This window comes from Coffea arabica, chromosome 1c, assembly GCF_036785885.1.
Source record: "Coffea arabica cultivar ET-39 chromosome 1c, Coffea Arabica ET-39 HiFi, whole genome shotgun sequence".
Lineage (NCBI taxonomy): Eukaryota > Viridiplantae > Streptophyta > Magnoliopsida > Gentianales > Rubiaceae > Coffea > Coffea arabica.
Genome location: NC_092310.1, coordinates 46,793,003 through 46,863,884, shown reverse-complemented (window position 1 = coordinate 46,863,884; position 70,882 = coordinate 46,793,003). Strand labels below are relative to the sequence as shown.

The following is a 70,882-nucleotide window of genomic DNA, read 5'->3' as shown; positions in this document are numbered from 1 at the left end:
ATCCCTCGCTTGCTCCAGAATCGGTGGTCTCCATGGTTCGCTTGGAACGCGTTCTCGCCATCAACACGACTACACTTTACCTTTTGGTTCCCACAGACAGCGCCAACTGAAGAAGCGCTGAGCTTTCCCGACCACCGAGCTGATCTGACGAGCTCGGCGTGCTGATGAGAAGAGCGTGTCCCAAGCCTGCAAAGCGAACAAGAGAGTGGTCTAACAGGGGGGCCCCGAGGTGGTCCCCGTGGGCACTCCGACGGTCAAGTTAGTTTTCCGGTGAGTGAGATTCACGGGAAATAAAACAGTCGGGGTGTTTTGCCAATAGTGAGCGTATCTTGTGTAACTGGTGTGCGTTATCATTTATACTTGCTCGAGAGTCCGACCTCTATATGTTTCGGGACTTACCCAATATAGCTTCAATCCCTCGCTGAGGGGGATTCTCCCCACCCTCTGCGGGATTGTTTCCCGGAGCCCTTCGAAACCCTAGTGACGGTGTGCCCCAGGACGGTTGTCAGGGGCCCGGGGGTCCAGGCCCAACTCTGACCCTCCTGAGCTGCCACATGTCTAGGCCCAGGATGGGACCTCTGCAAATAGCAAGTCGATTAAGGTTCATAGATGAGTTTGATTTTTGAGTATGTTGATCTACTTGTGGAAATAAAATTATTGACACAAAAAGATTTTTTTAAAAAAAAATAATTTAGTTGTATAGATAAATGGAGAGAAAAGTAATGAAGAGGATCTCGTGCTATTTTAATTGTGTGAACGAGGACAACAATTAGTATATTTACAATTTTACATAGCAAAGTAATATCAAATAGTATAATGAGAATTCATTAACTACAATAAAGTCCAGACCTACTACGTCTCAGCTCAGCTGCATCTCCATGCAAGAAACTACAATTGTCCTACAAATTTTTTAAATGATTTGTTTTAGCAAGTAACTGGCGAAGAAAATGCAAGAAAAAAAAAAGGGAGAACGAAGATGACAAGAGCAGAAAGTCTCATTGTGAGATGATGAATACTTTTAACCAAAAATCCAGGTCGGAATCTGGTTTTCATTTGTTACCTTCACTATATAGAGGCTGATATCGAATTGAGGACCAGGGTAGGTTGAAACAGGGGAAATGTTGGCCCCCAAGGCCATTTTTTTGCTGGTTTGAACAAAGCCAGGGCAGCCCACGTTGTAGCATCCAGTGGATCCATAATGATGTCTCTGTTACAGCAACCAGATTTTAGTACATATCTGTGATACCAATATAGAATTAAAATTTTTTTTAAGTATAAGTGAAAGGACCTGAATTTGAGATTTCTCATTTATACTCCCTTCTCCTGAACCACCCGACCCATCCCTCCCCTTATATATTCAAGGGTTAATTACATTTACCTCCCCTAAGATTTGACCATATTACCAATCAATCCCTGTAATTTGTCCAAATAACGGTCTCACCCTTTGAATGATCAAACATTTAACAAAAACCCCCTTAATGCCGAAAATGCCCTTATTGAGGCCATGTTGCATTAAAAAAAGAACATATTTTTATTTTATTAACCCTGAAGCAATCCAAAAAAATAGAAAAAAGTTTTTGCTTATTATTTTATAAAAACCATATCTTTGCTTCCATAAATAGTTTTGAATCAATAATTATTTTAAATCTTAAAAATGAATATTAAAAATTAGATAAATTGAAAGAAAAATTAAAAAAGAAGAAATTATTTTAATTCCTGGAGTATGGTTCAAATTGAGGAAAACATGTCTTGTGCTCTCCGCAACATGCCTTGAACCACAAATTCGAACCATACTTGAGAATTTAAAATAATTGCTTCTTTTTTATTTTTCTTTCAATTTATCTAATTTTTAATATTCATTTTTAAGATTTAAAATAATTATTGATTCAAAACTAGTTATGGAAGTAAAGATATGGTTTTTATAAAATAATAAGCAAAAACTTTTTTTCTATTTTTTTGGATTACTTCAGAGTTAATAAAATAAAAATATATTCTTTTTTTAATGCAACATGGCCTCAATAAGGGCATTTTCAGCATTAAGGGGGTTTTTGTTAAATGTTTGATCATTCAAAGGGTGAGACCGTTATTTGGACAAATTACAGGGATTGATTGGTAATATGGTCAAACCTCAGGGGAGGTAAATGTAATTAACCCTATATTCAAACTTATGTAAGCAGAAGTTGTGTGCATTGAAAAAAATTGATTGCCCAAACATACTAAGTGGAAAATAGTGTTTCACTTACAGTCCAATAAGTGAAAAGTCTTGGCTTGTTGTCTACAAATATATCAGCGTCTACCTGTTATTTTAACAATTGAAGTAAGCAAACCATATAGTATGAGATAAATAACTACATATTTACAACTCACAAACAAGATGAATACTACGTTACTGATATTATAGAGAAGCAATACCGTCCAACCAGCTTCAATGGTGTTGGTACTCGAACCACCACCTCCAACAACCCAAATCTGGGATAAGCTAAATTCAATTCTGTTCTGAACGTAGGGTTGCCAAACGTTTATTGTTGCCTTTGCTCCATGATACTTGTCACCTTGAACATATGCAATTGCATACTACACAATTGCAAAAGAAAACAAATATACAACAAGATGAGACTACAAGTAAAAAAAGAAAAAAAATGAGAAATTCAGATTAAAAGAAGAAAAAAATCAATTCAATGAGGGGCAAATTACAATAAAAAGAAAAGAGAAGAAATCCCTCCAAGGTATAACATGATTCTCACTTTATTCTCTAACATAATTGTTTGTTTCTAACTTTGTGAGACCCAAGATCATTAGTCAATTCTAACTTTACATAATGGCCACCTTTGAATAATATTTTTACTTAGGATAATTTAGTTGATCCAGGTGTAGTGTGTTTTTTGTACTTACCCCTTAAAGTCATCTTTTTTTTTTTTTCTATTTTTAACTGCAAGAACATTATTGAACTCTAATATTTTATAACGTTCATGACAAATAATGTCCGAAGAATTTTCTATTACATTATACTATGAATAGAATAATATACTCATGGATTTGGATTTAGTTAAATTTTGTCCCAAGATTACACTTTTCCAAGATGAAGGCAACGTGTTGCTTATTTCATGTGAAAAGGGAAAAAAAATCTAGAAAACCATAATCTAAAAAATTAAAATTTGAAAATAGATTAAAAAAAAAATCTATAAAAGCCTAGAAACGGTCAGCCTCACTTTCCAAGAATTTGGAACCAAAAAATGTGCATATGGGTGCTCTTGTATTTCTTTTAGTAGTTAGAGCATCCACTTTATATATATGTATGTATGCACGTACGTATGTGCATGTGTATATAGAGTTTTTGTATACTTAGAAAAAAATAAGGGAGAAACACGTTGGGTTTGACTGTGAAAGCTTCTAAGTTCGTTTTTTAATATACTGTGCCTATAGGTACTTTTGTCAAATTTAGGTACTTTTCTCAAATTTAGCGGTTTAAGTGACAAGGGCATTTTGGTCGTATTGATGAGTTTTATTAACAAAGGAAGCAAAGTGAGAAAGAAAATATAAGGGCTGACTGATTCCACTTTGCATTTCTAAACTTATATCACTTTTTTACTTTGTATTTTAAACTTTAATTTTAGGTATTTTACACCATAAATTCTTAATTTTAAACACTTTGCATCTTAAATTTTTAAGTTTTTGTCTCATTTAAATTCAATCGATGATTATATTCGCAAAATTTAAGAGGGGAGCTTTTTGTGATTAATTCTTCAAAATGCTTCAATTACCATCATCTAATGAGAATTCACTCCTACAAAGTTGCCAAAACTTTTTCAAATTTTAATACACTCAAAAAGTAAGAGTACTAAATATATGTAGATAGATATCTACGTATGTGTAACAAGAAAATAGTAACATAAACATATATAATATACTTTAGTCGTTGTTTCAAGTGACTGCACCATATGTATCGAAACTTCACAATTTTAGAAAAGCAAAAAAAAAAAACATTATCTACAGAAGAATAAACTGTGAACAAAAGGAATATTTAAAAAGTTGAAACCATTACTTTTTCCACCATTAGTGCGGATCATATGAATAAAATGATGGTTTCTATCGGAAAAAAAAAAAAGAAAAAGTTGAAATCGTTACTCTTTTTGGAACGATTGTCGATTCTAATTAAAGTAAGTTAAGTGATAAATATATCCAATGAACGTGAATAAATCCCTAGAATCTCATTACTAGTTCAACATTAGCACAGGTTGATGGATATAGTTCTAGGCATATATAATCAGATACAGACAGACACATATATGATAACAATTATAAAAACAATATAAATAAACTCCACTCTTAAACATCAGTACAGGTGCAATAGGAATTCTAGCAAATGCAAATGGTCGTGTAAGCACAATTTTCTCTGTCAAGAGACATGAGATAATCAATCTGCCATTTTACCTTTTTTTTTAATATAAAAAGGAAATCTACTTAGTTTATCAATGAGGCGCATATCTTGCCTATAGAAAAAGAAAATCCTAAAGTTAAGTCTCCTAGTCTGAAGTTTGTAGCCCAATGAACATTATTAATCTCACTTTGTGACTGTCATTCCATATTGTAATCACCACACGCCCAGTTTTGGTCCTAACAAAAATCCATCCACTATATAACTATCTCAAATCACAGTTAAAAATGTTGGTTCAGTGTAATTAAGCTATGCAGCCATTTTACAAGGTAAAAAATGATCAAAAATCTAAGTTAAAACCAAAATTTATTGACTTGAGTTTGTAAGAAATGTAAATTTACTATTTTAACAGTAAAGGATGATAATATTCATTTGACGAAAGGTGAGAGACATTTTGAATGATTCTTTTAAAGATTAATTTCTACATATAACAATGAAATATATTTTAAATTGATAACTTAATCTGTTGGACTCTTGCTCAATTGTTGTAATTTCATCAAAGTATGTATAATTTGCTAATTATTATTTTCCGCACTATGGTGAGACATTTTTTTATTCTACTTTCATATCTCGAGTTTTACTTCCTTTTTAATTACGTATCTTTGACTTGATATAATGTAAAAGAAGATATTTAGTTTCTAGTTAGGTATACATTTCAATTGCATAGATGCACCATGTTGTCTTTGAACTATGTTCTTTGCACCTTCAGAGACAATGAATAATACTTCAACGGAACTTTTTGCCAGATATCATCCTTGTTCATTCGTTTATTCATTTTCATCTGTGCAGCTGAAAGTTACTTAACCAATTTGAGTTACAATGCATGGAACTTAAACAATTAATCAAAAGATGCAACTCTTTTAATTTATGCATCAAAGCAAGAATTCGAAATATATTTGGACAGCCAAAGAAGAAATAAATATAGTGCTAATAACCGAAATACTAAAATGTATCATAAAATTTTTCCAAATAAACAAAGAAAATAATGGGGTAAGACGAAATGGATTTTACAATTGTTAATAAAAAACTATTTTGCTTTTTTAACCTTTTAGTAAGACATACGAGATCCAGTATGCTACATAGCCACAAACACATCTCCAGATAATGGATTCGTTCCTCAAGAAAATTCAGACAGCTGAAAACATCATATCCAGCAAAAATGGAAATACAGTTTAAAGCAGGATATTGGCATTTAATTTGGCAATAGAACATGGAATGAATAAGATAACATTTGAATCTCATACATGAATGCAGCAGCATGTTAGGTTGCAAAGTGATTGAAAAAAAAAATTATCTTCATTTCCCTGTAAAGATGCGGAAAGAAAAAGAATTTGGTTATAACGAATCATTTTTCTCTTTAAGGAAGAAATTTTCAATTTGATAGCAATGGATCCTTCATGTACATGTTACTGGACCGTATTTGCTCCAACAATCTCTCGATAAATATAAAAAGTTTATTTGCAAGTAGAAAAGTCGAATTATCATATGACGGGAAGTGGAGAAAAAAAAACTGGTTAATCATGGACACTTAGGATTTCTTCCTGGTCCACCAAAGTAAAAGTAATCTCCGGCATCATCACTCTTTCCAGATACTATGGTGTAGCAATTCGGCTTCTCAGATACGGTAGTGATATCACCAGGAGGGACTAAGGTGTTGGATTGATCAACTACTTGAAGATTCTTGAAGTAACTTGCCCCTCCAGCTTGTTCTTCAGCAAAATGGCCACTGCCCATTTGAGTTGTGGTGTGTTGCCCACCTTGAGCATTATTTATTATCTCTCCACCCCATTCAATTAGTGAAGCACTGTCTGCTAGGTCTGTAAATAAGGAAGCAGGCCAATAACCAATTACATCGTCATTCCCGTGTTGTAGCCACCACACATTTTGCTTTGGGTCCTAAACAAAATTATACCACTATATTATGAGTTTTTTCAAATCTCAGAAAATAAAAAATTAGGGTTATGTTGTACCTAAGATGCCCTTAATCCATTTTGGCTGTCATTACCTTAAAGATTTGTAGGATGATTTCATGTTGAGCACCATGATAGGTAGAAACTGGTGAAAGGGCAACATCTAATGCAATTGAATTACTGGTATGAACAAAGCCAGGGCAGCGCAAGTTGTAGCACCCAGTAGTTTGATAGCCATCTCTCTGTTAGCATGACCAAATTTTGATAGACATATGATGAAAATTTAGATTCAGGCAAACATATTATATATGCATTAGGATTGATAATATTTTGTGACTTACAGTCCAGTAAGTGAAAAGTCTTGTGTTGCTATCTCCAAAGAGACTTGGAAATACCTATTATACAAAAGAAATAAGTAGACAATAAAGTTCAAGACACATGCATGGCCAGATGTATTTATTATAGGGAAGAAGTACCATCCAACCAGCTTCAATGGTGTTCAGATCTGAATTAGCACCGGCAAGAACCCATATTTGAGCCAAGCTAAATTCACCACTGCCCTGAACTTGGGGTTGCCAAAGGCTTATTGTTGCCTTTGCTCCCAAATACTTGTTACTTTGGACATATGCAAATGCATGCTAAAGAATTGAAGAAAAAAGAAAATGAGAAATCGACAAAATTAATAAGCTAAAAATGAGTGAGATTTAAACAAACTCAAAAATTACCTTCCTGTTAAAGGAATTTTGATATATAATACTCCAAAGGAAAATTAGCAGACACATGCATGCGTGTGTTGCTACAATATTCTAGCAAAAATATAGTATGAGTAGATGTTTCAAGTAATTCTGTCATGCATATCAACACCTAAAAAAAAAAATTCTACAAGAGTCGTATTGTTTGTGGTACACAGCAAATTTCCAGTTGTTTAGGGTACCTCGTGATTGGAAAAGCCAGCGAGCTGGGGAAAGTTTCTGTGCTCCTTCTTTGCATATCTTGCTTTCTGGTTTCTTCTAATAGGAATAGTTCCTTCAGGGCATCTCCCACCCAACTGCCATAACTGAGCAATTGGTTTTTTATCCTCTTGGCCATGAGCATTGGATTGGAATAGTTCACCCCCACCAATTGGTCCTTTCCGAGGCTGCAAACTAGGCCTCATCTGCAACGTGCAAAAAAATACATAAAATTTTTACTTGTAGAGATTTTTCCCTTGTCTTGCTTTTTGGTGGGATAGAAAGTCTCACCAAAATGGTATGATTTTTTAGCAAAGGATGATCAAACGCTGGTTGATGATAAATGTTGACACAATCAATAATATCACCATCAGGGCTCTGCCATTGAAAACAATCATGCATCAGTTAGTCATGTACGTTGAGTCCTAAAAGTGTGGACAGAGCACTTAAATATTTCAATTAGTAATGTAAGAAAATAGAACAAGACATAGAAAAACGTGTACAAGAACAACAAATTGGAAGAAAAAAAAAGAATTTAAACAAGTACAAGTACGTAGATGTACACAAGAACATGAACACAGGCACCATGAATATTAAAGTGAGCGAAGAAGGAATAACCTTGATGGACTTGACAGGGATCTTCTTTGAACTGCTCAGCGTTTTCCTGACCTGAATCTTCTTGCTTGAGGCATCACATAAATTCATCCAGGATAATAAAATGAAGAAATAAAATAGCTTCATTTTCTTCTCACTTCTAAAACTTCCAATGCAAAATTGATTCACAGGTTGGTGGTATGTATTTGATTTCATTGCTAGGTGAATTTATAAGCTTTTAAAGTATCGTTCGTGGAATTCTACTGGTTTATTAAACGAAACCTACCAAGTCAATTGACTCGTAATTCTTCGGACCTCTTCAATCCTGGACCCCAAAACTACTACTAGACGAAAGTACGACTTAATATGGACTGTGATAGGCCATATATTCATATAATCTTTCTTTTCCTTGTCACCATTAATTAGTAGGCCGCAAACTTTCTTGTTTTTTCATGAACAAATATCGAAATAGAATGCAATAGCACTCGGTTTTCATATTACCACCAATTGCGGCTAACGAGAAGAATATATCATTCTTACAAAACAATAACTACGGAAAAAGTAAGCAAAAATTAATCAAGAACAAGCACTCAGAACTCAAGTCAAGATGGAACTTCCAGAAGAGAGGGAAAAAAAGAGTTGAAATTAGACTTGAATTGAGGAAACGGGTAACTTATTCTTCATTTATAAGGATTGGCCGCAAAATACGGAATTAATCAACTTTAGTATTCTAGTCATTAGTTGACTCATAAATTCATTGCTTTGTGGAATTCTACAGGTCTATTATTATTGGAAGGTGAAAACCTCCCAAGCCAATAGACTTGAGATTCCTTCCACACACGCCACTTCAATACGAGGCCACACAGGCCACTTCAACACGAGCAACCACTTGACTAATTAAGATCTGATCTTGATGTATCACAATGCCAAGTTAATATATTCATATGTGATATCTGTAGGTGATAATGAAAGATTGTTTAATAACCACATTTCGATCAAACATCTGTATGACAATTGATTCGAAATTTTCCATCTTTTGTCTTTGGTTACAAAGAATCATTTACCTTTTTTTTCTCCATAAGAGTACATCTGTACATGATTACAATCAAATGCCAGAATAGTGGAATGAATGTAAAAGAAGCATAATGGGACAGCAATACAGATGACACAAGTGATCGTGCATCAATGAGAGAAGTCATAGCAATACTAGAAGGTGATCTTGATGTAGGTTTTTAATTGCCTCCCAAACCAGTTTTTTATCCTCAAGATTCACCTCTATAGGTGCAAAGAAGCAGTGGAACCTTTTTGTGAAGGGATAATTTCAAAAACCTCCCCTGAGATTTTTGACAATTTCACTGAGCTCCTCTAAAGTTTGAAAAATTACACTTACCTCTCTTGATTTGATAGTTTTAATAATAAAATCTTAAAATAATATTTGACTTGGTCAAAATTTTAAATGAATGCCCAAAAATGCCCTTGTATAATGAGTTTTAATTTATTTTTCCATACAATTATAAGATTATCTAGCATAATTATAAGGAAAATGTGTCAATTTTTTTATGTTCATACCTACTATTTGATAAACAACTATAATAATAATTTTATTATTATGATAGGATACTTTTGATGGTATTTTATTAATGATTTAGATTTATAAGATATAAAAGAAAATATTGAAATAATTCATTTAGAGTTTATGAATTTTTTAAGTAGTGGAATTATCATTATTTAGTAGTGATTTTGGGTCATTTCTTTTTGATTTATTGTTAATTTTTAATACCAAAAATAGAAAACAATGATAAGCAAAAACGTTGGATTGCATATAAAGTTTACTTTTAAAAAAAATCAATAGCTTGAAATTTTGTTACAATAGAAGCTAGAGGTAATAGTGATAGTTCTATAGTTTTATTGGTAAACAATAAAAAAAAAGGAATAAGAAGGAAAATGAATGAAAGAAATAATTCTAAAAATCATTCTAAGTATAAACATACAAAACAAGGGAATTTCATTAAAATATTTAAGGGCAGTATTGTCAATTCAAATGATAAGGGAGGTATGTGTAATTTTAAAACTTTGATGGAGTTGAATGAAATTGTTGTAAACCTCAAGGGAGGTTTCTGAAATTATTTGCCGAACAACAACAGCAACCCGATTCGCTGAAATCTTTGCACGAGCTATTTCACGGTCCAGAATTCTTTTTTCTTTGTTCATGATCTGAACAGGAAGAAACCACAAGATTTTGAACTTCATTTCTTACTGGTTGTTGGTAAAATTTGGGAGTTCATTTCTTTCCAAACTTCATGAACCGTAAGAACTTAAGTTTTGCCTAGTTTATATTTGATAATATGCCTCAATGAATATTAAGCTCTAAAGAGTCTAAGTGGACGGATAGCCTATTGTTTCCTCTGGAGAGCTACGACAACTAGATTTTCTGTGTTTGGTATTGTGGCTCCATGGCAACCGTGACTGCCCCCACCGCAAAGGGGAGGTCACGCGGGTTCTCCGCCGTCCTTCACAAAAAAGTCCTTCTCGGCATTGTTCACGCAACCCTCTTCGCTGGAGGCGCGGCAGGTTCAGACAACGTTGGCTCTCATCGGGGGGAACCTGCAGTCGTGTTCGATGCGGTAGATATCTCCACCATTGCTGCTGCGTTTCGTTTCTCCTTGGTCGGCAAATTCTCTAGAGTCCGACCGCTACTTCTGGATCTGCGTAAGTTTTTTTTGTCCCTTGACTAGAAGGATTCTATGTCAATGGGTTTGTTGGACTTCAGGCATGTCCTGATACAATTCAAAAACGAGGCAGACTTTCTTCGGGTATGGGTTAGGAATATATGGTACGTGCATGGTTGCCCTATGAGAGTATTTAAGTGGTCCTCCAAATTTCATGTGGATCGGGAATCTTCCCTGGTCCCGATGTGGTTTAGTTTACCGAAGTTACCGATCCATTTGTTTGACAAACAATGCCTTTTCCATATTGTTTTCTGTCTCGGCACCCCGCTTTTTATAGACTCCGCTACGTCTTCATTTTCTCGGCCGAATGTTGCTCGTGTTTATGTAGAGGTTGACCTGTTAAAACCACTGCCGGCAAGGGTTTGGGTAGACATGGGTGATGGTGACGGCTTCTGGCAGCCTCCGAACCCAGAAAACTTGCCCAGTTATTGTGGTCATTGCTACCGTCAGGGTCATGGTGAGGTGAACTGCCATGTGAAGCATCCTGAATTTCGGCAGCCGCTAATGAAGAAGACCCAGAAAACTGGATCGGGTGGAGGTCTAGTGGAAAAGGGGTTGCAGGAGGTGAGTGCTTCTCTTCTGGACTGGTCGGAGAAGAGGTTGTAGGTCCCTCCCCCTCCAGTGGCTCCTGTTGTGGATACTACTAACATAGATGGTGGATGGATGTTTGGTTTGATCATGGTGGAGAAGCCACGGGAGTTTTTGGCTTCGACTCTAGTCGGCGGTGATACAAACTTAGTACCAGCGCATCGCGCGACTCAGACACCTACGGACCCAGCTTCGATGCAGGGTGGGCTGATTATTTTCTTTCCTGGATTGGTGGAGGAAGCGATAAGGGCGGCGGCAGATCGGCTAATACATGGGTTTGCTGAGCAGGTCGCTGGCGAATCAGATGCGAGCGAGTCTGGTACTGGCGTTAGGAATGCGGCCTCTTTCCTGGCTGCTGAGGTCGTTCCGGTAGCGGAGGTTGAGAAGGTAGGGACGGACGACCTGGAGAAACAGGTTCAGGAGGAGGTGAGCACTCAACAGCAAGCTATAGTTATAACCTTGAACTTATTTCCTCGCAAGGCTGGCATGCTAGATAATCCACCACTGGAGGATAGTCGGAAGCATTTGGATGGTCCGATCACTCGTCGTCGCTAGAAGAGAAATGGTGGTTCACTTCCGCGAGCTCTTGCTGCGCAGCATCATGATTAAGTCACTCTTTTGGAATGCTCGAGGAGTGGACAACGTTCTTACGATAGCTCGACTACGAAAGTTGAAACGCATGTACCACATCTCGTTGATAGCTCTCTGTGAGCCGTTGGTGGGTCGTGAGCATTTGGATATTGTACGCCGAAAATTGGGTTTCCCGTTTACAAATGTTGAAAGCATCATTTGGATATTCTTTGATGCTGAGTACGAATGTGATATTGTTGTGGCCTCTCCTCAGTTTCTGGCAGTAAAGATTATCCATAACTACTTTCGGTGTCCTTTTATTGCGACTTTTGTCCATGCACCATGTGCCCTGGAAGAACGGGAGCAGCTCTGGTAGCAGTTACTTTGGGTGAGTCAAATGGGTGTCCCAACAATCTTTCTAGGTGACTTTAACGTCATTGCTAGTGCAGAGGAGAAACAAGGAGGTTGGCCGTTCCGATATGTTGAGGCGGAGTCGTTCTTAAATTTCACTGAGGAAGCGGCTTTAATGGATTTGGGTTTCTCTGGCCCCAAGTTTACATGGTACAATAATCGCCGGGGGAGGGCCCGGATATGGGAGCGTCTGGATCGAGCTCTAGTGAATCAGATGTAGTTGGACTTGGTGGTTAACACTTCAGTGATGCACTTGCCTATAGTGGTTTCAGATCATTTTCCGTTGCTGGTCACTTCCTCCCTTGCTGTCGGCAGTGGCCCATGCAACTCCCGATTTCTGGAGGTGTGGAGGTCCCATGGGGAGTTTATTAATGTGATTCGTAAGGCTTGGGAGGCGGAGTGTGAGGGCCGCCCAGTTAGGGTTTTACTTTCGAAATTGAAGGCGGTGAAGAATGCGTTGCGGCTATGGAATAATGAGGTATTTGGAAATGTTTTCGATCACGTCCAGGAAAGGGAAGAGCGGGTCCTTTCACTAGAACGGTCTTTGGAGAATAACCCAACAGAGGAGGGTGAACATTTGCTTACCCAAGCGCAGTGTGACTTCAAGGCGGCTCTGTTGCAGGTAACTAGATATTGGCATCAAAAAGCTTGTGTTCGGTGGCTCAAAGAAGGGGATGCTAACACTAGGTTCTTTTACGCCCAGTTTAAGCAGTGCTGTGTGCGTAGTTATATATACCGTATAAAGGATATGAATGGCATATGGGTAGACGAGCAGTCCCAGATAGAATCCATGGCGATTGAGTACTTCTCTGAAGTGTTGGCGCAACAAGCATAAGTTCCAGTGGATCATTCCCTCCTAGACATTATCCCCTTAGTGGTATCAGAGCAAGATAACGAGGCCCTTCAACAATTACCTACTAAACACGAGATTCAAAGAGTAGTATTCCAGATGAATGTGGACAGTTGTTCCGGGCTTGATGGATTTACCGGCTCTTTCTTTACTACGTGTTGGGATGTTGTGAAGAGTGATGTGTGTAGGGCGGTTGGGAATTTTTTTCGCGGGGGCAGAATTACCCTGGGGGTACACAGCTACGCTGTTGGCTTTGATTCTAAAAGTACCAGGTGCGTCTTCTTTCTCAGAGTTTAGGTCAATTAGTTTGTGTAATTTTGTGAATAAAATTTTCTCTAAATTGCTTGCTCTGCGCTTGGAGGCTATTCTGCCTAAGATAATTTCGCCCCAACAGAGTGGATTTGTAAAGGGTATTGCTGGCTCTGAAAATGTGTTCGGGGTTGGGTAGAAAGGTTAAGGGGGCAAATGTGGCATTAAAATTAGATATGGCCAAAACTTATGATCGGGTCTCCTGGAGCTTCTTATTACAAGTTATGCGCAGGTTTGGGTTTGGGGAACAGTGGATAGATATGATTTGGCGGCTGATCTCTTCTTGCCACTTCTCCGTACTGGTGAATGGAAAACCCTGTGGTTTTTTTCACTCATCTCGGGGATCAAGACAAAAGAATTCGCAATCTCCGGCTCTGTTCATCATTGCGGTTGTTTGAACGCCCTAGTAGGAAATCGACAGTTTTTGCCGTATCCGGTTACTCGAGGTTGCCTCCTGTTGACACACCTAGCTTATGCCGATGACATCATTATATTTTGCAATGGGACTACACGCTCGCTGACATGTGTGATGGACGTACGAGATAAATACCAGAAGAACTCAGGGCAGCTGGTGAATGCTTCTAAGAATTGTTTTTGGGTGGGCAAGAAAGTGTCTATTGCACGTCGCAGGGTGATCTCGAGAGTTACGAGTTTTTTCGCAAAGGATCTGCCAATCACTTACTTGGATTGCCCTTTGTATGTTAGGAGACAAGTGAAAGGGTTGTTCACTGGCTTACTGGATAAAGTCTCACAGCGGTTGATGGCTTGGCGAGACTGGTAGTTATCTATGAGTGCTCAGCTCAGGCTCTACTTTTTAAGCATGTGTTGACCTCAATCCCGATTCATCTTTTGACTGTGCTGGTGCCTCCAAGGGGGGTAGTTGCTGAGTTGGAGCGGATGTTTGCTCAATTTTTGGGAGGAGTCAGAATTCGGTCCTAAGAGGCATTGGACGGCATGGTTGAAGTTATGTCATCCTGTGGAGGAAGGAGGGGTAGGCTTCCGATCTTTATAAGCGATCAGTGATGCTTTTTCTTGTAAGTTTTGGTGGTTGTTTAGGGATGGCCAGTCACTCTGGCAAAGTTTATGCGGGGCAGGTATGTCAGTGGTTTACATCCTAATCAGGTGGCTATTTCTCCTAAGTTCTCTGCTAGTTGTGCTCGGATGTTTGCGGTTCGATGCTCCATGGAAATGTGGTTGCAGTGGGACCTGTCTGGGGGGGAGTCTTCTTTTTGGTAGGATAATTGGAGTGGACTTGGTCCGTTGCTATGGAGGTTCCCAGAGTTAGTGTCTGACGGGAATACTAATGGTTATTGGAGGGACAATCGATGGGATCTTTTGGCACTGGCTTCCTTTCCATTGGAAATTGTAGCGGCGGCGGCTGAATCTTTCTTTTGTTTTGGTACAGGTCCGGATAAGCCTAGTAGGACGTTAGAACCCTCAGGAGGTTTCTCTATAAAGTCGGCCTATCAGTTAGTTCGTATAGCTGGAGCCCGGGTGTGGACCTATGCATATATCTAGCACTCTACAATTCCTTGAAAATTGTCTTTTCTCATATGGCGATTGCTGCAGGGCCGCCTCCCCGTGGATGCGGTGTTGGTGAAGTTTCAGGTGCATGGCCCTTCTAAGTGCCATTGCTGCTCACGGCCTCAGTCAGAAACATTGCAACATGTTTTCTCTACTAGCGACTTAACAGACGAACTTTGGAATTTTTTTTAACAATCAATCGGTATCTCTTCATACTCTATGGTTAATGTTAGGTCACTGTGCTCTATATGGTGGTTCACCCCGGTCAGAGGAAGGGCACTGCGTTGGAAGGCCAGAAATACTGCCCTTACTTATTGTATGGTTTCTATGGAAGGCCAGAAATACGGCCCGTTTTGAGGGTCGGAGTATCTCAGCTGGACAGGTTTGGAGATGGGTCATTCATGAGATGCGGTTGCTAGTCTAGGTGCATTTCCCGGCCATGACATGATGGTCACTTCTGTGGACGGAGTTCCTTGACTCGATGTCTGCGGTGCGGAGGCCACTAACCTCGACATTGGTGCGTTAGGCGTGTCCAAGGGATGAATTTTTTAAGGTAAATACGGATGGCTGTGCCATATCTCGTGGGGGGAGCGGTAACAGGATAATTAGAGATTCATGTGGTAGGTTTATTCTGGTCTTTGTTGATGTGTTTGGTCCTATAAAATCCTTGCAGGCGGAGGCGCGCGCTTTTCTACCGGGTCTTCAGCTGGGGCTTCAAAGGGGTATCTCCTAGTTAGTTGTTGAATTTGATTGCCTTGTCTTGATTAGTTCTTTACGGTGGTCCTGGGGTGTTCCTGCTGTCATTCGACCTGTCGTTCGCGCTATTCGGGGAATTACCCCTAACGGTTTTCGGTTCTCTCACTATTATAGGGAGGGAAATTTTGTGGCGGACTCGCTAGCATCTTATGCCAATGCGTGTGGTTTCTTTGAAGTTTTTTCTACGATAGCTCAACTACCAGGCCGCACTAGAGGGTTATTGGCTCTAAATATGCAGAATTTTTGTAGCTTCCACTTTTCGTTCCGAAGCTGAGGTCATGATAATGAGTTAGAATGTAGAAAGTGCCATGTGATATTTTTCTTGAATTTGTGTTTGTTGACAGGGAGTTTCATCCATTTATAAGGGGAAACTCTGCCAAAATTTTCTTAAAATAAATAAAATATTTATTTTAATAAAAAAGGGGAAAAAAAGAACTTTTGAGCAGGCCACACTTTCTGCATTTGATATGTACCACCTGTGTATTTTGTTTTCCAATCTCTGATTTTCATTTGACATTGTAAATAGGAAGTATTCGAGCCAGCATAACGATAATTATGTACCTTGAGAGGCAAGGTATTAATGAATTATGTTTATTTTTTTTATTAAAAATTATTATCAAGTTACTCATATCACATATTATATTAAATTTCCACCAATAATCAAAGTAAAGGCAAAAAATTTGTACAACCAACACCTGGAATCTACAATTTTGTCAATCAATAGGGGCATATTGATAAATTAGTATTAACAATCAAGAATTTTTTTTTTGAAATTCTATATCTAGACTTGGATTTTTCACAAGCCCCCACGAACCAATTTATTAAGAAGCAGATCACCACCAATGTTGTGGCTTTCAAAACATACATATATTAATTTAATTATGTCAATCTTTTTCCCTTTTTTTCCCATTTTTGGGCTAAAATGCCCATTAATAAGTCTTTACTGGACTGCCTTAAAAGAAAAAAAGAAAAACAAAAGAAGTTCAAATTAGATTTGTATTGTGAAAGCAGTTCAGCATTTAGTTTTTAATGCATTGGAGCCCAATTAATCCTCAAAAAAGTTTTTTTTTAAATAAAGATAATTTGTTATAACTACTTTTACTTCATCATGCATCACAATAATGATGTGACTCTGAATTTACAATATAACATGCGTATCAGTAGACCCATTAACTGACTACACCTGAATATTTTCCTTTTTTTTTAATTTTCTCCTTTTGGGGTTAAAATCTTGATTCATAAATCTATGTTGGACTGCTTAAAAAAGAACATCAAAAGTCTAGACTAGACTCCCCTAAGGAAGAGAAAAGCAAAAATAAAAAATAAAAATAAAGTATAGTTTTTGAACTTTGATATGGATCATGAAAGGCCACATCCAAGTCGGCAGAACAATTTGTTTTCTTTTTTTTTTGACAAGGAAATCTGTAGCCGCTATTCAAGAGTGCGTACTGGATAAATCTTGCCCCATGCAATAGACTGTCAATCATACAGACGGGAAAGATGTACTAGGCAAACCCTGTTCAACGGGCATGTGTTGTCTTGAATTTAATTTGCTACATATTTCTCGTATTTTCATGCACAAATATTGAAGAAAATGTGTTCTCTTCATTTTCATGTTACCATCAAACCAATGTAGGCTAACAAGAAAAATATCTTTTTTTTCTTACAAAACAAATAGCAAGAGAAGAGTAGGCGGGAAAATAGAAAAAATGCAAAAAGTCAGAACCAAGTCAAGATGCAACTCCCTCAGAACAAAAAAAAAAAAAAAAAAAAGGTATGGTTCAAATTGGTCTTGCATTGTGAGAGTAGTTTAGTATTTAGCTTCTAATGCATTCGGTTAGCAGCAGTGTTTTAAAAGGTAAAGGTGTTGAGTAAAACACTTTGTTTTCACACAGATGGGGCAAAAGCCTCGAGGTATGGGGCACAAGCCTCACAAATTTTAAATTTTAATGTATAAAAAATATAAAAATTACAAATAAATAATTAAAATACAAATAAATACAATAAAATCGTAGATAAACTATATAGTGGTAATAATAGTTATGAAAAACATGGTAAAAGTTCATGATAAAAGACTATAACATTAAAAGGAAGTTTAGATATTTAAATATTACTGCACGTAGTAGTGCTATATAAAGATGGTAAAATAAAAAATAAAAAATGTTTTTTTGGGTTAATCACAATTTAGATAACATGTGAGCTAAAGTTTAAAAGTGAGCCAAAACACAAGGAGCAAAATAATAATGACTAAAAATCTAATCAGTCAAAGTGCAAATCACAAGACTTGTTATCTTCCCGAGTCCGTTATCTACATCGCTGCAACTTCAGATCTTGCACAAAGAACTATATGAATGAATCATTTTACCATATATCACCCCTGTTCAATGTTCTGTTCATTTTCATTGGGTCCTTTAGAAGCTCAAGGAGTCAACTTGAGCTACTTTTTTTTTTTTTCAGAAACGATAGAAATTTTATTGCAAATAAAAGGATAGTACAATATATGAGCAAGGGCTCAAATTAGACTTTACAAAAGTGTACTAAGACACAGAGGATCTAGAAACTCCTCATCAAAGTGAAAGTGCATTGCTAGCTTACTTAACCTCTTAGTTATGCTATTACCTTCAACAGGTAGGCTATCAAATGAGCATCTCCTAAACAAAGAACTGATGTGTCTTATGTCCTCCAGGTGACCTGCCATACACATGTCCCTTGAAGCTTGACATTTTATCAATTTTAACACCTGAGAGCATGATAGTAGAATCTTAATGTACTGCCAGCCTTGTGCCATTATCTTGCATAGAGCTAGTTGTAGCGCCACAAAATAATCCAACGTAACAGAACCAGTGCTCCTCTCCTTCAATGCCCAGGCCGAACATATCTGGCTTTGAGTGTTTTGTACTGTGATGCCAATTCCCATATTCTGCCCTTCAGTATGTTGGCCAACTGCAATAGATATGGTCCGCATATTGTCACTCTCCCCCTCCATTTCATCCTGGACTTCTGTTGTCTCTGTTTCTGAGATGCTCAGCTGCTGCTCTATCTGTTGGGCTTGTTGGAATTCGTCCCACTCCTTTACAGCTTTGGTAATTACTGTCATGGGATGCTTATGTTTCTCTTCAAATTCAACTTCATTCCTTGCTTTCCAGATTTGCCACAAAATTTCCACACTCAAAGTTATATGTTGCATTCCATCCTTACGGCTCTTCACCTCCATCAGCATGGTCCACCACCTTCTGAAATCACTTGTATATTCCGTCAGTCCATCTCACTGTAATGGAGCCATTTGCCATATCAGTGTTGCCTTTCTGCAATGGAAGAAAATGTGTTCTATTGTCTCACTGTTGTCCCCACATGTTTTGCATATCAGGTCACCTTTTCCAATTCTTCTAAAAATGGTTTCTCTTCCTGGTAATGTTTGGTGTAAGCACCTCCATAAAAACAACTTTTGCTTATGCTTAATCCTCATTTTCCATAGCTGTTTCCATACCTTTTCACAGCCACCTGCCCAACTTGTTTCTCCCCCTACCCGCACTTGAGGTATGCCCTGCAGATTCTCTCTTGCCAGTGCTTTATATGCTGAACTGACTGTGTAATTTCCATTGTTGCTATTGCTCCAAAAGTAACTGTCAGCCCTGCCTGTTATGCTTATAGGCATTTTGAGGATTAACCTTGCTTCGTTTTGGCCAAATGTCCTAAAAAGGAGGACTGAGTTCCATCTAAAATTAGATATCAACTCACTTACTCGACTGATGTTGCATCCTGGAGGTTTAGGGGACTGAATTTTACCATCACTGCCTGCCTGTAACCATGCATCCTCCCAGATTCTAGTGCTTTTCCCATTTCCAATTCTTTTCCTTGCTCCTTTCTTCACTCCTTCTCTTGCCCCCATCAGACTTTTCCATATCCAGGATGAGTTACACTTTACTTCACAGCTCAAAGGAGATGTCTTAGGATAGTATCGAGCTTTCATGACTTTACTCATCAATAAATTTGGACATGTGAGGAGTCTCCAAATCTGTTTTCCCAGTAGAGCTTGATTGAAGCCTTGAAGATCTTTGAAGCCTAATCCGCCAATGCTCTTGTCGGTTGTTATCCTTTTCCAGGAGCACCAGTGAATTTTCCTTTTTTCATTCTCTTCTCCCCACCAAAATCTGGCCATCAATCTGTTAATTTCTTTGCACAACTTAACTGGGAGCTTAAAGACCGACATTACATAAGTTGGCATTGCCATTGTGATGGCTTTGAGCAAGACTTCTTTCCCTGCAAGACTTAGCTGTTTATTGCACCAGTTAGAGACCGTCTTCTGACATTTATCTCTGATGAAACCAAAAATTTGGTCTTTCGTTTTTGAGACAACCATTGGCAGCCCCAAGTACTTTCCTTGCTTTACCACCCTTATGTTACCTAAGATGCTACAGATCTCTCCTTGTTTGTGTTGCTCCACATTCTTGCTGAAGAAAATTGAAGACTTATCCATGTTAATCATCTGGCCAGATCCTTTTCCATACGTCTTTAATATTCCCATCACTGCTTCAGCCTGAGTTTTGTCCGCTTTGCAAAAGATCAAAGAATCGTCTGCAAAGAAAAGATGAGTTATTGACGGTCCATGTCTGCTGATTTTCATCCCGGTCAATCTTTTGTTCCTCTCTGCTTGGGCCAGCAAGTTCGAGAAGCCTTCTGAAATGAGCAGGAATAGATAAGGTGATAGTGGATCACCTTGTCTAATTCCTCTGGAAGGTATCACGTAGCCTTTAGGTTCCCCATTGATGTTGAAAGAGAAGGAAGCTGTCGAAACACACTCCATTATCCATTTGATCCAAGTGCTACAGAATCCCATTTTTTCCATGTTTGCTTCCAAGTATCCCCACTCCACTTTGTCGTAAGCTTTCGACATATCTAACTTTAGAGCCATAAAACCTTGTGGACCTTGCCTTTTGTTTTTGAGAAAATGTAAGTACTCATGAGATATAATAACATTATCCAAAATTTGTCTTCCAGGAACGAAAGCTGCCTGGTTTTTGCTAATGCATCTGTCCAAGACTTTTTTCAATCTATTTGCCAAAATTTTGGAAATGATTTTGTAAAGCACATTACAAAGGCTTATTGGCCTGAACTGTTTAACCTCAGTGGGGTTATCTACTTTGGGGATAAGGGATATAATGGTATGGTTTGTAGTCTTCAACATATGCCCAGAATGGAAGAAGCTCTTAATGGCTTGGATGACATCGTGTTTGATAATGTGCCAAAATTTTTGAAAGAAAAGTGGTGTCATTCCATCTGGGCCAGGAGCTTTGGATGGGTGCATAGAAAAAAGTGCTTCTTTGATTTCTTTCTCCCTAACAGGCTGAGTGAGGTCTGTGTTCATGTGGTTAGTAATGGTTTGTGATATTCCCTCTAGAACCACATCTGAAGGATTCGTCCCCTTACTACTGAACAGGTCAGAGAATTGCTTCACAACTTCTTCTCCAATTTCATCATCTGACTTAGCCCAGGATCTGTCCAGCCTTTGTATCTGTTGCATGCAGTTGCGCTTCCTACGCCCCTTTACCCTTGCATGGAAATATTGAGTATTCCTATCCCCTTCCTTAAGCCATTGAACTCTAGATTTTTGGCTCCAGAAAAGTCCCCTTCCTCATAAGCTTCCTTAAGTTGCATTTTAAGAACCTTTTTTCTTTCCCTTATGTCCTCACAATCAGAGGTTTGGAGATCACTCAAGAGTTTTTTAAGGCTTTTAATTTTCTTCCTAGCATTTCCTGGAAAATTGTTTCTCCATTTCAAAATGGCCAGCCTACATTTTGCTATCTTCCTATGCACTTTATACATATTAGAGCCTGATTGTTCCTCTTCCCACGCCTGCTTCACTACTTGTTGCAGTCCTTCTTTTTTCAGCCATCTTCTATCAAACAGGAACCTGCTCTTCCTCTTCATTTGTAGAGGATTGGAGTCTAACAAGATCATGCTATGGTCAGAGCCAAAATTTTCCATGTGTTTGACTGTCGTTCGGTCAAAATTTTGGCTCCAATCACTACTCGCCAATGATCTATCCAGCCTTTGTTTAATCTCACCCTCTTGAGCCCAATGATTACTCCAAGTCCAGGGATTGCCTTCATATCCTAAATCAATGAGGCCATTTTGTTCAATAAATCTCCTGAAGTATTTGAAGGTTCCTTTCTCCCTTTTCCTACCCCCCCATTTCTCCTCATTTGATATGATGTCATTGAAATCGCCAGTAATCACCCATCTAGAACCCCATAAAACTTTCCTTCTCTCCACGACTTCCCACTGGCGTCTCCTGATTTGGTCATCAGTGCTAGCATAAATTCCTATGAACCACCAGTCTACATCATGATCAGTGTCCATTATGTGAATTTCCATGGTGAAAGCAGTGGTTTTAACCTCCAAAACTCTCACTTCAGTATTCCAAAATATAGCCATGCCCCCTGATTTATTCATAGATTCCACCACCACACTCTCTTCAAATCTCAAGTCAACTTGAGCTACTTGAAAAGGAGCTTAAACAATGAAAAAAAAAGATTTCAGAAAAAATGCTTTGACCGACTAAGAATAAACTAATACAGAATTAATTAATTGACGTAGTAGAACATATGATCAAAATTTCCAAGGAACGAAAGAAAATAGTGAGCTTGGATTTTTTTAATAGTCATTGGTGGATAACTATTTTACGATCACAACTAAAGGAAAATCATATAAAATGTCCCTTACTTTTTATCAAATGAATATTTTCTTCCCTCACTTCTCATCAAATTAATTTTGTCATTTCTCACTTTTAAAATGTTAACTTTACACTTTTTAGAAATTCAAATTAATAAAATTTGATTCCTACCTAATTTTACGATCATTTTTTAGTTTAAAATCACCATGTGATACACATGTAGTTATCTTTTTATATATGAAAAGATCAAATTCCACTTTTTTAGTGACAAAAAAATGAATATATATTAGTGATTGACGATTTCTTGCAAGCGCATAGGGTCGATCGTAATAATAATTTACCTGGAGTATTCTAGGGTTAAATCCATAAGAATGAGTTAATTTCCTACTTTAATTATTCCAAAATAACAAAATTTAAATTCAAAGAGTGATTTTTTCTAACTAAACAATAAAGGAATAATCAATTCAAATAGAATAGTGGTGAGAAAACAATAGACGTGAGTCTAGAGTTTTAGGTTTTAATTTAGAATTAGAATCAATTATCTAATTAATTTCTCAATAAACCATGAATGCATCACACAATTGAATTTTAGATTATCTTTGGATACATCTAAAGTGTGCATAATTAAATCCTATGTCTCTCTCGAGATCGCAAGTATTTAATTAAACCCTTTAAGAACTTCAGTGATTTAAGTGCGTCATACAAATACTAACCTACTCTCATAAATATGTTAAGTATGTTTATCTATCTAGTGCACGGTTGTATCTCCTTTCTCAATTTAATACAAACCATAAGAGCATGTTTATGGCGGTCAATCACAAACATATAATTAAATCAAGATAGATAAATCATAGCAAAAAGAAAGAAATTAAACTAGAAAAGTTGATCAAATTCCTTCATAAAAATCTTAACCCTAGAAATAATTTAGTTCAACATGATTTAGAAGTTAAAACCATGAATTCAAAGAGTTGCTACAAAGATAAAAAAAAGAGTAAGAAAACTTTTTAGTTGCTTGCTCCGTTCTTCTCCTCGCGTGCTTCTTGAATCGCCTTCATTTGATCTTGATCTATCAAGAGTAAACTATGAAAAGATGTTAAAAGTAGGCTAGACTAATATTTTCCACTTTAAAACCACCTAATGAACCCCTATTTATAGTTTCTTGAAGATATATACTAAACAGGGTAGGAATAGGCTTTATTGGAGTTTAAAAATCGCATTTCCATCCATTTTTCCAATGAAGACTGGCCTAATGTCTAACACCTCTGACCAATATTGTCTCACAGTTGGCCACCTACTCTCTAGAGTTTCACACTTAAACGTTCGTACATAAGCCATATCAAATACAAGTCATTCAATCCACCCAAAACAATTCAAACCTAGGCTTTGATACCAACTCTAACACCCCTAACCAATATTGTCCCACAGTTAGCCATCTAGAAGGTCATGAGTTTTGTTCCTGGAGATGGGTTATAGCCCACAACAAGTGAAGAGCCCAAATCCACAGGTCAAGAAGCCTAGCACCCCTCCAAAAGGTATCGGTCAGGTGGGGGGACATCCACAACAGGTTATAAAACGGCCAGGACTCTCTTCCCTAGCCGATGTGGGATCGTTACAATCTTGGCCCCTTTATAACCTATTATGGGTGTCCCCCCACCTAACCGAGGCCTTTTGGAGGGGTGCTGGGTTTCTTGACCTGCAAGATTGGGCTCTTCATTTGTTGTGGGCTATAACCCCAACTCCAGGAACAAAACCCATGACCTTTGGGGTGGCTAACTGTGGGACAATATTGGTCAGGGGTTCTAGAATTGGTATCAGAGCCGACTCCCGACTCTGGTGTGCCAGCAAGGACATTGGGTCCCCTAAGGGGGGTGGATTGTAACGATCCCACATCGGTTAGGGAGGAGAGTCCTGACCGTTTTATAACCTGTTGTAGATATCCCTCTATCTTACTGAGGCCTTTTGGAGGGGTGTTGAGCTTCTTGACCTGCGGGTTTGGACTCTTTACTTGTTGTGGGCTATAACCCCACCTCCAGGAACAAAACTCATGACCTTCTGGGTGGCTAACTATGGGACAATATTGGTCAGAGTGTTAGATAATGTCCAGTGCCGGTCATTGGGCTGAGCCAAAGAATCTGGAGATGTCCGGCGCGGAACGTGGATCCTTCCGCGGATCATTACGGATCCGCGCATGGATTCTCTTTAAAGCCTCAAAACTCCATCAAATAGTCTGAATCAATTCTTGCTCAAACACAAAAGTTGTAGCCCTTTGAATAAGATTTTCAAAACCATAAGAGTCAAGTAATTGGGAAGTCTGGACATTGAGATGTGTCTAAAATAATGAGACCTGGTCGTAAGAGCATTGCAACGCAATTATATTTCAGTAATTTGGACTTTTGACTATGAAACCGTAAGAAATGGACTTTGATGTCTTCACAAAGGTTGTAGAGTATTCTCTTAGATTCGAATTGAATCAAGAATCATCTCAATCCAATTTGTGTAATGTCAATCTTGCCAAACCCATTCCTCTTGACTTTTTCCTTTTCCATTGTTTTTTCACGCCACGTTTTTACTCCATTTTCTCTCTAATTAGTTTTTCACCTATCAAAATTATATAAGAGCAAAATTAAGTAGTATCTACTCAAGATCAAACTCAAATATCATGGTTAACAAAAAACTTATATCTATAAATGCACTACAAGTTACCCCTATCAATTAGATTGGATCCCACCTTTTTTTGGATAAAAATAGATATGGTGTAGGTTAGATTCTACTTTTTTAGAGGTGAAAGTAAAAATGAATCATCATTTGTCTAATTACAAATGAGATCTAATTTTTTTGCTCCTGAAAAATGATCATAGGTCGCGTGATGCATTTAAAATAAAAAATGGTCAAAAATCTATGTTGGAACCAACTTTTATCGGCCTAATTTTGTAAGGGATGTAAATTTACTATTACAAAAGTGAAGAACGAAAAAAAATTTTTGACAAATTTTAAGAGACGTTTTGAATGATTTTTCCTATTTCTGCAAACGACAATGAGATATATTTTGAATTGATAACTTAATCCGTTGGACTGCTGTTCATTTGTAGTAATATCATCAAAGAATGTATAATTTGGTATTTATTATTTTCGTCACTATGGGGAGACATTTTATATTCTACTTTCATATCTCGAGTTTTACTTCCTTTTTAATTACGTATCTTTGACTTGATATAATGTAAAAGAAGATATTTAGTTTCTAATTAGGTATACATTTCAATTGCATAGATGTACCATGATGTCTTTGAACTATGTTCTTTGCACCTTCAGAGACAATGAATAATACTTCAATGGAAATTTTTATCAGATATTATCCTTGTTCATTCATTTATTCATTTTCATCTGCGAAGCTGAAAGTTACTAAACCAATTTGAGTTACTATACATGGAACTTAAACAATTAATCAAAAGATGCAACTCTTTTAATTTATGCATCAAAACGAGAATTCGAAATATGTTTGGACAGCCAAAGAAGAAATAAATATGGAGCTAATAACTGAAGTACTAAAATGTATCATAAAATTTTTCCAAATAAACAAAGAAAATAATGGAGTAAGACGTAATGGATTATACAATAGTTAATACAAAACTATTTTGCTTTTTTAACCTTTTAGTAAGACATACGAGATCCAGTATGCTACATAGCCACAAAGACATCTCCAGATAATGGAATCGTTCCTCAAGAATATTCAGACAGCTGAAAACGTCATATCCAGCAAAAATGGAAATAGAGTTTAAAGTAGGATATTGGCATTTAATTTGATAATAGAACATGGAATGAATAAGCTAACATTTGAATCTCATACATGAATGCAGCATGTTAGCTTGCAAAGTGATCGCAAAAAAAAAAAAATTATCTTCATTCCCCTGTAAAGATGTGGAAAAAAAAAGATTTTGGTTATAACGAATCATTTTTCACTTTAAGGAACAAATTTTCAATTTGATAGCAATGGATCCTTCATGTATATGTTACTGGAGTGTATTTACTCCAAAAATCTCTCGATAAATATAAAAAGTCAATTATCATATGACGGGAAATGGAGAAAAGAAAACTGGTTAATTCAACAAAAACTGAACAATTTAGAAATTTATTTTATAACATTCAATTTTGGAGTCCAGAAGAAAGAACATCTGCATGCGGTTATTAGTTTTTGAAGGACATCACCACCTCACTAAGACTTGATGACAGGATTTGATGGTTCAGTTTGAATAAAATTCCTTGAACCATATTGGATAATCAGGGATTCCGAACAATTGAGTATCAAAAATTAATAAAGGAAACAATCTAGTTCTCCATTGGTAATTCTCATTTCCCTAGTCTCTATCATTTTTATCATGGACGTTATTTGGTGTTTCATTTTTCGTCTTAGGCGTATATGACCTGGAAAGAGAAGAAGGAGCTTGAGAATAAGAAGGCTGTTAATTCAGGCAGAAAGGTAAAATTCTTTATGGCGTCAAGAAGAAGAAGAACAGTGAGGAAAAATTACTTCAAGAAATTGAAGGCTGTGACCCAATTAGTCTTAGTATCAGTCTCAATATTTGAGGGTTTTTGGCCCACCTAGTATGAGTTATTGAGTTTTTCTGTACTTCTTATTTTGTGGTTTCCTAGAAAAAAAAAGGAGAAAAGGAAAATTTAATTTACATTCAAATCCCTGTGTTTTCTATCACATAAGCAAACTTTTGTCGGATCCCAAGTGAGGAGACGATCCCTTGCCAAAGTTCGAAGACCTTCCGTCGATTGTTGTTGCAAAGTATCAAAGAGAATTGGCATTTCTACATGGCATGGAATATGGATCAGATTTTTGATGTTACATAATAGAGTAGTGTAGTTTGATTTTTCTTGCATGCTTCTGAATATGGGCATTGCTTTGGCATCGTTTGCCTTCTAAAATTTGATTTAATGCCTAAAGAAATGTAATCAATTTCTGTATTCAGATGATCAAATGCATATCAAGATTCTGCCCGTCGCCTAATGTCAAAATTCATGTGTGGAGAATCTCAAGTTGCATCTTTTGGTCATGGACAATTAGGATTTCTTCCTGGTCCACCATAGAAAAAGAAATCTCCGGCATCATCATTCTTTGCAAGTATTATGTCGTAGCAATTCGACTTAGGAGCTGCAGATGTGATGTCACCAGGAGGGACCAAAGTGTTTGATTGATCAACTACTTGAAGATTCCTAAAGTAACTTGCCGCTCCAGCTTGTTCTTCAGCAAAATGGCCACTGCCCATTTGAGTTGTGGTGTGTTGCCCACCTTGAGCAGTATTTACCACCTCTCCACCCCATTGAATTAGTGAAGCACTGTCCGCTAGGCTTGTAAATATGGAAGCAGGCCAATAACCAATTACACCGTCATTCCCATATTGTAGCCACCACACATTTTGCTTTGGATCCTAACAAAATTTTACCATCATATAAGTTTTTCAAATCACAGAAAAAATTTGGCCTATAATATATTGGGATCTTAATCAATTTGTTTGTCATTACCTTAAAGATACATAGGATGATTTCATATTGAGCACCATGATAGGTAGAAACAGGTGAAATGGTGGCACCCAATGCAATTGTTGTATTGGTCTGAACAAAGCCAGGGCAGAACAAGTTGTAGCACCCTACGGATTGATAGCCATCTCTCTGTTACAATGACCAAATTTTGGTAGCAACTTAGATTCGGGCAAGCATATTATATAAACAATTGGATTGATGACATTTTGTGACTTACTGTCCAGAAAGTGAAGAGTCTTGTGTTGTTATCTCCATATAGACTTGGACTTACCTATTATATTAACAACTGAAATAAGTAGGCAACAAAGTACAAGGCACATGCATGGCCAGATATTTTTATTGTTGAAGAACAAATTGAATTGCTGATTGACTATTTATGATAGGGAAGAAGTACCATCCAACCAGCTTCAACGCTGTTCAGAAATGAATTAGCACCTGCAAGAACCCATATTTGAGCCAAGCTAAATTCACCACTGGTCTGAACTTGGGGTTGCCAAACGTTTATAGTTGCCTTTGCTCCGAAATACACGTTATTTTGGACATATGCAACTGCATGCTAAAGAATTGCAGAAAAAAGAAAATGAGAAATCGATAAAATAAGTTAAAAATGGGAAAGATTTAAATAAACCTCAAAAACCTCAAAAATTACCCTCTTGTAAAAAGAATTTACTTGTACAAAGTTGCCAACACTACATATATATATATAAGTCGTTCTTCTCCAAATGCTCTTGTTTTGCGTGATGCGAATGGAATTTCTGGTTAGGAAGAAGATTCTCGTGAGGTTAATTGCATAGGGGGGAAAATGTGATCATAGCACGAGTGCTATCAGGGCAGCTGGTCGTATGAAATGGTGTCCTTGCACCTTTGGTGATCGATCGTTATAATGAATTGGGATAAAGAAGTTTTTTTTTTTTTTTTTTTTCACATAGCACGGGCCTGAATCTTGTGCAATACATGAATTTTAAATTTTGTAAGTTTGTTATGTGCCTCTTTATACTCCTCAATATATCTGTTCTTGTATACCTGAATTTGCGCCAGGGATGCATTTGGTTGAATGCAGGCTACCATTTAGTTAGCGATTTTGATGCACAACAGTAAAGGCAGTCATAGGAGGGCATCCTTTGTAGACGAGATCAACGTAGTGTGCCCTGCCGATGTTCTTGGGCGTGCGCTTAAACCTATGTAAACATGCATGTGTGTGTCGCGCGTGAACACAGTATATATAAACCTATGTAAACATGGGTGTGTGTTGCTACAAAATTCTAGCAAAAGAAAAAAAAAAAGCACTATATGTAGATGTTTCAAGTGATTCTGCCATGCATATCAACACTTAAAAATTTGTACAATAAGTGGTTAAGTTTAGTCCCATTATCTACACAAGAAATTTCCAATTGTTTATGGTACCTCGTGAGTAGAAGGGTCATCAAGCTGGGAAAAGCTTTTGTGCTTCTTCTTTGCATATCTCTTGAAATTTCTTGCTTTCTGGTTCCTTGTAATAGGAATAGTTCCTTCAGGGCATTCCCCACTCAGCTGCCATAACTGAGCAAATGTTTTTTCATCCTCTTGGCCATGAGCATTGGATTTGAACAGTTCACCCTCACCAATTGGTCCTTTCTGAGGGTGCAAACTAGGCCTCATCTGCAATGTGCAAAAATACATAAAATTTTTATTTTTCATTACTTACACAATTATGTGTACAAATTTGAATATACACATGCACTTGTAGAGATTTTTCCCCTTGCTTTTGGGTGGGATCGAAAGTCTCACCAAAATGGTATGATTTTTGAGCAAAGGATGATCAAACGCTGGTTGATGATAAATGTTGATACAATCAATAATATCACCATCAGGGCTCTGCCATTCAAAACAATCATGCACCAGTTAGTCATGTACGTGAGTCCTAAAAGTGTGGACGGCATACTTTACTTTTCAATTAGTAATGTAAGAAAGTAGAGCAAAACTAGCAGGAATAACCTTGATGGACTTGACAGGGATCTTGTTTGAACGGCTAAACGTTTTCCTGAACTGAATCTTCTTGCTGGAGGCATCGCATAAATTCATCATGTATAATAAAACGAAGAAATAAATTCGCTTCATTTTCTTCTCACTTCTAAAATACCAATGCAAAATTGATTCACAGGTTGGTGGTATGTATTTGATTTCATTACAAGGTGAATTTAAAAGCTTTTAAAGTATTTAATTTGTTGGATTGTCGCTCAATCAGAAAAATTAATGTGTATACAATTTATGTCTGAAATATATGACTCAAAAATAGAAATTTCTATATTATTATTTAGTAGTGTTTTAGTCAAGTTATGATTTTAGTAATGACTCAAAAATAGAAATTTCTATATTATTATTTTGTAGTGTTTTATTCAAGTTATGATTTTAGTAATTTTATTTGAGTCCTGTTACGGTAGTTTTACTACATAGGAGTTAGTATTTTATTAGAAAATTTCTTGTAGTTGCAAGACTTATTTTTTGTGGAATTTTTCGGGTTTACAATTACTATTTAGTTTCTCATTTGGTATACAATTCAATTGTATAGATATACCATGTTGTCTTTGAACTATGCTCTTTGCACCTTTAGATATAACTATTATCTTTTGTTAAGACATAAAAGATCCATTTCCACATACAACAAAGAAATATATTTTGAATCGATAACTTAATCTGTTGGACCGTTGTTCAATTGTAGTAATTCCATCAAAACATGTACAATTTTCTATTTTTTATTTTCCTCACTATGGTAAGACATTTCTTATTCTACTTTCATATCTCGACTTTTACTTTCTTTCTAAAGTAAATAGGACCTAAGGCCTTGTCCTTTTTTAATTACGTATCTTTGACTTTATGTAATGTAAAAGAAGATTTTTGGTTTCTAATTTGTTATAAATTTCAATTGCATAGATATCCCATGTTGTATTTGGACTATGTTCTTTGCACCTTTAGAGAAAATGAATAATACTTCAATGGAAATTTTTGCCAGATATCATCTTTGTTCATTTGTTTATTCTTTTTCATCTGGGCAGATGAAAGTTAATTAACCAATTTGAGTTACTATATATACATGGAACTTAAACAATTAGTCAAAAGATGCAGCTCTTTTAATTTATACATCAAAACAAGAATTCAAAACATGTGTGGACAGCCAAAGGATAAATAAATATATAGCAAATAAATTGAAATACTAAAACTTAACATAAAATTTTTTCAAATAAACAAAGATTATAATGGGGTGAGACTTAATTTACAATGGTTGCTTAATAGAAAACCTTTGAGCAAGACATATGAGAGGCCAGTATACTACATAGCCACAATGACATCTCCAGATAATAATGGATTCGTTCCTCAAGAAAATTCAGACAGCCAAAAAAGTCATACCCATCAAAAGAGGAAATAAAGTTTAAAGAATGAATAAGATAACATTTGAATTTCATAAATGAGTGCAGCATGTTAGGTTGCAACGTGATCTAAAAAAAAAAATTATCTTGGTTCCCTTGCAAAGATGGAAAAATTTTTCTCTTCAAGAAAGAAATTTTCAATTTGATTGCACTATGTTACTGGACTGTATTGCTCCAATAATCTCTCGATAAATATAAAAAATTTGTTTGGAAAGTTGAAAAATCAAATCATCATATGACCGGATTTGTAGAAAAAAAATGGTTAATAGGAATTTATTTTACCAGATTCGATTTTTAAGTCCAGAAGAAAGAACATCTACATCTGGTTAAATGCTTGAAGAGATTGGTTGTTGGTTTACAGATTCATTATTTTTAGTGTATAGGGTTATTATCACATTACCCCCTTAACGTTTGATATAACTATCAATTTCTCCCTTAATGTTATCTTTTAGTCACTTTACCCTCAAAACTAACGGTCAAACTTAACAGAGTTTGTTAATTAAAGTAAAAAGACAAGTTTAGCCTTTAAAGTTATTATCACTTTACCCCCATAAACTATAGTTTCATTGTCAATTTACCCCATAGAGTTATTTTTTAGACAATTTATCTCACCATTAAACTAACTTAGCAAGTTAAAAAACCTTAGAAGAAAGTACCCTCCTCTTTGTATAATAAAAATAATAAAAAATTTAGAGTGGCTCTTTTCCTCTTTAGTATCAAAAAAAAAAGTCAAAGTATTAATTTCTTTCTTCTTGACAATCTTATTAGTAAATAATGTTAGAATTAAAGCGATTATATCACTATAATTTAAAGGAATAAAGTAATAATAACAATATAGTAATGCTATAGAACAAAAGGGTATTTTTATTCAAAATTTTTTAACATGTTGAGTTGAATTACTAATGGGGGTGAAGTGACTAAAAGATAACGTTAGGAAGTAAACCCTAGTGTATATGAATTGTAACTTTCTTTACCATTGATACTAACTCCTAGACCTTTTAGAGTTAGATGCCATCCACCTGGTTGACTTGTTCTTCTTAATTTTCAAAATCTTAAAATTCTTGTAAATAGACTTGTATGATTTTTACAATCTGCACTGTGGTATAAAAGGAAACAATTTTTACCCCAACGCATCACATTCTATTGGCTAATCACCTCTATAAATTGTATTCAAACTGCTGTAAGTCTGTATAGCAAGCCAAGTGAAAAAATCCAGGTCCAGAAGAAAAGATCAATTTCTTTCTTCACCATTCTTACTTTGAAGGCAAACTCAAGTATGGCTAATTCATCAGGACTCCTCAAACTAGGGACTCTTGTAATGTTCGTATCCATGCTTATCATGAGTTTCTCCCATGGAGGGCAAACACAAATCTCCTGTGACACTGTTGACAACGACCTGTTTCCATGCCTTAGCTTCGTCCTGATTGGAGGTAAAGTTGCACCTGCTTGCTGCAGTGGGATTAAGACTCTACTCAGCCTGGCTAAGACTAAAACTGATCGCCAGAGTGTTTGTTCTTGCTTGAAATCTGTTGCTCAGAGTGCTACTGATGGTCAGCTCAAGAATGCTGCACAAATCCCTCATCTGTGTGGTGTTAATCTCCCATACAATATTTCTCGCAACATCGACTGCACAAAGTAATGTTCTATCTTGCACACTCTTTAATCTCTATATTTTTCATTATAATCACTAGTGTTCTAGGCATACAATTCTACTGTAATGAAATTTTCGGAAAAAAAAAACTTTCAATTGAACAAGATGACGAAAAAAACATAAAGAAGAAATTACAAAAAAGTGTGGAAGGTTTTATAGAGCATGGGTACTTATCGGAGGATGAAACTTTCCACGATGGCAATTTTTGTAGATACAAATGGTATTCATTGAATAAGTTTAGGCAGTGTATACCAACTTTGCAGTTCTAAAGTGTTTCAGAAAATGTTAGAAACGTAGAATTGGATATGTACTAGGGATAAATCGTCTTCATCTTGGAAATGTGTTTTTCTTTTGATATATGGGAAGCAATCCACCTTTTCTTTTAGTAAATTTTAAGGATTATAGTCTTCATAAATGAATGCAGCCAGCGCTTCTAATATCAGGGGCAAAAAATTATCACGTATATATCATTCACTAATCAATACAATTTAAACATCTTTACAATTTGGTGGGGGAAACTGACGAACTTTCAAGTGGTACTTATTTGAAAACTTTCTAAAGTCTTGGGGGGACGATCGACTGCAGCCCTTCCTAGTTATCTCGTTGAATGCTTCCTGAGGAGGATTGATTTGTATATTGAGTTTTACAATGTTTTCTAATTAAATACATAATGTGCCTAACTGCAAAATTGCATTGCAGGGTGGGGTGAGGTGAGCTTGACGGACAATTGAGATGCGTTGCATCACTTTGCAATCTTGAATGGATTGTAAAAATTTATCAAATGCCTAATCCATGATGTCCAGTATCATTATTAATACCAGTGAAGGAATATGCTAAATGTTATGTATTATGTTGTCTCAAACATATATGTATGAATTCATATATATATATATATATATGGAAAGAAAGTTACTCATCACTTAACATAATATTGTTTACATATTGATTATGGGAAATATTCACATTTATGATATGTCTATATATGCCATATTTTCTGGAGACCCTTGGCTTGTTCATGGGGATGAGATAGCCAAGAAAGGATAAAAAGACAATATACAGCTTAGATTAGCCAATAAATTGTTCACACATTTGATTAATTGGAATCCCAAATTAAGACTTTATTAATGGACAAGCCATATAATGAATACTATCTGTAGACACTAAATTTTTACCATTTTTTGGTTCATTTTTAGTTAAATTTTTTTTTTCATTTCTATTTCTTGATAAAAATCACTCTTTCTAGAAAAAAACGAAAAAAAGAAAAGAAAAGGAAAGAAAAGAAAAGTAGAAAAATAAATCAAACAAAAATCCAATTAGCAAAAAAAAAAAAAAAAAAAAAAAAAAGGGCTCCTCCTCACGTACGCGTGTAGTGTAGCTCACGCGCGCTGGATGTTCAAGCCTGGTACAGGCCTCGAACCAGAACCATCAAATAACAGTACAAGAGTTGGCCAAAGATTTTGAGCAATTTTTTTGACCCTTTTTGCTCCAAATTTCGTTGCCTTACACGTTCACAAAAGTACAAGGCATCTTATCTTGGGTTTTGACACCTGGAAGTTGGATCAAATGGCTTCAAAAATGCCACCAAGACTCAGTTCATCTACATCATTGATCCTAGGTTTTGGGGGTGGATTTTGTGACTATAAAAGGCTCCAAAATGCAAGAAAGGACAACAAGAGAGCATGGGGCGGCGGAGAGATCAAAGGGAAAAAAAAAAACAGCAAAAAAGGAGAGAAAATCAAGGGAGAAAAAAAAAGTGCAGAAAATTACGATGAGAAACTTGAGAGCTGTCAAATTTTCTACCAAAATTCGACCCCGAGTCTAAGTCTTTTAGGCATTCTTTTGTCATCTGCACTGTCTACACTTGTAGTAGGGTAACCTTTGTTAAGAAAAATTCTCCAAAAAACATCTCCAGTAACCCCAAATTTCAGCTCCAAGTCCGGCCGTCACAGCTCCGAGTCCGCCCTCAGACTTTTGCTTAATTACACTATGGCCCAAAATCTGGGAAAATTAATCAATTTTGCCCCCTTCTAACTTTAATCATCTTTTTCATATTTTAGTGGTTTATTGGGTAGGTTATTTCTGTGATTTGGTGTGTAATTAAACCTTAATTTGTTTTAGTTGATTTATTATCTTGTTGGGTTTTGGTAAAATAGTTAGCCATTTGGGTTATGGTTTGATTTGGTTGGGTTTTGGTAGAAAAGTCTGGTTCAATTTTGGCTTTTGGCTTGGGCTTAGGAAGTAAAAGCCCATCCTTTGTAGTTGGTTTTGTTTGGGTTAGATTATGCATTGGCCTATGCATTTTTCTTGAACTTTTCTCTGGGCTTGGAAGGTTTCGGCCCGAAAAATAAGAGATATGGCCCAGAGACGTGTTTGCCCAAGTAATCTGGTAACATAAATTTCAAGTTAGTCCCTATACTTTCCAGTAATTATACTATGGTTCTAAAAACTTTAGTTTTCTTTCAATTAGGTCTTTAATTTAATTGCACTTTGGTCTCTAAACTTTATATTTTTTAATTTTGACCCCCTAATTTTTATAATAATTATAATTTGATCCAAAAATGTTCTTAATTTTTGCAATTAGGTCCCTAATAGTTTTGATTTCTTAAATATAAATTACTTTGCTTCTTTAATTGTTGATTATACTTCATTTAAGTGCTTTAATTGCTAGATTGCATGATTATTTCCATTTCTTTATAATTAAATTGGTGCCTTGATCATTTTGTTGATTTTGAAACATAAGTAGGACAAATTTCACCCCTATTTAACCACCACTTCAAGGGAGGTAACCTTTTTTTTATTATTTTAAATTCTTTTATGTGTTTCAATGTATTTTTTTATGTGTAATTGCATGTTTTGAGTGCTTTTTTTCTTTTAATTATTCATTTTTATTTATTTTAAGTTTCATTTGTTTTATCTAATTTTGATGATCATTTGAGAGGTTTTATAATGCCAAGTTGTAATAGATAGGTGTTCAAGACATGTATTTAGCTAGCCTATGTAATAGATAGGTTTTATTTTTTGTTCAAAATGTATTTAGTTAGATAAATGTAATAGTTAGGTTATTATTTTTAAAATTTTCCCTTAGATTGTTGTTTGGGCCCTGAATGTAATAGTTAGACTCTTATTTGCGTTTATTTGCTTAGGTGCTTGAATGCTTGTATGCTTATGTGTTTACTTGTTTTCATTAGGGTTTTGCATTTAGAAATTATGCTTATATGTTATGTGTTCTATGTATATTATGTGTTTACTTGCTGTAATTATGTTTTATATGATTTACTCAGTTATAATAAATGCATGATGTCATCACACTAGTCCAACGCTAGTTGTGGGCATTCTCGCTGATTTCTCACTAGTCCAATGCTAGTGAAGACTTGGAGAAATGAGCTAGTCCAATGCTAAACCTTTTAGACCGTCCACGCGTTAGAATCACATACTTGCGTGACAATCACTACATTGCATGCATATTTTCTATTTTTAGGATCTTTACCGTTTTGCATGATATTTCCTCTATATGTATATCCCTTACCCCTATGTGTGCAAAACATGACATTTAGACTTGCATTCCATTTAGGGAATTAGATATAGGTTAGTTCATTTGCTTGACTAGGATAGGGGAGTACCCTTCAAATATGGGAAATGGACGAGTATAGCTTCTTAGCTTTAGCACACTCGTATCTCCTCTATAAAAAGGAAAATTGAGTCGCGAATCTTAGTCCCCCGTACCTGTTATGTGGCATGCCTCTTTTTAGGTCACATATATTTATATATTATAATTTTTTCTTTTCTTCGAGTCTCAGTCTTTGCATATTCGTGACCTCTTCTAAAAATTATTTTGGGCATCACAATTAATGTGATTTGCACCAATTAAACTTTGAAGAGGATTAAACTTTGAAGAGATATTTCGACCCTCCGATATCCATTAGATCTAGGTTTGCATCTATATAGTAACATCAAAATGTGATAAGTTTTATTGGTTAAATTAAGAAAATTTTCGACTAAATCATGCAACTAGCCTTGGTTAGATTAAAAGGATACCTTGAATTTTATTCTTGTCTTCCCTTTCTTCAACCGTGACCTGAGCCCTTTTTTCTTATGTTTTGAAGATTTAAAATCGTTTAAAAAGGGTTTTCTCTATTTTTTTTATTTAAAAATTCATTTTTAGGTGATTTAGTACTCCTTAACTCAATACCAAGTGACGACTCCTATTTTTCTTAAAAACCCTTTTTAGACTATTATGTTGGGCCAAAATCGTCGCACTTTTTAAGTCCCATTTTAGGCCCTTTTTCTTTTGTTTATTCTCTAAAATAAGAAACTCATTTTTCAAATCAATTCATTTTCTAACACCCTAAATACGCATGGATTTTATTTTTTCCAAAAAAATGGGGCGCGACGGTAGTTATTAGGATCTTGATGATTTGAGAATCTAAATTTTGGAGTGGGAAAACATATCCGTTGATCTGCAAATCCATGAGATCTTATTCGATCTATTTTGAGAAATAGAGTACCTAACCCGTATCATATGACCGAGTAAGAGGATAATGTATCCACATATATGTGGGATGGTTTAGAATCAGAAGATTAAAAAGTCAAAAGTACTTGACACCTATAATTTGTTTACAAGATTCATTTGTAGATGTCATGATCCTTTTTAATAAAAAATTTAATTGATATAGAATATGTGTAAAAAAGGGCAATGCTTATAACAATTATCATTAGTTTTGGATTTATTGGTTTTGAATTTTTTTTCTTGCATACTCTTTGCATATTTGTTTATGGCATGACACTTTTTTCTGGGTAAAATCTATATTGAATATTTGATGAATATGTAAAATATAAAAATAAATTAGTGTAACTTATTTTTTAAAAACATAAAATGATGAGAGGGGTGGGGTGGGTACCTGATAATCGAATACCAATTGATATGCAGAGTGAATAAGATTCAGAAAATGACAAAATACGAATCAAGTCCACAAGATGGGTACCTAACCCATGTCCATCCCCATCCAAATTTACGAATTCAATCCTAATCCTGGTTAGACAACTAATATTCTACGACTAAGATCTAGTAAATTTACATCTATAAATTTAGAGAATATTATGATGATTCATTTTCAAATCTTACGTTTCATGAGGTCGGACCAGTTATATTATTCTTCTTAATTTTATGTGAAAAGTAAATATTTTCCACGATGGCTTGAACCTTTACACCATTACTGTATGATTTGGGCATGATTGAACAAACTCATTAAGTCATATATTTTCTATATCTCTTTGTAATCTGCCATTTTGCTTTTAACTTAAAGATTGCAATGGAATGTGATTTTGGAAGACTATTGGCATTCCACCAAATCGGTATTAGAAAATATCAGGCAGTGAAATGGATGGTTTCCGAATGCCTCATTTATCAAAGATATAAGTTACCATTATATTTTTGTAGTAAGAAATCATGTTTACAGGACAGAGATTTACGTTTCGTTTTGTCATTACTGGTTTTTAGATAACAATAACTGTGTCGACGCAATAAAACATCATCAACATTCTTTCCATAACTTTAGGAGAAGCCCTACAGTACCTAAATTTCTAGAGTTTTTTTTTCCCAACCCACTTTGTTTTCCTTTACGTACTTACTCTATTTAATTTTGATGTATTATAGCTAATATAGCTTCCAAATCAATCCAGTCTTTCATATCAATTAGTTTACTTTAATTGAAACCATCATGCAAGAAATTTGAGTGTGTTTAACATTCCACATTTATGCTCATTAAGGTTTTACAACAGTTACATACAGTTATTACATTAATCTTTCAGTTTTATCCTTCAATCCCAATATAACCCCCTAGGTATCTGGATTAGTATTCATTTATTTATTATTTTGGTTTGTTAATATCTACCAAAACCTCTTTTTTCTTTTTGAGAGAAGTACAGTTTTAGTTTCAAATGTTTGAGATATGAGTGTTTTTAGTTCCTAAATTTTAGATGAAAGCAAATGACGTTCTAGATGTTTCAGCTATCATGCAAATTTGGTCCTAATGACTTGTTTTTACCAATTACTACTGAAATCTGTTGGTAATTAATTTTTGAAAAATGTAAAAATTTGATAAAATGTTACTAGCTATAATCTGGAATAAAAGATGACTGATTATGTGATCTACACGTGAGTAATTAATCATCTATTACTGCCAATTATGGCCAACAATATTTTTCTTCAAAAAATTAATTGCATAGCACGTGATTGGATTCGGGTAGCAATTGGCAAAAATCAGTCAATAGGATTAAATGCATTTAGAGATTGAAATTTTGGGACTATATTTGTTTTCGTCCTAACTTTAGGAACTAGAAACATTCACTCCCCGAACATTTGAGACCAAAAATCCAATTCTCTCTCTCTCTCAGCAAAAGTGAATATAGAGTAATCTTCATTGAGGTATGTATGATCCCTTAATGTATATTTCGTTGGTTCTAAAGTATTTGTATTCATGATCTACAAACAAATATTCAATACAAATTAACTCTCTGTGCTCTCAAGAAGGTTTTGGTTAAAGAAATGCAATTTGGATCAAGACTAAGATAGCTGTATTTGTGTTCTTATGGGATCCCAATAACATAACAAATGGGCTTTCCAACAATGCATTCGATGTTTTGAAAAAGCAATTGCATTTGTTTCCGGTATCCTTCTTTAGATTTTCGGCCATGCTATGGAATGAGATTAGGCGTAACCTGGCTTGGGAGTTCAGGATAGAAAAGAAAGACGAGAAAACTTAAGTCACGAGAAAAAAGAAATAGAGAAGAGGAGAGATTTTCCTATTGTTTGGATCAAGGAGTTATATGTATATTATATTTCCTTCTGTAACATTGGCATTTTCCAAATAAAAATATAACCGACATTTTTCACTTGCCCTCCAAATTGGAGAGTTTTGTTTCCTTCCTTATATTTTACTCTTCAGAATCAATCTGCTTAATTACATGAATTTCCAAGCAGTAAGAGAATGGATGGGAGTTCCCTTCCATCCAATGACTATACCTTTACCAGCATTGATAAGATTGCAGGAGCTGGCTTTATGGAACCTCTTGAGAATCATATTAGCTTGTTGCAGAGATGAATGGCTGAGTTCGACCTCCACCATCCCGTATCTTGTGAAGAACTCTCTCCAAACATCAATCATCACATTTCGGGTACATCTTTTGTCGCCCTCGCTCCCAACCATGTTTCTAATCCCTTCACCCAAATAGATTCCCTCAATCGTCTTCCGGTGCTCATTATTCCGCTCCATGCAGTCCTCCAGGCAATCAAAGAATGCGCTATAAAAGAAGAGGGATTCGGTGAAACGGCTAATGAATAGCGGTGAATTGTGGTTGGCTTCTACCTCGGTGACTACCACTACCGCCGGCTTCATCCTCCTGATCACTTTGATTACATTTCTCAAGCTCTCGGGTTTTGAGATCATGGTTCTGAGTATTAGGGGAGAGTAAACAGCCACGGCTTCATCAGGTGCTTTGCTGAGCATGTCTTCCTTCAACTCTTCCATGTCGGAGACCATCACTACATTGAAAGAAAGGGATAAATTCAGGGACTGAGCAAAGCTGATCAGTCTCTTGCCCGTTTCCTCCATACGCTGCTTGTTCATGGTTCCCACCGCCGTTATCCTGAGTGCTGGAGGGTCATCCCGCTCAACCAGAGCTTGCATCAACACCGTCCATTGGACTCCGCTCCTGATGTGCAGATCAACCAGGTGGATCTTGGTTGCCGATTTGACGTTGTCAATGATTGCTTGCATCGCAGCAAATTGTGTGACCTGGGTGAAGGGAATCGCCTGGTGGCATGCCAGGAAGGAAAGATTGAAATCCAATTCAAGGTTCCTTGCATAGGCAAACCGTTCAATGATTCTCTCAGGAGTGATCTTTCCTGTCTGCATATCAATCCTATGCTGCAAAGCTTCGGCAAAGTGGAATACAATTCTCTGGGCAGCATTTCCTGAATCGGAGGCGATACACAGGCAGCGAGTGATCAAGCCGCTTGCGAGGTCAAACTTTTTGTGACCCACGCACTCGGCTGCAATCAAAAGAAACTGCACGAGTTCCACGTCTGCAGTTTCTGCTACTGAAATGTCCGTGATGGTGGAAGCGTATGGGTGGATAAGCCCCGAAAAGCCGTCAACATTTTTCGTGGAGAATTGGATGTACCTCTCTCCAGCCGCCCTGATGATCTCTCCCAGGGATAATCTCCGGCCCTGGCTGCTATCCTGATCAATATTTGTTGGGGAGTCGTTGCTCCAGTTTTGATCTTCTCTGGCCGCATTCTTGAAGCCCTTCCCATAATTGCTCAGAAGCTCCAGGGATGCTAAGGTAAACGAATGTGTTTTTCCCTTGAGCTGCTGCCATTTGCCGCCCGTTTCAGGAAGTCGTTGTTGCTGCGGCTGCTCGTTGTTCTTGGCCGTGGCCTGATCATAAATTGGTTGGAATGAATGCAGTGCAGGCGTGCTGACCAGGTGCTGGAAATCATTCTGTACCCAATTAAACTGCGGCGGAGTACTCGTAGCTTGTTGACCACCTTCCAAGAAAGCAACCTTGCTGGGCGTGGGATTGTTCTGTTGCTGATAAAGGCCATAGAGACTGTTATCTTCCACATCGAACCAATCAGTATCCGGCGGCTGTGGTGGTTGTCGCTGTTTTTTACCTCCGTTGGCTTCTTGTTCATCTGCTTCGTAGTCCTCCATCAGATTCCCACAGTAACTCAATGATCTATGGGTTCGATTGTATCGGAATGATGAGGAGGAGGCACGAGTTAAATGGCTTTTTTTTATCCAACTTAGTTTGTCCCTTTTAAATAACTTGCTTATTCATAGAAGTAGCATCGTTGAAACTGAGAAAGAATGCACTAGTACTTCAGTATAATTAGTAGCATCAATCAGCAAAGGATCCAATACACAAAATGCAGATAATAACACTTTGATGTGGAACTTTTTGTTATCGTCCTTTCAACTCAATCACAAGTCACAACTCACAACAATGTTGGCAATGGATTTGAGATTAATAAAATACATGGGATGATATTGATGGACGGCATCTTAACATATTTAACAACAAAAATAACCTTGGCATGACATGGCAATTTTGGAAGAAATTTTGAAGTCTTTGATTTTAGGGTAAATTACATGTAACCCCCAGTAGTTTTATCTATTACCACATGGCCCTCCTAACATTTTAAAATATCTACTTCACCTCATAAGATTTTGTATAAAGTGAAAATTTGACGAAAAATAGCTTTGTAACATCGTAAATTGAAATATCAATAGTGCCTTTATTTAAATGCTAAATTAATCAATGGCTTAACCACCTCGCATAAAAGTATAGAGAGATTATGTGGATAAATACAAAAATCACAGAGGAATAAAGTGAATATTTATACAAATCATAAGGGGTTACATCGATATTAAGATTTTATCACATGCGATTTTAAAAAAAAATTTGTATAAATGGCATAATTGATTGTACATTCCATCTATTTTTCATTTTGCATAAAACTACATGAGGGTTATGTGACTATTTTAAAATCTCGGGGGGTCATCTAGCATTCTGCAAAATCATAGGGGATAGTAAGTAATTTACCCTTGATTTTATACTAATGTTGAGTATTGACATGAAGCAAGGGACAAAGTGAGAGGGACAATAAAGTCAGGGTGGGGAAGAAAATGTTAAAAAAAAAAATCATCTTGGCAATAGCGCAAAATTGGAAGCCAACAAATGTTATGTGTTGGTAACATGGAAGGAACATTGTACCATGTTGCATCTTAGCAAATAGCGATGCATCATACAAAAATTATGCTCGAATAATATTCTTTTATGTGGGTGCATTTCTAGATTTTCTGAATGAAAGGAAAAGGAAAAGGAAAAGGAAAAGGAAAAGGTAAGGGAAAACAACATTTCCCTTTTGGAATCATTCGCTTTGCACTTTCCCTTTCTAAAGAGAACAATCTTAAATTGAACTTTTCTGGTCAATATTAAGAACAATTCTAAGGATTATTTGCACGCCACGCATAAGAGCAAGAGAAAGCAAACAAGAGAAGATTTGCCACTTCACTTCACACGAATTATGTCACTAAAATTTAGTAGTATTTAGAAATAGCATCATCGTTTATAGCAGAAAATTTTCGAGAACTCTACCTATACATCATTTCTATCGCATTAATTCCTTTTGTTCAGCATATTCTAGTATTCATTGTTTTCGAAGCAATATACATATTAACAAGAAAATACAAGAAATGTGAAAGAAAAAGTGTCTGTATAATGGGTGCTCAACGGGCACTCATTAACATATATTAAAATTTTTAAAACGTACGATTAATCAAGAAAGGTATATAAATATAAGGAAAGGTAACAAATATTAGTATGTATATATATATATATATATATATATATATATATATATATATATATATATATATGACAGATTATGTAAAATTTAGATGTGTTAAATAAGTGTCCAATGGGCAGTCGATAGAAAAACTTCAAAGAAAAACAAAAAGTAAAGGGGTCATTTTATTCTTTCTTTGGAAAAAAGGGCATCGTCATATTTAGCGGAACCAAAATGAAGTGAAAAAGATCTTGTCACAGGATTCTTGTCGTCGCCATATGTTTGGGTAAACATGTATCACACTTGTTTGTAAAGACGATGGATGTTTGGAACTTGTTGAACACAATAATGCGCTGTCTTTCTTGTCTGAGTCTTTATAGGGAATCTAATAATAATCCATTGGATTTAGTCATTTTGCTTTATTACTATGCTCTGTGAACACAAGAGATTATAGCTGAAGAAACTAGAATCTAGCTTAAGTATTTGGCTGTTGGCTTTCCTATTTGTCCTTTTCGACCATTTCTTATTCTTCAGCAGTTTTTCCGGCAGAGTATAATTGCCAAACCACGAAATCCAACCAGATACCCAGAAGAAAGAGAAACAAATAAAGATCAGTTTTGACTTTTCTTTCGGTGTTTTCTTTCTGCCGGCGTGGAGGAGGTACAGTTTCTAAGTCGAATTTCTCAAAGAAAAAAAGGCCAAAAAAAAAAAAATACAGCAACAAGAATGAGAATTAAGTAACTTTCATGATTTGTTAAACTACTGAAATAGTCCAAGTCCTTGACTAATTTTCATGATTTGTTGAACTACTGCAGCTCAATTATACTTTTTGGTCGCGATTTGGCAACGACCAGAGGCCTCAACCAAATCAGGGGGGGGGGGAGGAAGAGGAGTGGATGAGGAAGAGAGAAGGGGAATGGGGAGGAGGAAGAGGGAGGGGCGGTGGTTAGGCATGTAAATGGGTTGAATTTACTCAGATCTAATATACTTGGGTGGGGTTTGAATTTAATTTTTCTAGGTAGGATCTATACCTAGATCTATACCTAGATACAAACCTTGTAAAAGAGTTATAGATCTAAATAGGGTCTAAATTTTTATAATCCATATCCAAATACAAACTCATACCGAATCCTACCCAAACTAATGTATATATAATCAAATTTATATATTAGTAAATTTATAAAATATTCTAATATTCTATGGTCATTGATCAAATATAGAAAAATTTCATGATTGTTTTCTTTTTTCAAACTAATTCTACTTGTCATTGTAATTAGTACAAACGTTTTTAGAAAAACAAGAAAAAGTAAAGGCAAATAAATGAAAATTTGGACGTAGATACAGTTGAAGTTTTAAAAATAAATATAATTAGTCAATAATGGTTATTTTTTTGAATTCATAATATTGCATTCAACTTCTCGAATATTAATTTTATTATTTGAAAATAAAAATTGGATGGTGTTTATATATATATTTTTAAATCTATGTATTTTTAATATATTTTTACTTTAGTGTGTTTAGAAAAATATAATGAATACCTATTGGATATTTAGATCCAGGAGGATTTGGATTTGGACTTATTTTTTAAAATCCATAATGGTCTGGATCAGGGTCTGGGTTTAACTAAATTTAACAGGACCTATGTCCTGTTTGATAATCTAATTTAGCACTTTAATTTAATAGATTTAAATCTTAACATATTCAGATGCATTCGATAACCAAAATTAGAACATCTGAATTCATGAAGTTAACTGAATTTCTAAGCAAAATTTGCTCCAAAAAATAAATGATAAACTATTCACTTATCACTTAATATAATATACACTCAAATGTATCAAATTTAGTAGTTAATAATTTACTAATTTAATAGATTCAAATTTTAAATTTCAGAATTTAAATTTCAGTTTTCAAACTTTAATTTTATCAAAAGCACCCTAAGTGAGAGGCTTGGTTTTGAGCCCTTCCTATTATATGGAAAAAAATGTCCACAAAAAAAGGCCTCGTATTAGCGTGAAGCAAGTGATTACATGTACATATGCAAACCTGAAAGATTCACTTCGGTTATACTCGAATGCATCTGGATACCGAAGTGATGATGGCCGAACGGTGGTGGCGGGAGTGAAGCTTGATGCTCAGAGTAAAAAACTGCTCACTTGGCCTTGGTTAAAGTTGCTCAGCCTGGGGATCGTGTCATTGCCGTTCGTGTTCTTGATAGTAGTGAAATTGTGGATCGTGATGGGAAATCATCTCTGCTGTCTCTTGTGAAAGCTTTTGACTCTGTTCTTGCAGTTTATGAAGGCTTCTGCAACCTCAGACAGGTGGATCTCAAGCTAAAGATCTGCAGAGGATCATCAATTCGCAAAATTTTAGTTCGTGATGAAGCAAAATCTTACTCAGCAATTGAGCTTATAGTTGGAACTTCAAGGAATCATCATACCATCAGGTCATCAGCCTCCGTAGCTAAATACTGTGCTAAGAAGTTGGCCAAGGATCGTTCAACTTTAGCTGTAAATAATGGGAAAATTATCTTTCATAAAGGGGCTCCATCTTCCTCCAATATCATCACAAAAGAAATTTAACATCACCATAGGAATGGTCTATTTAATGCACTTCAGAGGTCTCTGACTAAAAATAACAAAGCAATCACTGATGGCAATTTGGCAATGGGAATGATAGCATCTGACCACGTTACTAATGGGACTTTAGATTTAGCCCCAAAAAAATGCTGATTCTAAACATGAGGATGGTGTCTTGAAAAAGGGTTGTCCTATTTGTTCTCTTGCTACAGTATCTGAAGATGATGGCAATACACAATCAGCAAAAGAATCTTCCTATGATGGCAGCAATGGAGACTCAATGGCGGTAGTGCCATTACAAAAGATAGAGGTTGCATCTAGTTCAATTTCGCTGTTGATGTGGGAATTGCCTGAAGTTAGACCTGGTTGGCCACTTCTTCGCCGAGCAATATTATCAAACAAGCAAACTTAACAACTCCTCATTCCGTCAGATCTCTCTGGTTCAGTGGGCATAGGCATTTTCAGTCAATTGATTCAAATGAAAAAGGGGGTGAATTCTTAGTTTATGATGGAAAAAAAAAATAATTCTACAACGAAGGCGGTTCTTGGAGTGTATTCTACAAATGAGGTCTTCGCATTCCGAAAATGCGAGCTCGCATTGCGAATGCGAGCTCACCCAGCTCGCAGTAAGGAGCGCCAAATTCTCTAGCTCGGACATCCATTCATGAGAGTCAGCTTCGTTTCTTTGCTTTGCCTGCCCGCTATTTTTGAAAGAAATAGAGTCAAGTGTAATTTTTTTTTCTTTTTGGAAGATTTGCAGTTCGAGAAAACTAACATTGAAGTCTCTGATGCCTCCAGTGCGGGCCCCCTAACGCTTTTGGTTCTAACAGGGGCCTAGCCATCTTCTGAGCTAGCCTTTCCAGTTCATGATGATTGGTGCTAATCAGGGAAGTGGAATTCATTCTCTGACCCAGGAGCTCCTTTCTTTTTTTACGAATATAGAGGCTGCTAGAGAGCTCTGGGGGAGCTAGTAAAAAAAATTAAATTAGAGTTCACATTTGTGGAATGCGAGCTCAATAAGTAGAGCTCGCATTTCGCGAATGCGAGCTCTATTCTAATCTCGCATTCGTGAAATGCGAGCTCTACTGACCTCGCATTTCATGAATGCGAAGACCCCCGGACGGAATCCATTGCCAAAATCACCCTTTTGTAGAATTTTTTTAAAATTCATCACAAAATTAGAAATTTCTCATGAAAAAGGAAGAGTTTGTGATCATGATAAAGATCAATCCCCCAAAATAGATGGAGAATGTAGTGCGATTGTTCCCATTGGCAATGAGATACTTCTTCAGATGGTATATCTAAGGCCTTACCAAAGGAGTTGGAGGGTCTCCATGAGAAGTATTCAGCAACTTGTAGATTGTTTAAATACGAGGAACTTGTCTCAGCAACATCATATTTCATCCCCGAGAACATGGTTGGTAAAGGTGGAAGCAGTAAGGTTTATAAGGGTTGCCTTCCTGATGGAAAGGAGCTTGCTGTCAAACTTTTAAAGCCGTCTGAAGCATGGTTCAAAGTCTCGGTTGTAACTCGAACTGTTTTACATCGGTCTCGACATATCAATCGCGATCTTGGCAAGACGCTAATTTTAAAGTATTTAATATTATAAAAATTGTAAATAATATAAAAAATATGCTAACCAAAATAATAAAAAATTAGCAAAAGAAAAGTAAAAATTAGCAAAAGAGTTGACTCGGGATGACTTGTGGCGGCTCGGTGCCATTTTTATCTGTGTCAGAGACTTCTTGGCCTAGTTCTTGGCGATCCATGTATCTCAAAATCATCTCATTCCGGTATCAAAACTGAGAGCTACGTGCCGGTGATGACTCAGCCAAGTGGTTTTGGACTCGGCCGATTCTTTAAACATGATATGAAGTTGTGTTGACAGAGTTTGTTCTGGAAATAGAGATTATTACTGCTTTGAATCACAAAAATATCATCTCTCTTTTTGGGTTTTGTTTTGAGGACAACCACCTCCTTTTGGTGTATGATTTCCTGTCAAGAGGAAGCCTTGAAGAGAACCTTCATCGTTACAAGAAGGATCCACTTGCAGTTGGATGGAACCAGAGATATAAGGTGGCTGTTGGTGTAGCTGAGGCACTTGAACATCTTCACAATAGAGATGCTCAGCCTGTGATTCACAGGGATGTGAAATCTTCTAATATACTACTCTCTGATGATTTTGAGCCACAGCTCTCTGACTTTGGACTGGCTAAATGGGCTTCAACCACTTCAACTCATATAACATGCACAGATGTTGCAGGAAATTTCGGTTACTTGGCTCCTGAATTTCCATAATGACAAGATTGACGTGTATGCATTTGGAGTGGTCCTTCTTGAGCTTCTTTCAGGAAGAAAGCCTATAAGCAATGACTCTCCAAAGGGCCAAGAAAGCCTTGTTATGTGGGCAAAACCAATTCCAACTCCGGAAAATTTACTCAACTGCTAGACCCAAGTTTAAGTAGCATGTATGATGGTGAGGAGTTGGAGAGGATGGCTTTAGCAGCTGCACTTTGTATTAGACGTGTGGCAAGAGCTAGACCTCAGATGAGCCTTATTCTGAAGCTCCTCGAAGGTGACATGGAGGTGACCAAGTGGGCAAGGCTACAAGTGAATGATTTAGAAGGGACTAATACTGTAAAACTAGTTGATAGTTTGGAGGGCTCTGAAGCTTTAGATGACGAAACTTTTTCACGTTCCAATCTCCAATCCCATCTAAACCTTGCATTGCATGGTGTGGAGGATTTTCTTTCCAGCATCGAGCAAACTATCTCACTCTAGGACTCTATCTACGAGGCAGATGGAGCCGGTCATCAAAGCTTTGACTAACTGCATTACTGCACAGAATGAGAATGCAAGTAGACATTCTGTTCTCATTCTTTTGTAGATTGCCTTTTCCCCCCTTGATTTACCAATTCCTGATTCTACGCTGCATCTTTTTGTTGCTTATTGGTGGGTATTGGATGAGAGATGTTTCTGGGTTTGCCCTCCTCCTTCCCGTCGTATTCTATTTTGATTGTTCAAAAGAAAAAAAAAAAAAAAAAAAAAGAAGGGAGTTCGAGCCCTAGTCTGAATCGTTGTGTAGCCAACAATAATTTGAAAACATGAAGGTCTAAAATAATCCTTTTTTTCAATACAGGTCCACACGCAAATTAGGACTGAATGGTAAGTATTCCAAAATAATATATCTATGTACTCTTTTATCCACTCTTGTATCATTGAAAGTCCAATTGCCGTGCTGAGTACAAAAGTTTCAAATCGGTTGTCTATGCAGAGGCCCCATTCCGGGCCCAGACACGTGGCAGCCCAGGAATGGCCGAGCTGGGCCTTGGCCCCCAGACCCCTGGCAGCAGCCCTGGGCCGGACAGGCTAGGGCTCCCAGGGGAGACGAAGGTCCATCCCGAAGAGGTCGGGAGTAATCCCCCTAAGTGCGGGATAATATCTATACTGGGCAAGTCCCGCGTCGTGCGGAGGTCGGACTCCCTCGCAGGTATAAATAATAGCACACATCCACTGTACAAGGTACGCTCACTATTGGCAATTTATCCTGGACCATTGCTACTTCCCGTGAACCTTACCCACCGGAATACTAACTTGGCCGTCGGAGCGCCCTCGGGGACAACCCTCGGGCCCCCCCACCGTGAGATCACTTTTACTTGTTTTGCAGGTCTTGGATCAGCTCTCCCATCGACACCCCGAGCTCATCAGTTCAGCTCGGTCCGGGGAAGCTCCGCGCTTCTTCAGTTGGCGCCGTCTGTGGGAACCGTAAGGTAAGTAAGATTGTGTTGATGGCCCGGACGCGATCCAAGCGTACGGCAGAGAGCACCGGCCCTGGGGGCGGTGGGGGGTCCCAGCGGAAAGAGGCTGGTGCATCCCAGGGGGCCGGTGGCTCAGCCCTTTCAGGGGAACGGAGGCAGCAGATCTTCCAGTTTGTGACGGAGAATCTCCCCATGCTGGAGGATATAATTCGACAGGCGAAGGAAGGGGAGGGGGCTGGGGGTGCACAGACCTCCAAGGCCAAGGGGAAGGAGAAGGAATTACCCCCTGATCCTTCGGAGGATGAGTCGCGAGACCAGCCCCCTAGAAGGAAGCGACCCCGGACTCCTCCCCGCCCCCGAGCCTCGGTGGTCGGGGACAGCGAGAGGTATTCCCGCGACAGGTCCGCGAGGAGTCACCTCAGAAACCCCTCTCCGAGGAAACCCACACGGAATGGGTTCGAGCGTTCCCCTGCTCGGTCTGTCAAGAGCCGGCCCCGCGACCCCCTTTATCTGGACCCTGCTCGGGATGAGCTCGAGCAGATCTTGAGGCCCCGGCCGTACGAAGACAACTATGCAACCTCGCCCTTTACCCGGGAGATAGAGGACTATCCCCTACCCCGGAGGTTCAAGATTCCGAGCATCGAGATGTACGATGCCTCTACAGACCCGGAAGACCACCTCTCGGTATTCCTGACGCATATGCGCTTGCAAACCGCCGCGGATGAGGTTCGCTGTAAGACCTTCCCTATGTTCCTAAAGGGGAAGGCGCGGCTCTGGTTCCAGGGACTGAAACCGGGATCTATACGGAGCTTTCCCGAGCTGGCCCGGCAGTTTGCAGCCCAGTTCGTCTCCTCGAAGGTATACGCGAGGAACGCAACCCACCTGATGTCCATCAGGCAACGGCCCGACGAGTCGCTGAAGAACTTCATGACCCGCTTCAATGCGGAGAGCTTGCAGGTCAGAGACAGGGATGAGAAAGTGGTGATGGCTGCCTTCACGAACGGACTCAGGGTAGAAGAGTTTTTCTACGACCTGGCCAAGAAGCCTCCCGCGCACCTGGAAGAGCTCCTTCGCAGGGCGCACGAGGCTGCTAATGCGGAGGAGGCAGGCCGTCTGAAGAAGGAGTCTGATCGGGAGCTTGGGGATCGGAGAGGTCGGACAAACCTCCCCGAGAACAAGGACGCCCCGTCCAAGAAAAACGTCTTCGACCGGCTCTCGAAGGAGAAGGCTCCTGCTCTGCTGCCACCCCCCGAGAAGACCTACACCCCTCTAACACGACCCAGAGCTCAGATCTTGGCCGTTATGGAGGCGGAAGGACTAGGGGATCGGCCGCCAAAAATGGGGACGCCCCGAAACAAAAGGAACCAGGACAGGTACTGCGCCTTTCACCGCGACGTGGGACACGACACGGAGGGATGCTGGGCCCTGCGTAGGGAGATAGAGGACCTGATCCAGCGAGGCCTTCTAGGGCGGTTCGTGCGCCGACCAGGCCAGGAGCCCGGGCGCAACCACCACGGGGACAGGCACGAGGGACGGCGTCGGGACCGCTCAGAGCGGCGGGACGCTCCTCGGGGACACTCTCCCGACCCGGACACCCAGAACCTGGCGGGTGTGATAAACACCATTGCCGGAGGTCCCACAGGGGGGGACAGCCACGCAGCTCGGAAGAACAAGCGACCACCCCCCGAAGGCGACGATTCCTTGAAGCGCTTGCGCATGGACGAGAAGATCACCTTCGGGCCAAGGGATGCGGTCCCCCTAGCCTCTGGGAACCATGAGGCCGTCGTGATAGACATTGTCACCAACAACTATCGGGAGAAGAAGGTATACGTCGACCAGGGTAGTGCGGTCGACATCATGTTCTACAGGGTGTTCAAGGAGCTCGGATTAAGGGATGACCACCTCACCCCGGTCCGGACACCTCTGGTGGGCTTCACCGGACCACCCATCAGCCCGGAAGGGATGATCACCCTGATGGTCACCGTAGGTCAGGCCCCCAAGTGTCGGACCGTTCCCGTTAACTTCGTGGTGGTCAAGCAGTCGTCCCCGTACAATGTGTTCCTGGGGAGACCTGCTTTGAACGCCCTCCGGGCTATTCCCTCTACCTTTCACCTCAGCGTCAAGTTCCTCACTCCCGGGGGGATAGCCGAGGTGCACGGCGACCCAGAGGTAGCCAGGGCTTGCTACCTGGCCACTCTCCGGGGGCAGGAGAAGGTGGTCGCCCAGACAACCTGTTTGGAGCCCTACATCCCAGGGGATGAGGCCCAACAGCTGGGCACCCAGGATGAGATCGAGGAGTTCCCCCTGAGGAAGGAACGTCCCGACCAGGTCATCCGCATCGGGGCACTGCTGCCAACGATCGAGAAGGAAGGCTTGAAGGCCTTATTGAGGGAGTACTCCCAGGTCTTCGCGTGGACGGTGGATGACATGCCCGGGATCCCTACGGACCTGGCCGTCCATCACCTCGACGTGGACCCTCACTTCAAGCCAGTAAAGCAAAAGAAGAGGAGTTTCGCCCCCGAGAGAAATGAGGTGATCAGGCAGGAGGTCGGCAAGTTGTTGGAGTCCAAGATCATCCTGGAGGTCTACTACCCAACCTGGCTGGCCAACCCCGTCCTGGTCAAGAAGGAGGACCTGACCTGGAGGATGTGTGTAGACTTCACAGACCTTAACAAAGCCTGCCCAAAAGACTGCTTTCCCCTACCACGGATTGACAGGTTAGTAGACTCTACTGTGGGCTTTGACGTTTTATGCTTTCTGGATGCATTTAAGGGATATCACCAGATAGAGATGGCCGAGGAGGACCGGGACAAGACCTCCTTCATCACCGAGGAGGGAACCTACTGCTACAGGACCATGCCCTTCGGATTGAAGAACGCGGGAGCAACTTACCAGCGCCTGGTGAACAAGCTATTCCAAAACCAGGTCGGCAGGAGCATGGAGGTTTACGTGGACGACATGATCGTCAAAAGTCGAACTGACCAGCGCCTCATACCCGACCTGCGGGAGGTCCTAGACATCCTACTGAAGAGCCGGATGCGCCTAAATCCGAAGAAGTGCACTTTTGGGGTCAGATCGGGAAGGTTCCTCGGTTTCCTGGTGTCCCGAGACGGAATCCGGGCCAACCCGGATAAACTCCAGGCCATCATGGACATGGCCCCTCCGAGGAGCGTGAAGGAGGTCCAACGGCTAACAGGAAGGATGGCCGCCCTGAATAGGTTTCTCTCGCGATCCGCGGTCCGGGGGCTGCCCTTCTTCCGAGTACTGAAAGCGCCGAAGGACTTCCACTGGACTGAGGAGTGCCAGAAGGTCTTCATCGACCTAAAAACCTACTTGGCCGAGCTACCATCTCTGACAGCCCCAGGGCCGGGGGAGACCTTATTCCTATACCTATCCGCCTGCAACGAGGCCGTCAGCGCGGTCCTGGTGCGGGAGGATGAGGGGGCTCAGAGGCCGGTGTATTACGTGAGCCGAGCTCTACAGGGGCCAGAGACACGATACTCGCCAGCCGAGAAGTTGGTCCTTGCCTTGGTACATGCGGCACGCAAGCTCCGCCCTTACTTTCAGGCTCACGGCATTGTAGTCCTGACCGACCAGCCCTTGCGTCAGATACTCACCAAGCCCGAGGTCTCGGGCAGAATGACCAAATGGGCTGTCGAGCTAGCCGAGCACGACATCGGCTATCAACCCCGCAAAGCCATCAAGGCCCAAGCCTTAGCGGATTTCCTTGCCGAGGGGGCTAGCTTGAATCTAACCGAGCTAAGTCCCAAACACGAGGAGCGGTTGCCGAAGGAGCCCTGGGTGTTGTTCGTGGACGGGGCCTCCAGCAAGGAAGGAAGCGGGGCGGGTCTGCTACTCATTTCACCTACCGGGGAAGAACTGACCTACGCCCTCCGATTGGATTTCCCCGCGTCCAACAACGAGGCCGAGTACGAGGCCCTGCTCACAGGATTGCGGATAGCCCACCAGATGGGAATAACCGCGATCCAGGTCAGGAGCGACTCACAGCTCGTCGTCCTCCAAGTCCTTGGGGAGTACGAAGCCAAGGACGAGGTTATGAAGAAGTACCTGGCCAAAGTACGAGAAGCGGTGGCTTTGTTCGAAACGTTCGAAATCGAGCGGGTGCCAAGGTCCCAGAACAAGCGGGCAGACGCCCTTTCAAAGTTGGCGTCCTCCTCATTTGCCCACCTCAGCAAGGAGGTATTGGTGGAGGTGCTAAAGCAGAAAAGTATCGATCAGGTCCAGGTCCTGGCCATAGACAGCTCGGCCACCTGGATGACGCCCCTCGTGGATTTCCTCAGCTCGGGTGACCTCCCCGAAAACAAAGCCGAGGCCCGACGCATCCAGCTCCGAGCTGCCAAGTACGCCTACGCCGGGGGAACCCTCTATAGGAGGTCGTACCTGTCCCCCTGGCTAAAGTGCGTCACACCCGAAGAAGGTGATTACGTCCTGCGCGAAGTCCACGAAGGAATATGTGCGGCCCATGTGGGGTCCCGAATGCTGGCTAAGAAGTGCCTCCTTCTGGGCTACTATTGGCCCTCCGTCTTCCAAGACGCAGCGGATCTGGTCCGGAAATGCCGAGCCTGCCAGGTGCACGCTTCGCTGCGCCATCAGCCAGCTCGGGAGATGGTCCCCCTCCACAGTCCTTGGCCCTTCGCCCAATGGGGGATAGACCTCCTAGGTCCCTTTCCCCGAGCCCCGGGAAGATATGAGCACCTCGTGGTAGCCATAGACTACTTCACGAAGTGGGTGGAAGCGGAGCCCCTGGTCTCTATCTCGGGGAAGGCGATCCAGAAATTCTTTTGGAAGAACATAGTTTGCCGGTTTGGGATTCCGCATGTCCTGATATCTGACAACGGCCGCCAGTTTGCCGAGAACCCTTTCCGGAGCTGGTGCGCCGAGCTCGGAATCATCCAGCACTTCACGTCGGTTGGTCACCCCCAGGCCAATGGCCAGGTGGAGAACGCTAACCGAACTGTCCTGCAAGGGTTGAAGACTAGACTGGAGTCCGCCCAATCAAGCTGGCTGGATGAGCTCCCCAGTGTCCTCTGGGCTTACCGCACTACGCCCAGGACGGCTACTCACGAGACCCCGTTCTCCCTAACATACGGAGCAGAGGCTGTGGTGCCCGCAGAGGTTGGTCTTCCCTCACCCAGAACGCAGAACTTCGTGGCAACACCCAACGAGGAAGAGCTTAGGTACAACTTGGACATGCTCGAAGTCAGGCGGGAGGAAGCGGCTATCCGAATGGCTAAGTACAAAAGCCAGCTCGCTCGCTATCACAACGCCAAAGTAAAGACTATACAATACCAGCCAGGAGACCTCGTCCTGAGGAAGAACTCGATAAGCCGAGTACACGGCTCCAACAAGCTCGACCCAAAGTGGGAGGGCCCCTACAAGGTCCTTGAGGCGAGCCAAGCGGGCTATTGCAAGCTCGCTAAGATGGATGGATCTGAAGTACCCCGGACTTGGCACTTCTCCAATTTGCGGTTGTTTGTGGCGTAGGTTAAACCAGGATGTTCAATGGCCTGTACTCTGGAATCTGAATTTTTGTTTTTTCATTCAAATTACAGCTCGTTTTAATTTTCACTTGTACTTGTTTCATTTTACAATTTTCAAACCTGCGCCTTACACTAGCACATTCAGCATTCCCTCGCTCAACGTCCTAGTGGGGGGCTAGGGGTAGTGGATGAAGTGTTGTGAAGTGTGAAGTGTTCGGCCCAGGAGGTCGGCAAGAACGCACTTAATGCTTAAAATATTCTGAAGTGTGAAGTGTTCGACCCAGGAGGTCGGCACGAACACGCTTAATGAAGTGTGAAGTGTTCGACCCAGGAGGTCGGCACGAACGCGCTTAATGGAGTGTGAGGTGTTCGGCCCAGGAGGTCGGCAAGAACGCACTTAATGTTTAAAATATTCTGAAGTGTGAAGTGTTCGACCCAGGAGGTCGGCACGAACACGCTTAATGAAGTGTGAAGTGTTCGACCCAGGAGGTCGGCACGAACGCGCTTAATGGAGTGTGAGGTGTTCGGCCCAGGAGGTCGGCAAGAACGCACTTAATGATTAAAGTATTCTGAAGTGTGAAGTGTTCGGCCCAGGAGGTCGGCAAGAACGCACTCAATACTTAAAGTACTCGGTCGGAAGTGCGAATTGTTCGACCTAGGAGGTCGGCAAGGACGCGCTTAATATTTAAAGCACTCAGCCCCAAGGGGTGAGGTGTGAGGTGTCCGACCCCGGAGGTCGGCTCATAGCATTGCGAGTGGGCAAGGAAAGAAGGAAATAACTCTTCGAAATTTTGTATACATTGCAAACCTATCTATTACAAAGCTTCCGAGCTGCCTATCTATTACAAAGCGCCCTAACCCTCTACCGCAAAGTTTCCGAGCTGGTAATCTCCTTCGATGTCTGTTCTACCTACTGGTGGCCCGACCGGGGTGGAAGCTGAAAGTACACCTTAAGCATGTTGAGAGGCGTATGGTGAGGGCTATTGAGGAGCCCGGAAGCAGGAAACCCCTTCCGTCCTGGATGGACTTCCAAGAGCATTTTCAACTGGAGCATGGTCACATCCGTACAAGAAGACAGAAAGGGTTTCTGGAGTGGCTACCGCCCTAGGCCACCGGCTCTTTCCCGGCAGCTCTGCCTGGAGACCCGTCCTCCTCCAGGGGAACCTCCTCTAGGTCTGCTCCTACGTCGGTTCGGCGGACCAGGCTCTTCAGGGCATGCCCCTTCCGGTACCCATCAAAGAGCCAGTCCAGCCTATCCTCGGCCGCAGGATCGTAGTCCTTGAAGTCCGCCACGTTGAAGCCGGGTAGGTTGAGGCCCTGCACCTGGGTCAGGGCCCGCGTAGAGCCAACCTGGAGGATGGGCTGGTTGAGGAGGGCGATGTCCATCTCGAACTGATCGGAGGAGATGAACTCCCGAACAGCCTTCTTCCGCTCTCGGCTGATGGTGCCGGAGAGCTCTACGGCATGCTCCTCCTTCAGCCTGGCCACACCAGCCCTCTCCTGGTCGAGCTCCGACCTGGTGGAGGCGAGCTGGACCTGGGCGGCGTCCACCTCCTTCTCGGCCTTGTCTAATTTGGCCTTAAGGGAGCTGGCCTCCTGGAGGGCCTGGGAAAGCTTCCTCTCCGCCTCCAGGTTCTTCTTCCGCAACTTCTCCAGGTCGGGAGACAGCTCGGAGAAGCGGGTAGCCAGGGCGGCACCGGCAGCGTTGGACTGGAAAATAGAGAAAGCAGATCAGCATGCCACGTCACTTAACCCAGACACGGGGGCGAAATTAACCCATGGGCGATACTTACTTGAGCCTGGGCGGTGTAGTACGCGTCCAAGAGCTCGGAGGGGCTGGCCAGCTCCATCCACTTCCTGTCCCTAGGAAGGACCGAGCCCACCATCAGCTCGCGAGCCACCTCGGGGAACTGGGCTCGGTCGTTGATGGAGAGTTTCCAGGACGGACAGAAGTGGCGGGGGTCATGCATCGTGGGGGCTTGGCCTGGCTTCAGGGGAGCTATGTGGCGGAAGTGCCACAAGCTCGGGGGAGTCGACTCCTGGACCTGCTCCTCGGCAGAGCCCACGCCCAGGTGGACTGGTCCCCCGGAGACCCGCGCAAGAGGAGGAGGCTGGGCGGAGACCAGGGCGAGCCTCTTCTGCCCAGCCTGAGAGGGCTCGTCCCCTCTGCCCCTCTTCTGTCCGGCCGCCTTCTTCTTGCTGGCGGCCTGCTTGGAGGGAGATGGTTGTGATGTCTCCTTCTGGGGGGCTGAGCCGCCCCCCGGGGTGGAAGCCCCACCGGGGGCCCCCCGAGCAGCTCCGCTCTGGGGGTCGGGAGTGACCTCCTCCAGGGGTGCGCCCAGCAGTTGGGAGAGCTTCCTCACTGAAATGAACACCAGGTCAGCCAAACGAAAGACAGTAAAAGGCAAGAAAGGGAAAGAATAAAGACAGGGACAGAGCCAGCGTTACAGGTGTCGAGTTTGGGCTGGGGGGTCGCCACTTCCCCAGAGGATCCGGACAACGTCCCCATCAGCCCTGCTGCGGAGATCTGCTCGGAAGAGATCCTGGTGACATCGAGCTTCACCTTGGAGCCCAACAGCGGGCTGAGGGTCTCGTAGTCCAGGTCCTTCGGGTAGGGGTTGGCCTTGACCCCCCCGACCTTCCACACATTGGGAGGAAAATGTGTGGATCGGACAAAGAAGAAATCCTCCTTCCAATCCTTAACGGAGGAGGGGAGGCCGAAGAACAACTCCTGGGCCCCTTTCCCTCCCTTGGTCTGGGGGCCCCGACGGGTGAAGTAGTACCACCCCGGGAGGGAAGACTTAAGAATGAAGGCGGCTCGGAAAAGGGAGAGAGAGTAGGGGATGTCGCAGAGAAGGCAGTAAATCAGGAATCCGGTGATGATCCTGATGGAGGTAGGGTGAAGTTGGGTGATTCTGAGCCCCCAGTAGGTCAGAATATTGGTCAGAACTGGATGAATGGGGAGACGGAGCCCTGCGATGAGCTGCTCCCTGTAGATAGCCACGAAGCCTGGGGGAGGTCGGCAGGCTCGGTCGTCGGGCCCGGCCGCCCTCGGCTCGAAGGCCGGGGGGATGGAGTACGACTCGGCCAGCTCGGCCACGTCCTGGGGCGACAGGGTGGCCTCCTGTAGGTCTGGGTAACCATAGGAGAATTCGGGATCCTCCCCCTGCTCCGAGGTAGGGGTCCCCTCAGAGGGATCCCTGTCCTCCCCAGCTCCGCCCTGGGCCCCGCCAGGGGAGTCATGGGGGGACTGGGGAGAGGAGGTGGTTGCGGCCTCTTGCTCAAGGTAGGCGTCGAGCTCAGCCGTTTCCTCTAGAGCGCGGGCAGAAAAAGGATGGGATGAAGGAGACTGGGGTGAATGAGAGCTCATGGTGTCAGTAGGTTCGGGCAGGTCTGAGGTGTGAAAGCTGGGACTAGAAGCAGAAGAAGGGGAAAGAGGGGGAGGAGAAGATGGTGACGAAGATGAGGGTGAAGGCGAGGAAAGAACGATGATTCGGGGAGCTCTGCGGCGGACTGATACTACAGCAACAGAGGAGGAGGAATGATCCGACATAAAAAGTGGGAGGTAGCAGAGGGCAAAAGAGACACTGCAGAGGGGGAAGATGAATCGCAAAAAGGACTTACTGAGAACGGCAGAAGAGGGACTGAAGGCTCGCCGGAATCTGGGCACAGGACGCCGGAGGTTGCTGGAAAATGGAAATGTAAGTGCACAGGGAGCGTGATAACTGGAAATGCACAAGAGGAAGCGGAAATGGCAAATGGGACAGATGAGAATTTGGCATCCCCTACTTATAGGGGGAAGAGTGGAGGGAAAACGGTTGCGTGAATTTGAACCGACCCCCATGTGAACGCATTTAATGCTGGTACGAAAACCGAAGAGGCGGGACAGCTGAAAGGACGCGGGCGCAGCGTCCCTGTGACAGCACTGTACCAGAAGTGACCTCGGCAGAGTAGTGCGCGGCTCTGGCCTCCCACGTGGCAGAGGTAGATTAGGTCTGCCTGACAGTCCTACCTAATCTAGGGGGCTAGTGCAGAGGCCCCATTCCGGGCCCAGACACGTGGCAGCCCAGGAATGGCCGAGGTGGGCCTTGGCCCCCAGACCCCTGGCAGCAGCCCTGGGCCGGACAGGCTAGGGCTCCCAGGGGAGACGAAGGTCCATCCCGAAGAGGTCGGGAGTAATCCCCCTAAGTGCGGGATAATATCTATACTGGGCAAGTCCCGCGTCGTGCGGAGGTCGGACTCCCTCGCAGGTATAAATAATAGCACACATCCACTGTACAAGGTACGCTCACTATTGGCAATTTATCCTGGACCATTGCTACTTCCCGTGAACCTTACCCACCGGAATACTAACTTGGTCGTCGGAGCGCCCTCGGGGACAACCCTCGGGCCCCCCCACCGTGAGATCACTTTTACTTGTTTTGCAGGTCTTGGATCAGCTCTCCCATCGACACCCCGAGCTCATCAGTTCAGCTCGGTCCGGGGAAGCTCCGCGCTTCTTCAAGAAGGAGCATTTCAAGCAATAACAAATTGATGATAGATTTAGTTTAAAAAAGATCTCACGGTTTTTTTTTGCCTGAAATTGCAAATTATAAAATTAAAGATCTTATCAATATTCTTATTTTTCTGGTTTCTCGATCCTTACATGGAATCATTTTTGTGCACTTAAAAATTATGTACATTGCACGAATATATGAACAATAGATTTAGTTTATGCTAATATTGATAAAATTGTCAATTATAAAATTGATAGTTGATTTGTGCATGTTAAGAATTGATAAAGCGATTAAAAAGGTGTAGAAAATAATTTTATGTGTTTGAATCAATACATAGGAATGAAAGTAGTAGTCCTCTACCTTTTTTCATTCATAGGTCAGGTTCATTGCTTTTTTGCTAGGCTCTCTTTCATCTTTGCTAGAGTTGATTATGCAATTTTGGGTTCTAGTTCAACTTTCAATATGTGCCTAATTTATCACAAATGCTTTGAATCTAGTGCATGCTAATTTGATATGGTTATCACAAATGCTATGGTTAGAGGAATTCAGTGCCTATCACGTGTTGGGAATCTGTACACGACAATATTTAATAGTAAGAAAGGATAATTTCAGAAACCTCCCCCAAAGGTTTTTGACAATTTCACTAAACTCCCATGGGATTTGAAAAATTTTACATAACTCTCTTGTCATTTAAAATGACAATTTTACTCTTAAATATTTTAATAAAATTCTCTTATCTGGTATGCTTATACTTAGAATGAGTTTTAAAATTATTTTTTCATCCTTTGTCCTTCTTATTCCTTTTTTTTTAATTTTTGACCAATAAAACTGTAAAACTACCATTATTATCTCTAGTTTCTATTATAACCAAATGTCGAACCAGTAATTTTTTTAACGAGTTAATTTTATATGTAATCAAATGTTTTTGCTGATCTTTGCTTTCTATTTGTTGGTATTAAAATTAACGATAAATCAAAAAGAAATGGCCCAAAAGCACTACTAAATTATGATAATCCCACTACTCTAAAAATTAATAAACTCTAAATGAATTATTTCAACATTTTCTTTTCTATCTTATAAATCTAAATTCATAATAAAATTCCATCAAAAGTATCATATCATAGTAATAAGATTATCATTATAGTTGTTTATCAAATAGTAGATATGGACATGAAAATTTTGACACATTTTCCTTATAATTATATTAAATAATCTTATATTTGTATAGAAAAATAAATTAAAACTCATTACACAAGTGCATTTTTGGGTATTCATTTAAAAAATTAACCAAGTCAATATTATTTTAAGATTTTGTTACTAAAACTATCAAATCAAGGGAGGTAAGTGTAATTTTTCAAATTTCAAAGGAGCTCAGTGAAATTGTCAGAAAGCTCAAGGGAGGTTTTTGAAATTATCCCTAGCCTAAAAATTTAATGAATAAATAGAGACAACAAGAATCTATTGTGATAATTAAGTTTCTCTTCCTTCTCATTAAAACTCTTTTCTCTAGAACTTTTCTAATCAAGATCTTCTTCATCTCTCCCATGGGAGAGAGATCAAATCTGGTCTTTTTCCATGAGATGAAGTACTCTTTATAGTTTTTAGTTTCTCTTATTTGAATAAATTCTCTCCTAGGATTTCCTAATGAGAGATTCTTCTCTCCTAGGATCTTCTAGTGAGAGTTTCTTTTCTCCCAAATTGTTTTAGTGAAAGTTTTATTCTCTTATAGGTTTTTCTTGTGAGAGTTTTTTTGGTTTTTATTTTGTGAAATTTGAAATTTTGTAGATCTAGAATCTAGTTTCTCAGATCTATAATTTATCCATTATTATCAGATCTAAATTTCTTTTTAGACTTGAACCAGTTTTAATCAGATCTGATTGTTAGCAACCATGCACTGATGTATTGGGGCATAGTAATTCATTCATATGGCAGATATATAGGAGCATCAATAATGTCATCTTTATTTATATTATTTTTTTAGATTTGTTATATTATTTTTTTAGATCTGTTATATCTATTGATTTCATATCTATATGTATTTGTGTCATATTTGTTTGCTGTATTTTCTGCCATTAATGTAAACTTGTTTGAATGAAATGATCTTTTTTATAAAAAAAAACAAAAAAAGAATCTATTGTGATAATTAAATATCAGTGTCAAACTAAATAGTAGTTCTACACTAACAATTGACAGGTTCCATAAGTAAACCGTCTAATTTGGTAGAAGATAAGCATATAAACATAATTGAACCTTCAAGAGTGCTCCATAAAATAAAAAGCTGCCCAAGCACAAGTTTTATTTTTTTCTCTTAAGCACAAATTAACTTTCTTTAGAGAAAAATTATATTTTCATAGAAACTTAATCAAATTGATCATCTTGAAATCAGATTCACCCAAAAAAAAAAAAAAAACCTTCAGTTTCAATACCTAATTCCAACTAATTTGTCGTTGTTCTTTTCTTTTCTTGATAATTCACAATAAACTCAATCGTACATGGACAAGTTTCTTTTGAAAGTACAAGACATTCAATACATAGCCACATTGTAAGCAACTGTAGAACGTCCTAACTCAAATGCTTTGTCAGTATGTGCTTTTGTCGCTTCTTAATAAGACAACCAAACTTGGATTGTAGTGATCACTATAAGCAAATTAAAATTCCTCAAAAACATGTAATCAAATAGGTTATATGCATAATTCTGCCTTGAATATAAAATCAAAAGCCATAGCAAAGACAATAGAAGAAATCCATACTTGGGTTAATTAGTAAAGACTCATAATCCTTGTGCAATTAAAAAAATCACAGAGGGAGAAAAATTAGTAGCTTTAAGCTAGAACGAAAATGATTGCTTGAGTTTTGATTTGTACCAAGTAGGGTGAAGAGATTAATGGGTCCGATTGAACTGGGCATCAGTAGCTTACGAGTAGATTTATTCTCGAAAATTATTTTTAACAATAAAAAGAACTATTAGATTTTAATGAAATTTCTATTGTACTCACAAAATTTAAACAAAAACAACAAATAATTTTAAGATAGAGTAGGAGAAGAAAATAAACATGCCTAATCAAACAACCATACAAATATTAATAAATACCAAAAGCCAAAGAGTAATATTAAAAAGCAATGGGAACGTGGAAACAAAAATGGAACAATTAGAAAGATCAAAAGTTCAATGGCTTGATTAATGGCAACAATAGCTACTCTAACACTTACGAAATTCATTCATTAATAGAGGAAAGGAGAAATTACCAAAAAAATCTGAGCAGTTTTAGACAATCTCTTAGCTTTGAATGAGCTCCTAGGACATTTGAGAAATTTCGTGCAGCATCTAGCCTTCAATGAGCTTTTCTTAACGTGATTTTAAAACTAAAACGGGGCACCACACTGGAGCTTAGATCACTTGTGCCTTATGCAACAAACAAGTACACAATTGCTACAAAATTATCACTTTACCTCCAAAGAGGTAGAAGAAATTAGAACAACTATTCCAAACCAAAATCCTTTATAAATATATAAGGAAATGTGAAGTCTAATAAATATGAGTGTGTACATCAATATTAAACACTCTATGTATTATATCAATGCACATTAGGCATCAATTCAAATAAGAGTTCTTATTAACATGTGAAATGTCATGCTCCCACATCGGCTAGGGAGAGAGTTTAGGCTGTTTTGATAAGTCTGTTGTGGTATCACCCACCTCGACGAGATCTTTTGGTGAGATAACCTGCGGGTGTCTGTTGTGTTGTCTAGCACCGCCAAGAACAAAAACCCACGACCCTACGGGGTGTCAACTTGTGAGACAATATTATCGAGGGGCTGTCAGAGTTGGTATCAGAGCCGACTCCCGACCCCGATGTGCCAGCGAGAACGCTGGGTCTCCTTAGGTGGGTTGAGTGTCATGCTCCCACATCGGCTACGAAGAGAGCCTGGGCTGCTTTGATAAGTTTGTTGTGGTATCACCCATCTCGACGAGGCCTTTTGGTGAGGTAGCCTGCGGGTGCCTGTTGTATTGTCCAGCACCGCTAAGAACAAAAACCTACGGCCCCACGGGGTGTCAAATTGTAGGACAATATTGTCGAGGGACTATCAGATGAAAAGAGGATTTCAAAAGAATAAGAATATATAGCGTTTCAAATAAGACTTCAATGCATCATATAAGATTTCATTAGGCATCAATCATGAGGTTAGTCTGTCTTTACATAAAATAATTGTTTTTTTTTTGACAAATTGCATAAATCAATATTACATTTTCTCGTAAATTTATTGCTTATAATGCTTTACATTTCTTTGCCATCCGCTACTTATCTTTTTGCTATATTTAAATCTAATGCCTTCATAAAAATGTAAAAAAAAATGATAAAAAAAGAATTTCTATGCCTTGTACAAAGTGAACCTCCTAGGTAAGTGGAATGCTTAATTCTTAAATAGTTACAATTTAATGTTGACAACTCAAAATATATGTGTGAAGCAATTTATCTATGGTTTAACTAGTTTTTTCTACGTTTATAGGCATGCCTTTTGGCATGTGAAAAACAACATTGGAATTTTGCCTTACATTAGCTTGTTAAAATCTTTAATTGCATTGATTTGCCTTACATCTGTGCCATTGAATTGAGTGAAATTTCATTTCCTTATTAGATTGTCTCCTAAACTCCTAACATTGCTCATATTCCCTTTTCTTTTTGCAACTATATATATGATGTCATAAACATAGATGCTTACCATTTTAGAAAGGTTGCAAGTTTTGAAATTTTGTTTGAATTTGGCACACCATACTATGCTTCCAAATGATTGCAACAACGGTGAACCAGTTCATAAGGATACTGGTTCCATGCAAATTTTGTGGCCTATGCCATACTATGCTTCTAAATTATCACAACAGAGGAAGTCGGGTCCGTGCAAATTTTGAGGCCTGCTGTGGTTGTATTTACTTGATTTATCCACATCAAGATTTTCCATAGAACTTGATGATGAAATCTTGATTTTCCATAGAACTTGATGATGAAGCAAAGGGGAACATCAAAACCCTGGTTTCAGGGCTGAAAAGGATACATTGAACAAAGCTACCTGTGAAGTTTTTACATAGTGGAATGTGGAGTTATTTTGGTTGCAGACAACTGATTCCATACACTTAATGCCCCCATTTGGGTGACATGCCCACGTTACTGAGCCTGGTCCCTGAAGTGCTTTAAGGTTCTTAATTTAGCCATCATAGTTTTTTAGTATTTTATTGTTTTTCTAGTCCGTGCTTCTTTTAAGCAGAATTCTGGATCCGCCACTGTTCTGAGTCTGGTCCAGTTTGGATACTCATAGTGAATGGAAAAAGTGTGACGCCCCGCAAGAAGAGGTTTTCCTTTGGTAGAAATCTTTGTTGGACAAGTGGAGTAAAACAGTTTTTCAACTCGGATAAGAAACGAAAAAATTTTGGAAAAAGGAAAGAGCCAAATCCGGCCGGAAATCCGGCCAGAAACTGGCCGGATAGCTGGCCGGATTGCCTTGCAATTTTGAAAAAAAATGGTTCAGTCTCGGCCTCATATCCGGCCAGGAATCCGGCCGGGAATCCGGCCAGAAACTGGCCGGATTCTGACGTGGCACAGCCGGTCAGCAGCTTTGACCGGCTGTCTCCTTGATAAATATCTTGTTTTGGCTGCTTTTGCTCTTCATTTTTGCCCCTGCTCAACCGAGCTTCATAGAGAGAAAACTCTCAAATTTCCTAATTTCAATCTTTGCAAATATCTTGGGTTTCAACCGATGGTTTTGGAAGCTACTTCACACAAGGGTTTGCTATGGTGGATTAAAGCTTGTGATGGATGGGTTTTTGAAGGGAAGCTCTAGGTTGATAGCTCTCTTGAATTTGAGGTGAGTTGAATAAACAGGTTTCCTTTGGTTCTAATATTGGTTAATTAGTGGTTTGTAGTGGCCATGTGTATTATTTTGTGGAGTATTTCATGGGTTTGAGATAAGTTGGTCCAATTTCTGATTTATTGGATATTTTTCTGATTTAATATGATTATGGTTAGTTGGCTTGAATTGATGGATTGAAATGGTGTTAAATGAAGTGATTGTGCGTTAAAATTGTGATCGTTTGCGAAAAATTTACGCTTATGGTATAATTTCTGGTTTTAGGGTTTCAATTTGGAAATTTTTCTAAGGTTGGCTTATGAGCTTCTAATTGGCTCAATTGAGGGGTATAAGGCCCTAATTGGATATGTTTTATCGTTTGTGAATTGTATGAGCAATTGTGGTTAATTGCTATGTGATTGGATTTGTTTGTAGGTTGGAAAAATAAAGGAATTAAGGGGAAATGCTGTCCGATTTTGGATAGCGTTGGTTGCTTTGAGTTAAGTTAAACGGCTTGGACTTGAATGATGAAATTGGCTATATTGGACGAGGATTGTGAGCCGTGGAGGTGAGTGACCTCAAACGATTTCCAACGTTACCTTTGCAATGTTTCTTGCATCGTTTCTTTGATTGCATATCCTGTGTGCCGGCATATAAGTTCTTGACATGTTTTGGCTCAAATGAGTACTTGGAATTCGTGTGCTGGACCCCAACGTCTCCTCCACCGTTTAATGTTCCTGTAGAGCACCAATGGGCTCTTTCTCAATGTTCAATGTTCAATGTTAAGTGTTTAATGTTAAATGATTGTTTGGAGCGTTGGACGTCTAAGTACAATGATTTCACTGGCTCACGAGAGAAATGAAAGTGCATTGATTATTGAATCATGACATTGTCGAAATGAATGTTTGTGAAACTGATTTGATAATTGATTTTATTGGTTACTCGCTGAGCTTCTAACTCACCCCAAAATGTTTTATTCCCCTCCACAGGGCTCAAGGCAAAGCGAAGGCTTGTAGTGCTTATTCATGCGAGTGAATAGATTATCTTGTGTACAGTTTGAATTTGGATTTCTTGTTGTGTAATAGTTCATATTAGGGATTGTATTGAACGTTTGGAATTGATTGGATGTGTAATAGTCTAGTGTTGGACTTCCCATGGATCAGAGTGGCGCAGCGGATGCGTGGATGCTTCGCTCTCGACGTGTACTCATTGGTTAAGTTGGTATATATTTGAGTTTTATATTGTAATTTGTTCGAGGACTGTAGTGTTTGACCGAGTCCTGGCGAGAGCTGGGCAGGCGGCCCGCCGAACCCTCTGGTACGCCTTAGGGGGAGGTGGGGTCGTCACAAGAACTGACTGAGTCCCGGCGAGAGCTGGGCAGACGGTCCGCCGATACCCTGGGGTACGCCCTAGGGAGAAGTGGGGCCGTTACAGTTGGTATCAGAGCTTAGGCTTCAGATTCCTGTAGTGTATCCTAGGCTTGAAGTTTAGGATACCGGACTGTGGGTTTAGTTTGAACTGTACGTGTTCTCTTGTAGGAATGGAAAATCCGACAAGTGGGATTAGAGTGACCCGTAGTGCTTGTTTGGAATGGTTAAGTGACTTTTGAGGGTTACTTGAATCTGGTGCGTACAAGTGGGAATGTCGAGGACGACATTCTTTTAAGAAGGGGAGATTGTGACGCCCCGCAAGAAGGAGGTTTTCCTTTGGTAGAAATCTTTGTTGGACAAGTGGAGTAAAACAGTTTTTCAACTCGGATAAGAAACTAAAAAATTTTGGAAAAAGGAAAGGGCCAAATCCGGCCGGATAGCTGGCCGGATTGCCTTGCAATTTTGAAAAAAAATGGTTCAGTCTCGGCCTTATATCCGGCCAGGAATCCGGCCGGGAATCCGGCTAGAAACTGGCCGGATTCTGACGTGGCACAGCCGGTCAGCAGCTTTGACCGGCTGTCTCCTTGATAAATATCTTGTTTTGGCTGCTTTTGCTCTTCATTTTTGCCCCTGCTCAACCGAGCTTCATAGAGAGAAAACTCTCAAATTTCCTAATTTCAATCTTTGCAAATATCTTGGGTTTCAACCGATGGTTTTGGAAGCTACTTCACACAAGGGTTTGCTATGGTGGATTAAAGCTTGTGATGGATGGGTTTTTGAAGGGAAGCTCTAGGTTGATAGCTCTCTTGAATTTGAGGTGAGTTGAATAAACAGGTTTCCTTTGGTTCTAATATTGGTTAATTAGTGGTTTGTAGTGGCCATGTGTATTATTTTGTGGAGTATTTCATGGGTTTGAGATAAGTTGGTCCAATTTCTGATTTATTGGATATTTTTCTGATTTAATATGATTATGGTTAGTTGGCTTGAATTGATGGATTGAAATGGTGTTAAATGAAGTGATTGTGCGTTAAAATTGTGATCGTTTGCGAAAAATTTACGCTTATGGTATAATTTCTGGTTTTAGGGTTTCAATTTGGGAATTTTTCCAAGGTTGGCTTATGAGCTTCTAATTGGCTCAATTGAGGGGTATAAGGCCCTAATTGGATATGTTTTATCGTTTGTGAATTGTATGAGCAATTGTGGTTAATTGCTATGTGATTGGGTTTGTTTGTAGGTTGGAAAAATAAAGGAATTAAGGGGAAATGCTGTCCGATTTTGGATAGCGTTGGTTGCTTTGAGTTAAGTTAAACGGCTTGGACTTGAACGATGAAATTGGCTATATTGGACGAGGATTGTGAGCCGTGGAGGTGAGTGACCTCAAACGATTTCCAACGTTACCTTTGCAATGTTTCTTGCATCGTTTCTTTGATTGCATATCCTGTGTGCCGGCATATAAGTTCTTGACATGTTTTGGCTCAAATGAGTACTTGGAATTCGTGTGCTGGACCCCAACGTCTCCTCCACCGTTTAATGTTCCTGTAGAGCACCAATGGGCTCTTTCTCAATGTTCAATGTTCAATGTTAAGTGTTTAATGTTAAATGATTGTTTGGAGCGTTGGACGTCTAAGTACCATGATTTCACTGGCTCACGAGAGAAATGAAAGTGCATTGATTATTGAATCATGACATTGTCGAAATGAATGTTTGTGAAACTGATTTGATAATTGATTTTATTGGTTACTCGCTGAGCTTCTAGCTCACCCCAAATTGTTTTATTCCCCTCCACAGGGCTCAAGGCAAAGCGAAGGCTTGTAGTGCTTATTCATGCGAGTGAATAGATTATCTTGTGTACAGTTTGAATTTGGATTTCTTGTTGTGTAATAGTTCATATTAGGGATTGTATTGAACGTTTGGAATTGATTGGATGTGTAATAGTGATACGTTCCTCGATCAACACGTTCGAGACACGTAGCACGTTTGCCCAAGGATCTAGCGTGGTTGTCCAACGCTTGGGTTGCGGAATCTAGAGTCAAACGGACAACACGATTTGACGTAGGTGGTAGACGACACTCCGATGAAGGTGAATACTCCAGGGGAACAGGTCGGTGGAACAATCAAGGACGATCACGAGATTGCTCAAGAACCCTTGCCAATGCAAGTAACGGAATTGTACTCTCCATCTAAGAGAAACAAGAACAAGTTTATTATCATAAAACGGCTTTCTTAAACCTTACAAAGCAAGCCTTTATATAGGCAAATACTAATGAAACCCTAAACCCTAATATCAAAAAGCTAGATGGTTGGCCACTCCTTGGACAAGGTGGGCCGATCCATGGACTCAATAAAGAAGGCCTAGTGGTTCGGCCATCCTTAGACAAAGGTGGGCCGAATCCATGGCTAACAAAAGGACTAATCTAAACTTAAGACTCCTAACACTAAGGCCTAATCGGCCATAGCCCACTTGGCTCTTCACGGGCTCTCTTCATGGGCTTGGATCATCGTGTAGACAACTGGGTTATCACCTTCTAAGCCTTCAATGTCTCGATGAACTCCTTCTTGGTCTTGAACATTCCGTACAAGGGCTTGGAGTGATTCCCTGAAGTGCTTGGCCCGTGGACATGTGACTGGGCCCAATGGAACTCGGATTGGGCCATTGCGTGGGCCAAGGTTCGTGCATACATCAGTCCCCTCCTCTTGAGAAGGATTTGTCCTCAAATCTGGATGGAGATGAATGATACTAATGAGGGGTGGGTAGTGTGACACCCAAGTCTCCACATATTGGCCCTCTTAGATTGAAGGATACTTGCATATGTTATGATTAAGATAATTTGGTGCACATGTCTCTTAGTCAGCTTCAAAGGGTTCTCAAACAAGGACATTCTCCAAGGTAGGAAGGAACGTGTATAAGGCTTGTGAACGTTCCAGGTTGCAACCCAAAACTCGTTAATTAGCCTTCGCACCCGGACATTCACATGCACTTCATAACGATGTTCACTGAAACTAGAAAAGCCTCGAACCTGGTTGTGCAAGGTGGTGTAATTCAGCCCTAGGCACTGAATCGGCGCAACTTGTCACTCTAGAGGCGGGACATTGAGCCACCCGTGCTGCACATCCATAGAAACACGAACCAGTGAGGTAAGAACAGCACTCGGATCTTGATTGACACCCTTGCGGGCATCACCCAACATAAGCGGCAGGAATGAAGTGAAGTCTACCCCATACGAATCACGTGCATTCGCGCAACACGTAGCTGGAACAAGCATGAAATCAGGTTGCAACTCTTTAGTCGTTGTGGGAAAATTTTGGATAGCTTTACAATACTTCTCATCAAAATAATGGGCTCGAATGACTCCTCCAATGGCGCGGACAGGTTTGAATGCAGGTTGTTCCATGGATTGATACCAACGAGATTTAGCTCCTAAGAGACAAACTCCATGGAAACTCGCAAAGTGTCCAAGTGACTTCGGAATGGAACATGCCATGACCAACTCTACTTGACTTTGTGTAACCTGCACAAAAGAAGAGGTACTAAACAAAACACATGTTAGCTGGTTAGCAAACAAAATGGTCACACTTTCAGCCTTTGTAAACACGGCCAACTTCTCCTTTTTACTCTTCACTAAGGCCAAATTATTCTTGTCTTTTTTCACTCCATTCTTCTCAGACCATTGCTCACGCATTGTACATGAGGTTTGATCTTCATTGTCTAGCTCATGTTCATGGCTCAGTTGTAACTCATTCATATTTGGCTCTCCAATCAACGAGGGACTAGGATGAATTTTCCCTTTATTACCACCAGTTGGCACATGGTTAAGTTGCTCCAGGTGTGAATCCAGCACTTGGCTAAGTCTTTCCATCATATCATCAATCAATGCTTTAGTCTGACTTAAGAATTTATCCTTTGATTCACGAAGCTTTGCCTCAATTCGAGAGTTCTCGAACGCCTTGCCTTGATTGTCAAGGCACTTTGGAGATGAAACTTGTTTGTTTGAGGTTGACCTTGATTTAGACGTTCGGCGCAAACTTCTTTGCTCCTTCTCATACTCATCACAATCTTGTTTATACCTGGAGGTACTTCGCTTGGGACATCT

The 70,882-nt window shown here is 39.8% G+C and overlaps 6 protein-coding genes and 1 pseudogene across 6 annotated transcripts in view; 3 read left to right on the top strand and 4 right to left on the bottom strand.

The window, feature by feature from the left end:
* The window catches only part of LOC113740823 (uncharacterized), a 5,316-nt gene extending 118 nt beyond the window's left edge, over nucleotides 1–5,198 (bottom strand). The window contains exons 1-6 of the mRNA XM_027268345.2: nucleotides 5,139–5,198; nucleotides 2,413–2,574; nucleotides 2,244–2,297; nucleotides 1,061–1,207; nucleotides 442–578; nucleotides 1–186 (exon numbers count right to left, since the gene is read on the bottom strand). The exon at nucleotides 1–186 is cut by the window's left edge and continues 118 nt beyond it. Coding sequence (XP_027124146.2) covers nucleotides 1–186; nucleotides 442–578; nucleotides 1,061–1,207; nucleotides 2,244–2,297; nucleotides 2,413–2,574; nucleotides 5,139–5,198 — 746 coding nt within the window. The remainder of the gene's footprint in view (nucleotides 187–441; nucleotides 579–1,060; nucleotides 1,208–2,243; nucleotides 2,298–2,412; nucleotides 2,575–5,138) is intronic.
* A 671-nt stretch (nucleotides 5,199–5,869) lies between these two features.
* Nucleotides 5,870–8,063, bottom strand: LOC113724895 (protein neprosin-like). Its single transcript, XM_027247779.2, has 7 exons — nucleotides 7,914–8,063; nucleotides 7,587–7,673; nucleotides 7,280–7,501; nucleotides 6,822–6,983; nucleotides 6,687–6,740; nucleotides 6,441–6,587; nucleotides 5,870–6,331 (listed from the first exon to the last, which is right to left on the bottom strand). Exons 1-7 carry the CDS (start codon nucleotides 8,034–8,036, stop codon nucleotides 5,954–5,956), a joined length of 1,173 nt encoding a protein of 390 aa, XP_027103580.1. The 5' UTR covers nucleotides 8,037–8,063; the 3' UTR covers nucleotides 5,870–5,953.
* A 4,371-nt stretch (nucleotides 8,064–12,434) lies between these two features.
* Nucleotides 12,435–13,022, top strand: LOC140005700 (uncharacterized). The gene has a single exon (XM_072046725.1). The coding sequence runs from the start codon at nucleotides 12,435–12,437 to the stop codon at nucleotides 13,020–13,022; it is 588 nt and encodes a 195-aa protein (XP_071902826.1).
* Nucleotides 13,023–27,353: 14,331 nt separating this feature from the next.
* Nucleotides 27,354–29,904, bottom strand: LOC113740811 (protein neprosin-like). Its single transcript, XM_072046721.1, has 7 exons — nucleotides 29,818–29,904; nucleotides 29,611–29,697; nucleotides 29,248–29,481; nucleotides 28,238–28,399; nucleotides 28,061–28,114; nucleotides 27,826–27,972; nucleotides 27,354–27,731 (listed from the first exon to the last, which is right to left on the bottom strand). The coding sequence occupies exons 1-7, from the start codon at nucleotides 29,902–29,904 to the stop codon at nucleotides 27,354–27,356; spliced, it is 1,149 nt and encodes a 382-aa protein (XP_071902822.1).
* A 2,619-nt stretch (nucleotides 29,905–32,523) lies between these two features.
* On the top strand, nucleotides 32,524–32,886 carry LOC113740804 (non-specific lipid-transfer protein 1-like). Its single transcript, XM_027268326.1, has one exon. It carries the CDS (start codon nucleotides 32,524–32,526, stop codon nucleotides 32,884–32,886), a length of 363 nt encoding a protein of 120 aa, XP_027124127.1.
* A 6,896-nt stretch (nucleotides 32,887–39,782) lies between these two features.
* LOC113740795 (DELLA protein RGL1-like) lies at nucleotides 39,783–41,850 on the bottom strand. Its single transcript, XM_027268318.2, has one exon. It carries the CDS (start codon nucleotides 41,610–41,612, stop codon nucleotides 39,858–39,860), a length of 1,755 nt encoding a protein of 584 aa, XP_027124119.1. The 5' UTR covers nucleotides 41,613–41,850; the 3' UTR covers nucleotides 39,783–39,857.
* Nucleotides 41,851–45,220: 3,370 nt separating this feature from the next.
* LOC113740789 (protein kinase STUNTED-like) lies at nucleotides 45,221–48,606 on the top strand (annotated as a pseudogene).
* The last annotated feature ends 22,276 nt before the right edge of the window (nucleotides 48,607–70,882 follow it).

What these genes read in the sequence shown, in the direction of transcription:
- LOC113740811 (XM_072046721.1), bottom strand. Translation starts at nt 29,904, where the DNA reads ATGAATTTATGCGATGCCTCCAGCAAGAAGATTCAGTTCAGGAAAACG. An exon ending in TCAAAAATCATACCATTTTG is followed by an intron (nt 29,482 to 29,610) that starts GTGAGACTTTCG and finishes TGCACATTGCAG; the next exon opens with ATGAGGCCTAGTTTGCACCC. An exon ending in GACTCTTCACTTTCTGGACA is followed by an intron (nt 27,973 to 28,060) that starts GTAAGTCACAAA and finishes TCATTGTAACAG; the next exon opens with AGAGATGGCTATCAATCCGT.
- LOC113740795 (XM_027268318.2), bottom strand. Translation starts at nt 41,612, where the DNA reads ATGGAGGACTACGAAGCAGATGAACAAGAAGCCAACGGAGGTAAAAAA.
- LOC113740804 (XM_027268326.1), top strand. Translation starts at nt 32,524, where the DNA reads ATGGCTAATTCATCAGGACTCCTCAAACTAGGGACTCTTGTAATGTTC.
- LOC140005700 (XM_072046725.1), top strand. Translation starts at nt 12,435, where the DNA reads ATGCACTTGCCTATAGTGGTTTCAGATCATTTTCCGTTGCTGGTCACT.
- LOC113724895 (XM_027247779.2), bottom strand. Translation starts at nt 8,036, where the DNA reads ATGAAGCTATTTTATTTCTTCATTTTATTATCCTGGATGAATTTATGT. An exon ending in TCCCTGTCAAGTCCATCAAG is followed by an intron (nt 7,674 to 7,913) that starts GTTATTCCTTCT and finishes TTTCAATGGCAG; the next exon opens with AGCCCTGATGGTGATATTAT. An exon ending in CTGGCTTTTCCAATCACGAG is followed by an intron (nt 6,984 to 7,279) that starts GTACCCTAAACA and finishes TCAATTCTTTAG; the next exon opens with CATGCATTTGCATATGTCCA.